Here is a 72,089-nt window from a genome sequence, read left to right on the forward strand (position 1 = left end):
TATGCTTAGGGTTAGATGAAAAGCTATGTGCAAGGAAACCAAATAAAAACCTCATTTATGCTAAATTCAAATGATAAACCTTGAGAAAAACTATTAGCATGATAAGACCTAAGTTAAAAAAATTGAGCAAATGCAATAAATCCTTAGATCAAAGAAATGGAATGCAAGCCAATTTGGAATGAGCCCCTTTTAAATGGACAGTTTGAAGAGAATATCATACAAACAACAAATCAATCTAGAGATTATGTTATCTCTTATGGTCAATATGCAAAACAAAATCTGTTTGTAGAAAAATATGGCGAAATTAGCTCATTGAAACAGGAAAAATGAAACTTAGTTATAAAGGTAAAGGTCTACAAGTCCTAGGTTACATGTAAATAGAAGTTAAAGGAAAAACTCAAAGAGGTGATTGGAAAAGAAAAGAAAAGGCCCTAAATTCCTCCATTGGGCATGGAATCTTATCATGACCCTCAAGAGAAAGCCCTTTTGCCTTGTATTTCTGAAGTTTCTACACATTCCCTGGTGAATGCTTGGAAAACATCACACTAGGAAGCTGGAATGTACAGAAATCAAAGAGAGGATAGACTATTATTAGATCTAGCCTAAGTAATGAAACTAAAAAAAATTAAAATTTCTAAGTTCAAATATGAAGTAAAGAATTAAAATTCTGAAAATAGTAAACCCTAATACTCAAAATTTAGCTTAAACATTTTCACAATGAAATAACATAGAAACACTCCATATCTTACTTGCATTTGTCGATGTTGCACTAGCTTCTTCCTTCAATGTAATGTGCATGCCCAAAATCCTTTCTATTTATAACTTGTGACTAAATTCTTAAGATACAGGAAACATTTCATACCAATAGTGAGAAAATGAGAGTTTTATTCCATTTCCAACCATGTACAAATGAGAGGGGTGTCATCCTATTATAGGAAGAGAGGCCTCCTAATCCATAATTACAAAACCACGTACCATCATGAAATGGAGTGCTCAATACAAGTGGTAAATAATTGACTCCCAACCAATTACTCACATATGTGGACCTCTCTTAGATGCTAGGTGGTGCACTCCAACTCTTTCCCACACGTGAAGGTCGAAATAGCCAAACAAGAGTGTCTTACTCCTTTTGGCCAACAAGCCCTATCCTTTCCCACATTGGAGGGTCAATAAAGGGTCAAAGCATTAGTGCCTCCACTAACTAGCTCATAACTAGCTCATAAATGTACAAATAGCCTCCCACATTGGAGAGAGATGAGAGAGAAAGTGTGCCTTCTCTAGAAGCTCAAAGAGATCTCATGCAGGAAAGTGGGTCAGAAATCAAGGCTCCCCTTCTAGAAACATCTAGAGGCACATGATGAGAGAGAAAGTGGAACCTAGTAATGTTCACATGTGTGATTGAGACATACTAGCTCAATAATACATCATACAAGTCCCATGTTTGAAAAATGGGCTTACATTTTCTAGATAAACAAAATATAATGTCGTAAAGTACTCGTGTGATTCCATTGTACATGATGTTTATGCACACCTGCTGTGATAATATGGTGTCCATATCATCATCCAAGTAAGTTGTCATAGATCCTAATGTAGGTACATGCATTCCAATGCATACTACTTCGATTCTGATGTGTGGTGCCCAACCTATAATGAAGTATCATTCCAAAGATCCATTAAGCACATAATATGGATAACCCCCCTTAAAATTCATAACATACGTTAATTTTACAAGTTTACCTAAGTTCACCATGGTGATACAACTGTACCCTCATTACATATGTCATTTTTGTAGGACACAAGGTATTTCCTAAGTTACTTTGTTAGAAATAGGTAAAGGTGATATAATTCTATGGAAGGGGAGATGAAAACCTTTTGAAATGACCCTAAAATTCATAATAATGGTATGCTAGGTCTATAACTCATCCAAGTATCCCTTAAAAACTTCATTTAATTTTCTGCAAATCTTTGAGAGGGAGTATTTTTCTTTAATTTTATTGCTTTGATGCCTTATTTATTACCTTTTTTTATTTCTTTATATATGATGCCTTATTTTACTACTTTGAGTCTCAATGTGGTAGTCAATACTTTGACAGTGAAAAGTACTTGCATATTTCTTGCACATATGTAAATATATTGCATGAGTGGAAGAGGTTTGTTCATAGAATGTTGTGTGTGCACATTGAAAATTGGGTGAATAGAATTGTAAGGATAGAATTGGACTTCAATCCTTTGTTGGACTGTGATCTTGGCACCACAAGCAAACAACCCCATCAGCTAGTTATTGAACCAAATCTGAATAGAGCACAAGAAGCGTGATTTCATCTTGTTCATGACTTGCGTTGACATTACAGTTTAGTTCCACCTTCATAAATCTGGCCTTCATAAATCTTCTCCTAATTTTTAATATTTATTAAGGAGTAAACTTCCAATTACTAAATCACATGCATGGGAAGTCTCTCTTATGTGGTCTTCCTAATCAACTAACATACCATATGATGTAGGACATCAAGATAGGATTACATGATTGAATATTACTGCCATCTAATCCATGAAAGGTTTCTCCATACCAATGATGCTATTATGACAATATTCTTGGAGGTTAGAGCCATGTTTAACATTCATCTACTGTTAATACAACTCTGTTCATGAAGAAAGTTGTCATTAAGTAGAAGACACTTCCAGGTTATATAGTACCATCATTACGAAATCATGTGATAACTAGCCACAATAAATATTGATTTGAATCACAAGGTGTTTCAACCTTATATTTGCTTTAAGGATCAAGAGTGCTTGATTCATAGTCAATCTTGAATAAGGGTGCTTTTGTTGCAGACTTACACAATCTTCAGTACCCACGATGTCTGAAGGTGCTGCTACCACTACTTTTGCATGCTACTCTTTTCTGAGGCAAATGTGCTGCTCCAGAAACCCTACAAATTTTGAAGGACAGATCCTTGACTACATTGTAATGGTCACAACGGATTTTGAATGTTGTTCAATATCTTAGCTTTTTTTCCCTTTTATATCCTACGATGAGAATGAATGTGATACTTTTATTCTTGAAATGGATATGTGACTTGGATGTCACAATTCTGACCTATACACATCCTTACCCTATCTCAAAAATTACAATAAAGTCATTCTATCATCTAATGAAGAAATTGATAATGATGAAGCTACACACTAACTTCGCTTGATGACAATTCCTTCAACTGAGAAAAAACAAAAATCAAGATAAGTTGATGTACCTCTGATGTCCTGATGACGTATGCTTTCTGCCTTTCAAATTTCTAGAGATGTTACTGCTCACTATTCATATCCTTCGAGAGCTAAAATTTGAGATGGTCTCACTGGGAATTGAGTCTTGATTAAGATTTCTGTTGAAAAACTCTTGGACCAGAGGAGATTACTCATTCTACATCAGATGTATAGCAAAATCTACATGTATGAAACTTAAGTGAGATATTACAATGATACTTGATCTTTAGGCCCTATATTTATCATACTTTTGATTAATAGCTTGCCAAGGGATGCCCTACCACATGGTAAAAATGGCTGTAGTCATTATGCCTCAAACTAGATTTGTAATCAGCATCAAAACTTGAGTAACATTAAAACAAGATACATCTAAATCAGAATTGTGTTATTTCTTGGATCTCTCGTTAGGGCACAGAACAAGGTGTTAAAATAACCAAATAATTAGGTTGAAACCCTATACATACCTTGTTCAAAGAGTAGAAGAGAGGCCATAGATTTCCAACAACTCCTTATGAGAACCTTAAACAACAACAAGCTGTAATCTAGGTCAGAACTTCAAACCAGATTCAAGAGAATTCAGGCCTAATAAATTTTGGTCTATATTGAGGTTGATTCAAGTGCACAATCCATAGGATAGGTCATTCTGTTATAGAGAAGAAGAATGTGATTGAATGAGTCCTCAAACTCAAACATAAGAGCTTCTATACCTAGATTTGTAATCTTCCAGAAAAAACCCATATAGGAATGGCTTGCAATTTTGAAAGTCAGATCAGCTTGAGCTGAAGTCACTCTTGAAACTCTGACAGGCATGAAGTCTCCTCATTGTATAGCCATGACTCATGTAGATGTCAAATAGTTGTCAAGAAATGCATGTAGATAGAGCCCTTAGAGTCTTTAATACACTTGCATGTATCCAACAAATCTTATATCATAATAGGACTATTACTTCTTCACAGGTCGAATTATTTCAGAGCATATCCACTTGAAATCCAAAAAAAAAATTGTCCTTAAGGAGGTTCGAATGACTGCTTCAGGACGGTGGGAAGGTTTAGTATTTCATTCTTACAGTGGTGCTACAACAATTCCATCAATACTCCTTACTATTTTTCAGAGTATAAGAATCAAGTCAATACCAAGCCTCTTGTTTGATTAGGCTAGTCTTCAATGAACTCAAATCCTCTTAAATTTCGGGTTGCCTCTTATTCTGACAAATAAATTATGACTAGACTCTTATACTCAAATTGTCTTATGCAAAATCATGTCACTATGAAACTTCAAGGGTTACTGAAAATTTCCAGAGTCAATGCAAGGATCTGAGAGGAACATATTTCCTATGCTATCTCTCACTCCAGCTACATACTTGATGAGTTATTCCTTCCGAGAAGAATATCATGCTTCTCAGCTGTAATGCATTCTCTCTTGCTTGGGCTTGTCCTCACCTTGGCTCTGATACCATGTTAATTTTAGGATTAACATGTTCTTTTCTTAGAATAGTTACTTCATGTTAGCTTGATTTCAATTAAATCCATTTCCTTAAGCAATCACCTAAAACATTATCACATGATTGTAACTGAGAAAGAACATGAACCATAAATGCAGGAGACAAGTCAAGCTCGACAACACAGAAATTGGCTCAAGTTAGGGAAAAACCCCAAGATGGGGAAACCCTTGATCAATTCTTCTTGTTATTGATATCAAATGTTCAACAGAGAAGGAGAGAGAAAAATATACAAATGGAAAAGATGCAAACCAAGTGAATATTCCATTTAAAAAATAGCTGACAAATTCTTCCCTAATCGGAGGTCAACAACAGGCAAATCAACAACAAAGATTGTTTGAAGAGGACCCAGGTCCTATTCCAGATAGATCGACCTTCTTTATTGAGTATAATGAACCCCAATAAAATAGTCAAATCAGGTTAACATGATGATGAAACAATAGTGCATCTGGAACATGATTAGGGCTTAATTGTAGACAACATCAACCCATTCAATTTCCTTCAACAGTGCCTTAAATCACTGCGGCTAGCCTCCTTCTTGTTTCCTGCCCCGGCTACCTATAGCTTGACTTTAGATATGAGAATAAGGCCTAATGTCCCTTCCAACTAGCCTAGAACAGGCCTACGTGCTCATCCAATAATCTCAGGGCTTGCAGCCTATCTAAACAGGGAGAACACAACCCAAACCATCCACGGATTTGACTAGAAGTGACTCGGCCTACCTCTGTTGTACTTCGGACCCACAAATAGACTTCCAAACACCTCTTGTTACCTCAGCCCTGACCTTCATGTGTTGTGACTTTCCTACTTGAAGAGACTCGACCCTAGTGCAGAAGATCACCCACAAACAATCCTCCAATATCCTCCAAGACCACGGCTGCCTCAGACATATTTTCTAGCAAGTTGATGTATCCAAAATGAGGGATAAGGCTCCTCTATATATACAATTCGATGTTGTTGAAGAGACATGACTTTTGGGTTTATTGAGCTGACATATAGGAGGCCGACCTTGTTAATTCTTACATAAATTCAAAATCACACTTTTCCTTAACCAAATTCGATGATCTTTAGGTCGATTTTGGTCCTCTCGAGAAGAGGAATTTAATGCCATAATTATCTTCCCCAAAGGAGTTGTTCAAAGTGGAATTTGGCCCTAGTTTCCAATTTTAAAAAAACCCAAAGTTATAAGTAATCTTTTTGTTGTGTGATATGTCATTTATATACAGAGAAGCTATGGTAAACTTGGTCTTGTTGGCCATTGGATATGTTTTTCATGCGTGAAGTGAATCTGTAGGAATTGAAGTATGAACTTTTTCGTGCAGGTTAATAGACAAGGATATGATAAATAGAAGTCAATGACAAAATAGGTAAGGGTACACTTTGAAATAATGGTTGCAAAATTTTTATTTTTAATGGTTGGATTTTGGTTGGGGTGTTGTTTGGTTCCATTTTAATTCTCTTTTAAACTAATTTGTGAGTACTTTTATATATTATACGAAACCAATTTATGACATTCAATTCCTATTATAATGATGTCCAAAATTAAATGCCTATGATGAAAATGATTGGTTGCTTTTATTGGCGATCATAATATAGACATCGACTAAAACACTATCGTGGATAAATTTCACATATAGAGTCTTTATCATCGTGTGGATTTTGAATAATAACCTTCAACTAAATAAAATTCAAGGTTCTTTCCAACCAATATAAGGCTTCTTTACTCTGGTTCAAACTTAGTTTATTTGTTTAGATAGGCTTGTGGGTTGTGGCTCTAGGCTCAAGACTTAAGTGGCAGTCTCATTGACTTGATCCAAGGCTTCTCAGTGACAAGTAGTAGGTCTACCAATTCTCCTGATTAAAAAAAAACCACCTTCACCTGAATAAAGTTTGTTTTTATTTTTTTGGTTGGATGTTGGTGTATTCTTTCAACATTTAGGGTTTAAAGAGATAAGTGTCTTTTGGTAAATCATAGGTCTCATTTTATTTCCCAATTTTGGCATGGTTTGATGGGATTCTCTAATGCTTTCATTGGTTTTTGATGATAGGATAAAAACCTTACTTTACGAAGGCTCATACATTAAATATGGAATATAAGATTGCCACAACTAAATATCTTAAAGAAGTCTGACTAATTTGCTTATATTATGTTTGAATGTGAAGATTATGCATTCAAGTTTTTTTGTTGCATGCTCATTATACAATTTCATGCGCATTGATCTATTTTTTGTTGATCTTTTGAAACCATAGCAAATTTATTTGTATTATATCTGTTTTGTAGGCTAATGAAGAGGTTGACTCCGTAGAAGTTGACAAAATTGACACGGTTGGTTTAACATCTTTTAAAGCTTCTACATTCACTTTTTATGACAAATAATCTGATTATGAAATAGTTGTACTTTAGGCTATTGAATTTTCATATGATGACTACTTGTATGAATTAGGATATTCCAATAATTATATGTTTTATGATTACGCATCTGAGTACTAGTCAACAATAGTTTTTCAACAAACTGCACAATTCCACCAAGCTTCTTAGCAAAAATTTTGTTGGGTTATTTTCCCTGATGATGAATCATGATCATTGCACATGTTCTTAACTATAGTTAGTTGAACATTATGAACCATTAAGAGGTATCTATTTGAGATAGATAGGTGTAACAAGTGCTGCTCAAAATTTTGTCACATTTTTTGTTACATTTTTGGGGATGTTTGGGGCATGAAATATCCTCACTAGATGGAAATATGGTATTCTTGATGAAACAATATCAGAGCATACATTGTTAATGTTTTCTAATGCTAAAGTTATACTTACATGCAAAGATCATATCATAGTTTCACTTTGATATAAAGTTTGGAAAACATGGAGGTTCTTTTGCTAAAGAACCTCCATGTTTTCCAAACTTTATATCAAAGTGAAACTCTAATATGATCTTTGCATATAAGTATAACTTTAGCATTAGAAAACATTAACAATGTACGCTTTGTGTCAAGAGGTATTACAAAATCTCATTATTTCAAGTTGTTTTCTTCCTAATCACAATTTTCAGTGTATAGAATAATGTTGTGTTTATATCTACATTGTATTGTGAATTTCCAGTGTATTGAATAATGTCATGTCTATATTTAATTTATATTGTATTGTGAATTATGTGTTGTATAAGGTAATATTATTAGTCTCTACATTTATTTTTTATCGTCAACTTGATATAGTTGTTAGGTCATCCATCTAGGAAGAAAATAACATATGTATTAATCTTATGTAGTCTTGTAATGTTAGTATTTCAAATAGAATAGAAAACCTAAATGATGTGATAAGTTTGACATAATTAAAATATTTAACATGATAATAATTTGTGATATTCTATGTTTCCACAAGAGCCACAAGCCACAAAAGTAGTGACATTGTAATCATGTGACTCTTGTTTAGTAAAAAGATTGCCAAGACTTTACAAAGTTTTATAACCTATTGAAAGTTGTAGAATTTACAATTTATAAATTTTCAAGGTCTAATTTTTAAAGTCTAATTCTTTAGAGGGTGCTAGCTCAATGGAAGGAGGTTGGTGGTTCGATTCCATCATGCCCTTATATGTATATAGAATGGTGACGATAAATTTTTGGTGACAAAGACTCTTTTGACCATCACCAATGAACATATGGTGACATTTTTTTACCCTCATCAAAATATGAAATGGTGACGGTCAACCAACACCACTATATATATGCATCAATAGTGACGACCATGAAAGGTCCATCACTATAAATTGTTGTTGTTCATATGAAATGGTGACGGTCGCTATTTTTCATTATAATCATTATTTGTGATGAACCTTGAATGTCATAACAACACCTATAATTTTGGTGAAAAAATCTCTTTTGACTGTCACCATTGAGCTTATGGTGAAATTTTTCGACCCTCACCAAACATCACCATATATATGCATCAATTGTGATGGCTATGAAAGGTCCATCACAAGAAATCGTTGTTCATATGAAATAGTGACGATCACTATCCATCATTAAAATCATTATTCATGACAGACCTTGAATGTCACCACAACACCTATAGTTTTCATGATGCCACCTTTAGTGACATTTAGTTTTTTGGTGACAGAGGCTAAGGTTCGTCATTATTTCTCATATGAAGAGGTGACAGTCACTATTCGTAATTATAAGTAATTATTGGTGACAGACCTTGAAGGTCACCACAACACCTATACTTTTGGCGATGCCACCTTTAGTGACGTTTATTTTTTGGTGACAGAGGCTCTTTTGACAATCACCAATGAGCTTATAGTGACATTTTTCGACCCTCACCAATGTCATTTTTTCTTGTAGTGCTTGTCCTCTCTCCCAGTCACCTGCATCCGAAAGCAAATGACAATGCACCATGGTAGACTAGGATATTGCTGGATTTGATGTTGCCTCGTCATGAGAGATTGCAGATACAGGTACATGGATGAGACATGACGTGACGATGAACAAGACGAAAAAGGAGAGCATGCGAGGAGATTTTTTCATGAACGGATGAACGAGGAATGCATGCGAGAAGATTGTTTTGTGAATGGAGGAATGAGGAATGCATGTGAGGGGATTGTTTTGCAAAGGAACGAATAAGGAATGCATGCGAGGATATTTTTTCACGAATGGATGAACACATGAAGCATGCCAAAGTACAAGTGAAGGAGAGACGTGCACATGCAACATCAAGCGAACACCAATACCATAAAAAATTCCACACACTTTGCCATGCAAAGGTGAAGCTGTGATACACCAAGAGGACATCCATCACTCAATAGCACTGCAACTTGATGTGCACACCAGTAGCAGCATGAACACACCAGATCTGTCTTGTCGAGTCATGTCATGAGTAATCTCAGCCACATCACTACTGTGGGCCACACTATTGTAATCGATGTAATGTAACATGGAAGTCTAATAGACCCACATGTAAATTTGGAGAGTCATGTAAAGTTGGAGAGTCATGTAAGTCAAATAGTCATGAGGGAAGTTGAACAGTCACAAGGGCTAGTTTTACCCTTGGCTATAAATACCCCTCATTTGTACATGCAAAAGACTTTTTCACCTTGGCTCGTCCCACATAGCCTTGAGAGTCTGTAATCTTTTCTTTGAGGAGCGAGAAGTGGCTCCAATGACCCGCTAGCATGGTTAGTGATGTAATGGTGTACATATGTGTCTTGGAACTTTGTCTTAATGCATAAGCCTCTTAACAGGCCAACACATTTTCACACATGTATTCTATTCATTTGTAAGACTATTCTTTGGACACTTGTAATGCATGTTGCTTTAACCTATATTAAGACAGTTGAACTATTTCGGTTGTTTTAGTACATATGTTATTGGAAATGTGTTGTATTAGTTGCTAATATTGTCTCACCCATGTGGGCTATCCCACCAAACACTCTACAGATTCATTCTTGTAAACTTGTTATAATTCTTGTCGCACTCGTGTGGACTATTCTATTGGGTGTTGTACGTGCTATATGTTCACCTTGTGTTTGTGACTGCCACATCCATGTGGACTACTCCGCCGGAAGCTGTGCATGTCATGTTATGTTGTGTGTCTCTAGTAGAGTTGGGACTATTCCCTTTCAACCTGAGACTCACTTCCACCCTCTCCCTCTACAATGAAAGAACTTTGACACAAGCGACACTAAGCAGTCACCAGGCATGCAAACCTCACTGTTAAAAGACAAAGAAAACTACTCTCATGTGCTACCGAGCAAGAGCTAAGGAATATCTTTAAGATAATGGGAACCAGGCCATCATACTGGATGGGACTCCTGCAACAAACGATACGAGGTCCAGTTAGGAATTCATACCGAGGAGATCCCTTGAATGTTGGCGGGTCTAGCACCATCAACACCTTCCATTGATAAACAAGCATATGTTCCATACAAGGCAGTTAATATTTCAGGCCCTACCTTTTAAAAGCTCACACGATATTATTTGTGACTCATCCAACAGCAAGAACACTCTTCATGTAGCAGGAGCTGGGTGAGAAGAGGGAAAATTGGATGACCTGCCTACAAGAATATGATCTAAAGTTCAAATCAGTTCATACCATAAAGGGTCATGACCTTTGCAAGCTAGCATCTGAAGCAAGAGGTGCTCCTGAGCAAGATATTTCAAGTTGGGAGCAGGAGATAGAAATGTACAATGTTGAACATGTACCTGCCTACAATCTCTATCCTACCAGCTAGTTCATGGAGTGATTTTTAGAAAGCACCACAATGGTGTCCTGGTAAGGTTCCTTGAGCCACAAGATACAAAGAAGGTACTTAGATATTTTCACGATAGACCGATAGGAGGTCACTATGCGGCCGACACAACAAAGCATAAATTTATGAGGGTTGTTTATTATTGGCCCACTCTATTAAAAAATGATCACTCTTATGTCTAAAAGTGCCCAATTTTTTAGAGATACATTGGTCATGATCAGAGATCAGCCGCCCCACTACTACTAGTAGTAGTTGAAGAACCATTCCAATAGTGGTGCCTAGATTTTATCAGAGAAGTATTTCCTCACTCATCAAAGAAACACCAATATATTTTAAAAACCACAGACTATTTTACACAGTGGTTAGAAGCAGTTCCTTTGAGACAAGTAAATGACTAGGAAGTCATCCACCTTTTGTGAAATAATATTATAACTAGGTTTGGCATTCCAACATCACCTATCTCTAATAATGCAACTTACTTTTCATCATTTAGACTCTATAAATTCACATTAGAAAATGGGATCGTATTAAAGCGTGAATTTAATTATTACCCATAGGTAAATGGTTTGGATGAATTGAAAAACACAAATCTTATCTACATAATCAAGAGAACCATCTTCTCTAAGAAAAGAAAATGACATAATTCTTTGACCAATGCATTATGGGCTGACAAGTGTAACTCTTAAGACTTCCTTGAGGACCTCACTGTACTTTTTCATTTACGGTAAAGAAGATATCTTGCCCCCGAACCTGTACCTTCCAGACTCAAAACTCTCCCAAATGTCCCAAGGTAGACCTTGCATTCTTTTTCAATTTACTCAAACTTGAGGAAGAAAGGCTCAAAGGCAAAGAAATATTTTCTATTCAACAAAACTATGTGAAGCGCTAGTTTCATAAGAAATTCGTAGGGGAAAATAGCTTCGATGTGGGTGACCTAGTATTAAAGTGGGATTTAACCCCATGAAGAGAAAGGAAAACAAATAAAATTCCAACCTTTTTGGATTGGCCCAATTACCATTGAATAAAAGCTCAGCCAAAATACCTTCAAGCTAAAATCTTTACACAGGAGGATTGACCCCCTTCCTCGGAAATGGTCAAGATTTGAAGCATTATTGTAACACCCTCCTCCCACATCTACCTAAGCAACTAGCCAACCAAGGTAAACATGCAATGAGAGGAAACTATGATATGATTCGACCTCCTAAGTTATGTTAAGGAAGTGGAACCAACGGAAACACACCATACAGACGTTCAACATCAACAGTAGGACCCTCATGAACCAATCCAACCTTTCTGCCAACCAACCCTTGGGTCCCGCTGAGCTTTTGGACCACTTGACCTCTAGATACTCTCATGCTATGGGCATTCCAGCGTCCAGGGACCTTTGGAAGCTCTCACAGTCCTGCAAGCCATCATCCAGGGACTTTTTTACACAATGTTGTGCTAGGGTCCCTGAAATTTGAGCCACTTTTTCATGCCTAGAGCCTGGGTCACTGCCCAGAATAGAATTCCATCTTCAGAATAGTAAGATAATACGGAAATGACTGTGAAAAAAATAATACTTGAATAAGACCTTGACTGGACCCTACTAGCCATGACAGGAATTTCGTCAAACATAACATGAATATGTAATATACAGGTGTAAATAACAGATCTCAGCATAGACGTATCATACTTAGCTTAGAATTGCTAAGAAACATTGATGCCTCAACAAATCAACTTCCATTTCATCCATTAGGTCATAGATACATTGTTCATTCATTTACCATTAAAAACATGATGAGATCCATACATAGATTCTGTCATAAAACATATATATAACCAACATAATAGCAATAGAAATATCAATGAAATCACAGCCATATGATCCACATATAAACTAATATAATAACCATAGAAATACAAGGAGAAATAACCTCATACTGAGAATGCAAAATCCAAACCCGGGATGGGACTTCCACCCGATCGTAGAATGGCTAAGTCAAATCTCTCTTCAGTTATTCACCCTTGTGCCATATTCCAAGCAGGAATTTGGGATCTCATAGAACACATCGATCCAAAACCATTGAGGGCTTCCAAAGGCCATCCAAATCAACCCATAAAATAGTGATTCCACCTCATGGTTGGATGTCACAGAACCATCATCAGATTGGTCTCTATCCAAGCCTTCCAGGGCTTCCAGAGAATTTTTCTAACGAAGGCTTCTAGGACTATTAACTCAACCCACAACTTTTACTGAGCTTCCAGAGCAATTGTCCAACCAGGGTTTCCATGACCAGTAACTCAACCCACCAAGGGATTCTTGAGTGTTTTTCCAACCAAGGTTTGTAGGACTAGTAACACAACCCAAGCTATTACAGGGCTTCCAGAGCGCTTGTCTAACTAGGGCTTCCAGGACTAGTAACTCAACCTAAGATAAGGAAACATGAGAACCAACCAAAACAAAACAAGGAAAAAAATCCACAGTCACCATGGCTATCTAGGAAATGGGAAGGCTAGGGAATCCATTGTCATCCTGGTCATCCTCCATGCCCATGAAAAATCACAACCAATGAACCACATGCACATGCCATGCATGACAACACTAGAGAGGAAAACATACATGCAACTAGGTACTTGCAGGAAAACTCCATTATAGCTGCTGATCCTGATGTTCTCTTGCGCTTTCCTGCTCTTCCTTTGCCTTCTTGCTCCAAAAATCTAAGTATACCACACCCTCCAAGAAAATTCTAAGTATCCGAGAGTATGGGAGAGATAGATAATAATGAGAGAGCTCCAAAACTAAATTGAAAAAAGGTTTCGAACTGATCCTCAGAAGCCTTTTCATGAATAAGGCCTCTATTCTCTTCATTTTTCCATTATTTTCCTTCATTTTCCTCCTCACATGCAACCCGTGACCTTTCACCTCCCTTTTCTCCTAATTTCCATTATTTTCATAAATAATTGTGCCAAAAATGCTATTTTTCCTTTCCAAAGCCTTAGCCATTACCTTTGCCAATTTCCTTAGCCATTAATAGCCAAATGAACACCCACACTAGGATTTCTTTCCCAACATTTAGTTTGGAATAAATATCCCATCAACTGTGGTTATTATTTTCCTTTATTAAATTTTATTACATGAAATTTTCACTAGGTGCTGTTACAAAACCTCCTCCTTGGGGGAACACCATCCTCGGTGTTCAACAAAACCTATAACCACAAGACTATTGTAAGAAAAACATACTACTGATGGAGCTTTATAACTTAGCTCGTTGCAATATTTATAATGATCAACCTTCGAAGAAATAAACCAAGATGAAAACATAACATCATAATGAAATAAACCCATACCACTTATTGGAGCTTTATAACATATCTTATGGTGGTATTTACATCCATATGCATATGTACATATACCAAACATCACCAAAAAATATACCAAAACATATACCAAGACATATACAAAAACACCATACCAAAACTGCTTTTCCTCAACCGGAAAACAAGGAAGGATACATAGCCCGCATCTGATCCACCATATCCCATGTACCTTCATTGAGCCCAAAGTGCTTCCAATGCACTTAAAATTACTTTATTTCTTGGTTCTGGAGCATGAGCACCCTTTTCAACAATATACACTAAGTCTTTAGTTGGAATTATCCATTTGGTTCCACCTGCAATACAGACTAGTCAATCACATGATCAACATCTCTAACATACTTCTTAAGCAATGACACATGGAAAATATCATGAACTTTCACTGTCAGAGGCAGTGCAAGTCGATAGGATACTGGCCCAATCCTCTCAATAATGTTAAATGGTCCACAAAACCATGGTGCCATCTTGGCACATGATCCAATATGTAAGGAGCTCTTCTTCGATTTGATTCACAAGTATACCTATTCCCTAACCTTGAACTCCTTGAACAACCTGTTCCGATCTACATAGCTCTTCTACCTATCCTATGCTTCCTTTAGATAATTCTTTATAAGCTACATTTCCTATTCCATGTCTGTGAACCCGTCTGGTCCAATCAATGCCCTGTTAACTGGATCACTCCAATTGACAAGAGTATTGCAACTATGCCCATACAATGCCTCAAACAGACTCATCTTCAAATATTCCTGATACCCATTGTTGTAAGTGAAATCTACCTATGGAAGGTACTCTTCCCACTTTCACTGCTAATGCATCACATACATCCTCAACATGTCCTCGAATACCCTGTTGACCATCTCTATATGTTCATTTGTGTTTGGATGATAAGTTGTACTGAAGGCCAACTCTATGCCCAAACCTACAAACAACTCCTTCCAAAACTTGGAAGTGAACTTTTCATCCCTATTTGACACGATCTTCTTCAGAACACCATGCAATTTGACCACCTCTCTGATGAATACATAATCTACATCGCTAGTTGAGACTGTAGACTTCACTGGAATGAAGTGTGAAACCTTTGTCAATCTGTCCACAATAACCATGATGGAATCATGTTGTCTCATTTTCCTTGGAAAGCTTGTGATGAAGTCCATGGAAATGACTTCCCATTTCCATTCTGGAATCAAAATCATCTGTAGCAGTCCACCTGGATGCTTACACTTTTTGTTCACATGCTGAAAATCAAAACACCTAGCCACAAACTATGCTACATCCCTCTTTAGGTTTGGCCAATAATAAAATCTCTTCACTGATGTCAGTGTCTTCTGATAACTTGGGTGACCTGAATATGGTTTCGTATGAAACTCCCTCAAGATCACCTTATTGAGTTCACTACTGTTTGGCACATATATCTTGTCTCTGAATCTAACCATTCCATATGCTATAAGGAAATATTCCACATCCTATGCACTTTCACCTATACCTGTACCTATACTATCACCTGTACATGTACCCTGCTACAACCAATGCATAATCTCCATATACTTGACATCTTGCTGACCTGCCTACAAGATCTTATCATGTAAGTCTATCCTGATTTACCTGTATCTTCCTGCTTAGAACATCTGCAACTCTGTTCTCTTTGCCCTTGATGTATCCAATCTCAAAATCGAACTCATTGGTCATAGCCACCCACCGAGCATGCCTACCATTTAGATTCGGTTGGTCAAATAGATACTGCAAACCACTATGATCACTCATCAATGTAAACCTCCTACCCAGAAGATAGTGTCTCCACATCTTCAATGCATGTATAATTGCTTCCAACTCAAGATCATGTGTGGGGTAGCTCTTCTTTTGGTCATTCTGTTTTCGTGACCCATAGCATACCACCTGTCTATCATGCATAAGGACTCCACCAAGTCCTTTCTTGCAATCATATGTGCATACTACAAACTCTTTGTCTGAATCTGAAACCTTTAACACTGGTGCAATGTCAACAACTTCTTAAGTTGCTCAAAACTAGCCTCACACTTCTCTGTCCATTCAAACTTCTTACCTTTAGTATGCAATGATTTGATAGGATAAGGAATCTATGAGATGTTCCTGATGAACCACCTATAATAGCCCACTAGCCCAATGAAATATTTCACCTCATCTACATTCTTAGGATCTACCCACTCCATGATTGCCCTTCTCTTTTCTGGATCTCCTGCAATTCCCTCCTTGGAGACAACATGTCCCAAGTAATGTACCTCAGTCTGAAAGAAACTACACTTGCTAAGCTTAGCATACAATTGGTGCTCTCTCAACAACATAAACACTGGTTCTAAATGCTCAACATGCTCTTCCTCATTTTTAGAATATACCAATATGTCATCAATGAGCACAATAATAAACTTATCCAAATACGAACACAACACACTATTTATCAAGCACATAAATGTAGCTAGAGAATTATTCAAACCGAATGGAACTACAACAAACTCATAATTCCCATATCTGGTCTGAAAGGTTGTCTTGAAAATGTATTTCTATTTGATGTGTACTTTGTGATATTTGGATCTCAGATTAATCTTCAAGAACACTGCTGCTCCCTTCAACTGATCGAACAAGTCATCAATCATCAGTAACAGATACCTGTTCTTGATGGTCACTTTGTTCAAATGCCTTTGGTGAATGCATAATATAAGAGTACCATCTTTCTTCTTTACAAACAATACTGATGCGCCCCATGGTGATACACTTGGCCTAATGTACCCCTTTTCCAACATTTCCTTCAACTATAGCTTTAACTCCACCAACTCAGGTGTGCTCATCCTATAAGGTGCTTTTGATGTTGGAGCTGCCCCTATAACCATCTCAATAGAAATGTCTACTTCCCTGTGAGGTGGAAACTCTGAAATATCCTGAGGAAATACATCCTTGAACTGCTTTAAAACTGGGCATCTTCTCAAAACATTTGCATGCTCAACTTCCTTACCCTTATCACTAGAAATATGAACTACAAATAACACACACCCTTTTCTGCGACTACATTTTTCTTTCATAGATGTTACCATCCTAACTGATGTCGCTTTCTTCTTTCCCTGCAAGACTCTTGGTTCTCCATTGTCATCCACATGCTCAATTTCTTCTTCATATCAATATACCTTGGTTTTATGAAGGTACAACCAATCCATGCCAAACAACATACTGTATGATCCCAACGGTAATACAAATGTGTTGCAGTAGGCATACCATTCAAATCAAATGCACATGCTCTTACCCAATGATGAACTTGCTTCTTCGTGCCTATAGCCAACTACACTAACCAATATTCTGTATGCAATTCCTTAGTCAAACCACACTTATCCACCAAGTCAAGACTAACATAACTATAATTAGATACAGGGTCAATCAAACTAGAAATAACTTTATAAAAAAGATTACGTCCATCTCAATGATAGATGCCTGATGGTCTGCCTGTTTGTTTTCCAATGCTACATAAATATGAGGAACGCTATGACCAACATCCCCAACAGTCTATGCATCTTGTACACTATATATCTGAGACCTACCACCCTGATTATATAGAAAATCTCTCTTACGATGATATTTGCCACAAATCAAACACTCTATAGGTTTCCTGTCTACATTCTTCTTCTGTTCTTCTTATCAAAATCCCTGTCCTCTATCAGATGAATTGGACCTCTTAGGTGGTGCAACATTCTCCTTATTACTTGAATCTTGTGGTCTTACTCGCTTCTTGTCCAATTTTCATTTTTTCTTTGCATTACCTTTGCAGTCTGGATTAGTCTCAAATATGAACTTTGATTGTTCATAACAATGCTTTAACCTTCAGATGGCCTCCTCCAATGATCTAGGCTCATCGAACTCAATCCTATATTTTAATTCCATTAGAAACCCACTAGTGAATCTCTGAATCTTGGCCTTCTCCTCCTTGAGGTAAGGCACATACCTTAGTAGATCCAAGAACATTCTAGTGTCCTCATCATATGTCATAGATCCCATCTTTAGTTAATAGAATTCCTTTGTTATTTCATCAAGTTATCTCTATAATAGGTACTTTCTTTTGAATAGCTGCTCAAACTCATTCCAAGTCAAATCCTCCTTATGTACACCTTTGAAATTCTTCACATCTTGCCACCAAATGGCTTCTTTAACTTTGATACTGAATGTAGCTACTTTGGCTTTCATGTTCTTTGAATAATCATGCAACTTGAAGAACTTCTTCAAGAAACCATGCCTCTGCATCCTGCAATTTCTTCATATCTCCATCAAATGTTGGTGGCTTTTCTTTCCAAAACTCATATGGCAAGTATCCCTTATCGCTCCTCTTGTAAGGATGATAATGATGACAATCATAGTGCCTATCTGAATCAAAACTAGAATAGTACCTGTGTTTATCCCCTCTCCTATCCGGACTATCCAACAGTATATCATCTATAACTGTGTCATCTCTATCTGACTTGTGACCGCCATGTGAACTACTACCATATGCCCCATTAGTTTTTTCCTCCTGTTCATGGCTAATATGAAGTGGTCCCTGTCGCTGCAAATATGACTGACTCTGAAGTATCACTGCATTTACCTCTAATAGTTTCTCTTGTGACTGTATGGTTCTATCATTATCTGCCTTACAACTCATTATTTATTCCTTTAAGCTTCTCAGTGTATCTACCAAATAAAAATAGTTCCCAACACCATACTACTCTTTTGCTTCATAGGAAGAGTCTTTGTAGTCTACCATCTTGCTAGCCATTTGATATTTCTTCCTGCAAGGTATATCATGTTAACTAAATGAAATCACAATAAACTAAGATACCTTAGAATAGATCGAGGAGGATACCTTGTTTGCAAGATCAACAAATAACGTGACACATGTATAACATAATCATGACAACATATATAAACATAACACGTAAACATATAACCATGCAACCATCATTCTAGCTAGTGTCCAGTCATCAATGCATGACCTTATCAACAACACACACCACGACCTCATGCATGATAACAATCATTACATCACTGCACACTTGACCACATGTAAACATGAATATGCGTAAGCAATGCATAACCAACCACACACATGCATAAACACATATAATTTTTATAAATGAACAACACTTTTAACTAAGCCTACAAGAATGATACATGTAAACAAGCATGCAAGAATGAAACCAAACATACAATAACGTAACCAAGTGTAGAAAATGATACATGTAAGCTACATATAATGACATGTAACTATTCATACACTCACAATCATGCACTCCACCATAACAACATCAACTTCCACAAGTTGGCATCACTACAACCATGATCAACATCATCCAACTGCAACAAGCACATGGAATGCAAGTGTAAGAGACACACATGCAACTGACATGCATGCATGATCAACACATAAACCATCTAGTCTGAGGGGTGAACCATTCCCTAATACCACTCTGTAACACCCTCCTCCCACATCTACCCAAGAAACCATCCAGCCAGGGTAAACATGCGACTAGAGGCCACTATGATATGATTTGACCTCCTAAGTTATGTTAAGGAAGTTGAACCGTCAGAAACACACCACACATACATTCAACATCAACATTAGGACCCTCAGGAACCAATCCAACCTTTTTGCTAACCAACCCCTAGGTTCCACTAAGATTTTGAACCACTTGACCTCTGGACGCTCTCATGATATGGTCCCGCCAGTGTCTATGAACCTCTGAATGCTCTCATAGGCCTGCAAGCCAGCGCCCAGGGACTTTTTTGGATAGTGTTGTGCCAGGGTCCCTAGGATTTGAGCCACTTTTTTAGGCCCAGAGCCCAGAATAGACTTACATCTTCAAAACAATAAGATAACATTGAAATGATAGTGTAAAAGAAATTACTTGAATAAGACCTTGACTGGAACCCTACTAGCCACGACAGGCATTTCGTCAAACATATCATGAATATGTAATCTACAGGTGTAAATAACATATTTGAGCATAGGCGTCTCATACTGAGCTGAGAATCATTGATAAACATTGATTCCTCAACACATCAACTTCCATTTCATCCATTAGGTCATAGATACATTGTTCATTCATTTACCAGTAAAAACATGATGATATCTATACATACCTTATGTCATAAAACATGTATATAACCAACACAATAGCAAAACAAATACCAATGAAATCATAGCCATATGATCCACATATAAAGCAGTATAATACTCATAGAAATACAAAGATAAATAACCTCATATTGATGATGCAAAATCCAAACCCGGGATGGGACTTCCATGTTCCACCCGACGATAGAATGGCTGAGCCAAATCTCTCTTCATCCATTCACCCTCGTGCCATATTCCAAGCATGAATGTGGGATCTCATAAAACACATCAATCCAAAAACATCCAAGGTATCTAGATGCCATCCACCTTGTTATCACTGAAAAGTCTGTTGCCAAATTTTTTTTTTGCCTAGCTTAAAGACATGGTGTTTTCGCAGCGCATAAATACGTTAGCAGTTTCGCAGTGCCATCTGTTTTAGTGATTTCGTAGCGAAAACACTGACCTTGCACTAGTTGCACTACGAAATTGGGAAACGACACATATTTAAGGTGGTCTGATGGCTGTGAAAGCATTTTTCAAAAAACAACCTGATGTGCTTTGTATCTTAGGCTAGTGCAAAGACCTAAGAAATTCTGTTGATGTCTAATAAGGCAGTAAAGAGTTTGCAGTGGTTGACAGAATATTTCATTGTGATTGATTGGTTTTAGAGCTAAATGTGTGGCTCCGGTTGAATGTACATGGCTGCTATTTTCCAGCCACTTGGTGAATATCCCGTTGCCTCTTTAGCAGTAGATTTGTCAGGTTTATGCACAATCAAAGAATGGAGAGACAGAGTGCAGGCACTTATGCAATATGCGGAAAAGTTGTATAAAAAGATTGTGCACTTGAAACATAATCATCTCTATTAAACACCTCTGTGATAGCACCTTTAATTCTATCATTAGGGCGGTGCTGACGTTACACCAATGCAGAAGCGTGTCAGATATGGGAGCTTTTCTAAAAACAGCTGTTAGTTAGATATGCCAATGCAATATCTAAAGGTAACATTAGAGGATGGCCGTCATTATGAAGATGATCTTTGGGTTAGTGCGCAAGAAACTTTCTGGACCAAAAGAAGCTACATACTAAGGATGGTCCGGGTAGTGGAAAGCCAACACTCTATGTAAAGTCACCCATACAAATTCGGGAAACAGCTAATGGTGGAATAAATCTTACAGGTGTAACAGAGATAGATGTCACCGCTTAAGAAGAAATGGCTTCTGTTTTAGCTCAAGGGTCGTTGTGTCGAGCTACTGGAAGCACTAACATGAATAATCAATCCAGTCGTTCTCATGCTATCTTTACAATCAACATGGTGAATAAGAGGAAATGGGATGCGGCATTAAGTGGTCATCCAGGTACTGCAGAAGATCGGTGTGAAGATTTTCTATATGCAAAGCTTCACTTAGTGGATCTTGCAGGTTCTGAACGAGCCATGAGGAACAGCGCAAAGAAGGTGGTCATGGATTGGCGATCTTGCTTACAATTTACATTTTGCATTTGGGAGTGCATTTGTCACGCTCAGAACAAATGCTACCTCACACATCTCATGGTTAATTAAAATAGCATTGGTATTCTGTTGTTCTTTGCGCATTTGTCATTCTTGAGCGCATTTTGTTTTTGGGAGCCTAGGTAAATTGGGACCTGTTATGCACATTTGGGAGTTATACCAGTGTTGAAAGTATATGAGTTGAAGAGGATCCAGAATGTATTATATGTCGATGTTTTCTACATCTTTCTGCTGTTGTGTGCAGCTGTCGACCAGGTGCTTTTGTCTGTCTATAACATGCAGAATGGCTTTGTGAATGCAATCCAGATCAGCAGTGTCTTCTGTATCGTTATACCATGGCAGAGCTAGAGGACTTGCTTTGTGTGGAAGATGAAAATTTTGCTGAACAAGACAGCGCTTTGAAGGATAGGAGAGTTCGAAGCAGAAGGATATCTGCAAAGCAGTCTACATCTTCTCAAGGAAAACATCTAGTTAAGAAGGAGCCTGGTGGGCTCTCAGTGGCACTCCTCTTCAAAATCGTGCGGGAGAATTGTGTTCATTTGTTCGGTTCTTAGGGATCTGTCTTTACTCCTATTACTTCTGAAAGAAATGCGACTGCAAATCACTTGATTACAGTTTTAGAAAATGGAAAGCTAGAGATATGGCGGGTCAATAATAACATTAAGACTCCCATTTCAAAAGAGAAGGTTGGTAAGTTTTATGGTGGAGATTGCTATGTCATTTTGTATACTTATCATTCTGGGGACCGAAAAGAAGATTACTATCTATGCTTCTAGCTAGGGCAGCAGAGCATAATGGATGACTGAATGACTGCTGCTCGGTTAGTGAACACGATGGCAAACTCTTTAAAAGGAAAACCTGTACAGGGTCATATTGTTCAAAGAAAAGAGCCTGCTGAATTTATTGGTCTCTTCCCAAACATGACAATTTTGAAGGGTGGATTGAGTACTGGCTATAAGAAGTCCGTTACTGATAAGGGTTTAAATGATGATACATATACCAGTGATTGCTTAGCACTAATTAGAGTGTCTGGTTCAGTGCCACATTTTAGTAAAGCAGTACAAGTTGACCCGGTGCCAGCATCTCTAAATTCTGCTGATTGCTTCTTGTTGCAATCTGGGTCATTATTTTTCATCGGGCACGGGAACTCCAGTTCATTGGAGCAACAACAACTAGCAACCAGATATGCAGACTTTCTGAGACTTGGCGTTAATTTAAAGCAAGCAAAAGAGAAGCCCAGGAAACTAGCAGGGATCCTCATCTATATGCTTGTACTTATGAAAAAGGAACATTGGAGGTCATTGAAGTCTTCAATTTCAGTCAAGATAACTTGTTAACAGAGGATATCATGATACTTGATACACACTCTGAGGTCTTTGTTTGGGTTGGCCAACATGTAGATATCAAACAAAAGTAGCAAGCTTTTGAGATTGACCAGAAGTACATGGAACAGGCAGCACTGTTAGAAGGTTTATTGTCAGATATACCGCTTTACAAAGTTACAGAGGGGAATGAGCCTTCTTTCTTTACAAAGTTTTTTGCATGGGATTCAGCCAAAGTTGCTATTCAGGGAAACTCATTTAGTTGATAAGGATTTTGGGTTGAAGTTATGTTTTTTAAATCACACAGCAGTTTCGTAGCGCGCTACGAAATTGCTGTAGGTGATGTTTTCAATGCAGAATAAACAGTTTGACCGGGAATGTTAGAAGAGAGACACCTGTACATCAATACAACCTACAGCTCATCTGGAGACATGGTATTTGGTAGCAGCGTTCAATACTTTAAGTTATTAAAGATTTGGGAACATGCTGCTACATTTTCGGAGAATGTTGGGAGACAGAGACCGTTAAAATAGAGCACATCTTTTGGTCAATTAATGAGCCATCAGTGCTTTCAAGCATCCAAAGACAGCGTTCCTTGCATCTGTAGCTCAGCCATTTCAACCTAACTGAAGGAGGACAACTGTCAAGGATCCAAGAAGAATCAAGCATACGAGGAGAATGGAATTAGTGTTTTAGTTTGATTAGGATTTTGTGTAATTACAGTTCAGCACTTTGTAATTAATGAATTAGTTAAATAGCATGTAGGAGTAGTTAATAGGGCCTTCGAGCCCATTCTAGAGAGAGAAGAATAGATTCCTATAAAGGGATCAGATTAGGATGTAATAGGGGTTGGAGATTTTATAAAAAAACAGAGTTTTTATCAGCTTGTGTAAGAAGACTTTGACAGTAATACAGGAGTTACTTTTTCTTCCCAAGATTCATTATATGTTTATGGCTCAGAACATGTGTGGTTTTGTCATTATCTTTTATGTATTTTACAGCTCACTAAATATGCAATCACTCTGAATTCACCTAGTGCTCAGACTTCCTGTGCTTATTTATGAGTTGAGTTTTTGGAGAGATGTTTTGAGTGTTAAACGTTATATGCCTTGGCTTCTATGATTGAGTGATCAATAGTTTACTGCAGAAGTGTATGACTCCATGAGCCCAATGGAAGAAGTGTTGTTTTATATTTCCAACCAGCTTTATTTTCATAAAAGTGTGAAGAGTTAGCCATCTGTTGTTGTGATTAATTCTTATCAAAAGTCTGTGAGAGAGCCCTCTCTGACTAAGGAGGCTAATCCTTAGTCTAAAGTCTGGTTGAAAGAGTTACATAAAATCTTGCTTGGTTGCAGCCCTTAGTACTGATTTTGTGATAACACACCTCAACCCATTAAATAGTGATTCCACCTCACGTTTGAACATCACAAAACCATCATGAGATTGGTCTCTATCAAAGCTTTCTGGGGCTTCTAGATTGTTTGTCCAACCAAGGCTTCCAGGAATAGTAACTCAACCCACATATTTTACTGGGCTTCCAAAGCATTTTTCAAACCAGGGCTTCCAGGACTAGTAACTCAACTCACCAAGGGCTTCCAGAGGGTTTGTCCAACCAAGGCTTCTAGGACTAGTAACTCAAAGCAAGATGTTACAGGGATTCCAGAGCATTTTTCCAACTAGGGCTTCCAGGACAAGTAACTCAACCCAAGCTAAGGAAACATGAGAACCAACCAAAAAAAAACAAGGAAAACAAATCCACAATCACCATGTATATCTAAGAAATGGCAAGGCTAGGAAATCCACTGGAAATCCTAGCCATCCTCCATGCCCATGATAGATCACAACCAAAAAACCACATGCACATGACATGAATGCCAAAACTAGTGAGGAAAACATACATGAAACTCTGTACCTGCAAGAAAAATTCACTATAGTTTTTTTTATCCTGATGTCCTCTTGTGCTTTCCTGCTCTTCCTTTGCCTTATTGCTCCAAAACTAGATGTATGCCACACCCTCCAAGAGTGCTCCAAGAAAACTCTATGTATCTGAGAGAGAGAGAGAGAGAGAGAGAGAATAATGAGAGAGCTCCAAAACTGAACTGACAAAAGGTTACCAACTGATCCTGACATTCTTTTTTATGAATGAGGCCTCTATTTTCTTCATTTTCCTCCTCACATGAAGCCTGTGACCTTTCACCTCCCTTTTCTCCTTATTTCCATTATTTTCATAAATAATTATGCCAAAAATGCCATTTTTCCTTTCCAAATCCTTAGTCATTGCCTTTGCTAATTTCCTTAGCCATTAATAACCAAATGAACACCCACACTAGGATGCCTTTCCCAAAATTCAGCTTGTAATAAGTGTCCCATAAACCATGGTTATTATTTTTCCTTTATTAACTTTTATTACATGGAATTTTCATGAGGGATCTTGCAATTATTTTCAATAACAACTGCAAGTTGTTCTTCCTGTACAGTTTGTCCTATTATTATTATTATTAATTTTTTTTTTTTTTTTTTTTTTTTTTTTTTTTTTTTTTTTTTTCAGTAGTGTTAGTCATATGTGTGTTTTGTGACTCATGCCCTATCTTGTTGTGTCTTCGTAGTTGTACATAAATAAGAACTTGTGTAAAATTTCATGGCTCAAAAGGACTTCATTGAAGAGTAAAAGAGAAGTGTGACAACCACAAAACTTGACTTTATGTTTACTCTATTAGTGTCAGTCTTTCTAGCCTTCCTACAGTGATCAAATATGCTCTTACAAAGTGGTCTCAGAGTGTCAAGGTCAAATTTTGTCATTTCAGTGAGTCTTCAAGCAAAATTTGGTCACTAGGCATTAGGTCTAGGGTTTGCCCAAATGTCAGTCCATGTCATCATTCAGCTGAGCCTATCATCATTTAGAGGATTGCTATCATCATATTAGGTTCCATTGGGTCATGTTACACCTTATGCATGCTTCAGTTGTGCCTAAGTAAGGTCATTTCCCTCTCCTAGGGTTTTGAAGGCAATTTCTCTTGGACGGTCAAATCATCGGCAAAACTTGTTTCCTGATGTTCATACATCTTCCCCTATCCTCAAAGTACCTTATCAAACACTTCCCATCCCTTAGATTCGCCAAATTCCTCATTTTTGCACAAACCCTAGTTTCTAGCTACAACCTGGCAATTTTCTAGGTTGGGCTTGTGTTTTGCCCTTTTGGACCCCTTCCCCTCACTCAATCTCTGAGATTCCACTTTCTCCTGCTTCCTAACATCCCTCCCTACTTCAAAAAATTTCCCCAAGAATTTATAAGCCCCCTATCCCCTTCATTTCGCTCCATTTCGACAAAATTCCTTGTTTCACACATCGGGACAAGTCGCACTCAAATGATGTTCCAGAGCAATAAAAGATGAATTTTGGAAAAATGAGAGAGGTTTTTGTCCAAAACATGCCAAAGAAGAAAAAACTCCTTCACTTTTTGCAGAGGTGTCATTGTTTGAGAGAAATGTCAAGAATACCGTTGCCTCAGGAGAATCAAAGACACCTCTGAAGTGACCTTGGGAAAATCAAGTTTTCGCCTAGCTTGGTTGGCCAAATGATTTTCTTGATGGGTAAAATGATAACTAGACACAAATATATTTCCAATGAGCTATCATGAGCTAAATTTGGGGTTGAGGAAGACATTCAAAAGTTGACTGCAACAGCACTCTTCCTTGAGGCAGCCTCATTTGGCACTTTTTTATCAGTCTTGGGAGATTTGATTTTTGACAGGTCAAATCAACTCCAAATTGCAAAATTCTAGTTGGGTTGGAAAGTAGACTCAAAGACCTTTCCAATGAGCTATCATATGCCCAATTCTAACACTGGGAAGGCGTCCAAAATCCTCCTGCAAAAGCGCGACCCGTTGGGTGGTGCGCGACCCGTTGAGAGCTCTTCCGCAGTTCAGAAAAGCAACGTGTGCGACCCGTTGGGGATTTCTCCACAGAAATTTGCCAGTAAGCTGCCAAATGACCCCAAATCTCTTCAAGGTTGCAGGTTGTCCCTTTCACCCCCTGAGGTTGTTCATGAGGAGGGAAGGCCATCACAGTAGCATGATATTCTTGAGACCAGACATGTCAGCTCTCCTCCATTGGTCACTTATCAGAGAGGCCCGAGGGCCTTATTTGCAGCAGCTAGGCGAGTACTATCTCCATAGCAGGTGGAAGGGGTCTCGCCTTCATCTTCAGCTCACTGAGTGTTATCTCCACATCAGGTGGAAGGGGCCTCGCTTTCTTCACCAGCACAGGTACTACAGAGGGGCAAAGAGCCCATGATTCATGAGGGTCCGGTGATTAATCTTGAGGCTAGTTCTCCTAGCCAAGAGGCGAAGGAGATCATTCAACATCTCAGGGCTGAAAATGATGTTTTACAGAGGAGACTTGAGGGTTCTCAATGGACTATTACTTACCTGGAGCAGCGGAACAAACAATTGGAGGATGAGAAAGTGCTTGATGAGCTATGGAGGATTCGTAGCGACCGAGTCTTAAACCGTAGAAGACCCGGTGATCCATTGCCTCCTGACCGAGAGTCAATTCTCATTCAGGAGAATGCTTACTTGGAGAGTCTGTTGGCTAAGGCCAACCAAGAGAAAAAGCTGCTGAGAAACATGAAGAATCACTATTGGGCAAGGATGCATGTATGCAAGGCCAAAATGAAAATGTTCCAAAGGAGGTTGTCCGAGGCTCTTAAGCAGAGGAAGAAGACCAATCCACTCCGTATCTTGGTTGAGGCATCCCTCAAAGATCATGGCACTCACTAGCATCAGCTACAGCACAAATCCCAAAATTTTTTGAGAATTCTGGGTAATTTTGGTATTTTTTGGAAATTTACAGGTTTTGGCTCCTCAACGGGTCTCACCCCCGGTGAGACCCTTTGTCATCGTAGCTCCGTTTTGAAAAAACTCAGCATTTTTAGATTTTTCATGCAAAATTACATATGCCCATGGATGGACTTGAGTTTTTATGGGGTTTTGGGCCTCCAGAAGGTCAAAATACATGCAAAATTTGACTTTCTGCCCCTTTTTTGAGTTGCAGAAAGCAGTCTTGGGAGAATTGCGTTTTGACTGGGTAAATGACCTCCAAATTCAAAACTTCCAGTTGGGTTGGAAAGTAGACTCACAGAGCTTTCCAACGCGCTATCCTGCACCCAATTCTGATACCGGGAAGTCCTCCAAACAGAGCTGCCAATGTGCGCAACCCGTTGAGAAAATGTGCGCGACCCGTTGAGGAAATTTTGCCAGATTTGACCAGTTCAGCCTAGAAAACGCAGTTTGGCTCCAGTTTGACTTTTTGAGGTTGATGGTGGTCCTCTTGGATGTAATTGTGACACTTTTTGAATACTTTTACTCTTGTTTAACTCTTCTAGAAGATTCTCTCATGTAAAGGGTAAAAATTGAATGTATGAACTGGTTTCCAAGTTTATAGAGGCAAGTTGTTTTGACTGCCTATTTTGTAGTGCTTAGTTTAGAAGTGGTTCAAACAACTCCTAGAAGGATGAGCTCAACCCCTAGAGGCAAGGGAAGAGGTTGGCTTGCCTATATTATGTATTTTCTTAATCATTTTCAAGGGTTGGAAGGTTGGACTCTTGAGGGAGAAGCTATCATTGTATTATCACTTGTATCTCTGAAATTTTTGGCTAAGGAAGACCAGGGTTTTGCAGTCATCTTTGGGATTCTTGTGGATTCATGTGTTGATGGTGTGCTTCTTCATGTTCTTGTAAGCTTTATTATGTGATTCATTTCCTTACTTTACTGCTGCACATTAAACAAATGAAGTGTTAAAGTATGAATTCATGCTAGCCATGCTCTGCTTTTAAATTTGTTTAATTTCAATGTTTTCTTCTGTCTAAAGAGAATTCAAAGTGATTGTTTGCTCTCTTTAGCTCCTCATCTTTCATTCCTCACCATTCATTTCAGTTAAAGGCATCAATACAGGCTCCTACCTCGCCCCAAAGACCCCCCTGCAGAAACTGTGTCAAATCCCCGCACCCTAAATTGCAGCTCCTCAATTTGCCACCAACAACCCCAAAAATCCCCAAATCAACCTTTATAATCAGTTTACTAGCCTAATATCAGTGTTACCTTGTTGGTCATCTCATCCCATTGAAGATCTACCAAGATTGACCAGAGAGAGCCTTCTCCTGCCCCGTAGGGCTAGCTACGAGGCTAAATGGTTTGATGTAGCCTTGAGGTTTACCTTTCTTAGCCTGAGGTGAAATTTCAAGCGCTAACATACTGGCGACCATACTGAAGAGAACAAACTTGTTTGTGGGTTGATGTGTTTGTTTCATAAGTCTTAGACGGAGCCTGAAGTTATGCCAGGTAGCCTTCGAAAACGCTCTTGCTTTGCATCAGCGCAAGTAGATAAACGCTGCTTCAGTCAATCTCCGTGAGCTTGTGAATACGACCACTTCATCTGCATTTCACCCCAGTACATGTATCAAGTTCAGATCTGATTGTTGATAGTGGACAACGATCAGACACTTGGAAGGCTGAAATCATTCACTTGGCGACTCTAAATCATTTTTGAGATCAAATCCAAAGACTCCACTGGAGGATGATCCCGACCAGCAGAAACATGAAAGGAGAATATGGCAAGATCAGGTACTCAAGTTGGAATTTCATCCAAGACATTTTGTTCTTTGTCATAAATTATTTCTTCTCTTTTCCCAAGAATGTCAAAACTTCTTTGCAAAGTATACTATGTTTGAGAAGAGATCCTAGGCCTGCAGTTGATTCTTTCCCTTTGAGGATTGTGAATACCAAAGATTTGCATGCCTTTGAGCTTGATCAAGATCCTTTTTCCGAATTTTGTGATGACCATCTTCAAATTGATGAATCTCAAGAGACCAAGACTGATTTTATACCTGCTGTACATATCCCTACACCTTGTAAAATTCCAGATCAGTATAAACCTCTTGTTTTACCTTCTGCTCTTCATGCTTTCCCCAAAAACTATGATCTCTACTTGCCAATGTTTGATGGTGAATGTAATAATGTCAACGCTGAGCAACATGTGCAGAATTTTGAGAATTTTCTAGATCTTTTTGAAGTTGATGAAGAAGATGTTAGTATAAGGCTTTTTGCTCTTTCTTTGCGAGCCAAAGTGAAGAGTTGGTTCAAAGCCCTGCCTGATGCAAGCATCTCAGATTTCCAGCAGTTTTTCAAAGTTTTTCTCGACAGGTGGATGATCGGACAAAACCTTCTCTTGATTGTAGAAGAGTATAACCAGCTGAAAAGACTGCGAGGTGAGACAGTACAACAGTTTTCGGCCAGATTTAATCAAGTTTATTATTCGATGCCAGTTGATGTAAGACCTTCTCCTAGATCTGCTCTCTTGCACTATCCGGGTGCCTTTGATCCGGAGATGGAGTTTCAGCTGAGAGAAAAGAATATTGCAACACTTCACGAGATGCAGAACAATGCAGTAGATGTAGAGGCTCATTTGCTGATCCAAAGGGCAAGAATGAAGGAAGAAGAGATGAAAAACATAGATCCGGCCGAATCGACATATCTAGAGGTAAAGCTTGATATTTTGGTAAGTGCAGTAGAAAAGATGATGGACAAGATCAACGCAAGGAATGATTATGATGTTCAAACTCATGGCTCGCTGATTGAAGAAGAACAAGTTGCTGATCCAAAACATTTTGTTTCTTACCCCAGTTGTCATAGTGATTGTTTTATAGATCATTGTGAAGAAGAAAGAAATGTTGATATGACCTGCATGCTTGATGATGTGTTTTATAGTGATGATTTGCCTCATTTTGATCAGTATGATGATGATTATGTTCTCCAAACAAAAGCTAATATTGCAGACAAACCAGCAGTTAGTTTGTGGGTGGAGGAAGTTCATTTTCAGCAGCTCGAATACAATGTTCAGCCATCACATATCAGCGATGACAATGATGAGGAAAGTGCATCAAATTTTGAAGTAAGTGAAGGATCTTTGCCTTTTTGTTTTGATTCATGTCAGTTCATTAGAGATAACTTCCATGAAATTAGAAATCAGCTGTCAACAAGTCTTGATCTAGACCATCTTGAGAGCAATGAAAATTTTGTTCAAGACTTCTCATATTCAGATTTGCAACCCCCGAAAGCCATTGATTGTCAAGTTGCAGCTGAAGACTTGGAAGTGGACACACATGATTTAATGATTCAAGATAACAAAATTCTTGAGCAGCCTATAGCATCAGATTTGCAGCCACCACATGAAATTGAAGGACAGATTACAGATGAAGTTGTGGAAGACGAAATAAATGATTTGATGATGCAGGAAGATTCTATACCCTTTTTTTTCGAAGCATTTCAGTTTATAAGGCATAATTCTCATGAAATCTCTCAAGAACAAGATGAACAGCTAGAAGGATGTCATACATTTTCAATGGATACATTGCAGCAGTCTTTTCAAGTTTTTCATGATCCAATAGCTGATGTTTTGGATGAGGTTTGCAGTCAAAGTCTTTCTCCATTGACTACATGTGAGCTTGAAACATGTGCTGATACAAATTTGATCCGGCAGTCAGTTTCTTTCTCATTTTCAGCAGAGGTCTCGTCACAAGGCTCAGATCAAAGTGTGCATTCATGGTATGAGGAGAAGAGAAGTAATCCATTGGATGAGCTAGGTCCCAATGTGCATGAACTTCAAGATCCTTATGCAGTGTTTTTGGAGGCGGATAGAGAATTCATATCATTCAATGGATCTGTTTCTAAGTTGTCATGGGAGTTGCCTTTCAGTAGTTCTCTTTTGTTGTTCATAAGTGAGCACTTGTGGAGAATTCAACCAGCAGACGTGATACTTACTTGGTTGCATTGGTTGTTTCATTTCACTTGATCAGGTGATGAATGAAACTGTTAGAGTAGGTTGTGATGAATAAGCTCCCTTTTGAGCATCTTTCTAGTTTGTCGGTTGTGTTTAAGTATTGAGTCAGTTTTTAGTTGAGAGAGAGTCAATTTGTGTTGTCAAGTCATCAGTTTTCAGTCATGCATTTGAGCTTGAGTTTTTGACTCCATTGCCCAATGGTTGAAAGCACTGGTCTGCTCTCCCAGAGGTCTGAGGTTCTTGGCACCTCCAAGGAGCTACCATCCCCATTGGAGCCAATGTTAGTGTCAGTCTTTCCAGCCTTCCTACAGTGATCAAATATGCTCTTACAAAGTGGTCTCAGAGTGTCAAGGTCAAATTTTGTCATTTCAGTGAGTCTTCAAGCAAAATTTGGTCACTAGGCATTAGGTCTAGGGTTTGCCCAAATGTCAGTCCATGTCATCATTCAGCTGAGCCTATCATCATTTAGAGGATTTCTATCATCATATTAGGTTCCATTGGGTCATGTTACACCTTATGCATGCTTCAGTTGTGCCTAAGTAAGGTCATTTCCCTCTCCTAGGGTTTTGAAGGCAATTTCTCTTGGACGGTCAAATCATCGGCAAAAATTGTTTCCTGATGTTCATACATCTTCCCCTATCCTCAAAGTACCTTATCAAACACTTCCCATCCCTTAGATCCGCCAAATTCCTCATTTTTGCACAAACCCTAGTTTCTAGCTACAACTTGGCAATTTTCTAGGTTGGGCTTGTGTTTTTCCCTTTTGGACCCCTTCCCCTCACTCAATCTCTGAGATTCCACTTTCCCCTGCTTCCTAACATCCCTCCCTACTTCCAAAAATTTCCCCAAGAATTTAGAAGCCCACTATCCCCTTCATTTCCCTCCATTTCGACAAAATTCCTTGTTTCACACATCGGGACAAGTCGCACTCAAATGATGTTCCAGAGAAATAAAAGATGAATTTTGGAAACCTGAGAGAGGTTTTTCTCCAGAACATGCCAAAGAAAGAAAACCTCCTTCACTTTTTGCACAGGTGTCATTTTTTGAGAGAAATGTCAAGAATACCGTTGCCTCAGGAGAATCAAAGACACCTCTGAAGTGACCTTGGGAAAATCAAGTTTTCTCCTAGTTTGGTTGGCCAAATGATTTTCTTGATGGGTAAAATGATAACTAGACACAAATAGCTTTCCAATGAGCTATCATGAGCTAAATTTTGGGTTGAGGAAGACATTCAAAAGTTGACTACAACAGCACCCTTCCTTGAGGAGCCTCATTTGGCACTTTTTGACCAGTCTTGGGAGATTTGATTTTTGACAGGTCAAATAAACTCCAAATTGAAAAATTATAGTTGGGTTGGAAAGTAGACTCAAAGACCTTTCCAACGAGCTATCATAAGCCCAATTCCGACACCGGGAAGGCCTCCAAAAGTTTCCTGCAAAAGCACGACCCGTTGGGTGGTGCGCGACCCGTTGAGAGCTCTTCCACAGTTCAGAAAAGCAACGTGCGCGACCCGTTGGGAGGGGCGCGACCGTTGGGGATTTCTCCACAGAAATTTGCCAGTAAGCTTCCAAATGACCCCAAATCTCTTCAAGGTTGCAGGTTATCCCTTTCACCCCCTGAGGTTGCTCATGAGGAGGGAAGGCCGTCACAGTAGCATGATATTCTTGAGACCAGACATGTCAGCTCTCCTCCATTGGTCACTTATCAGAGAGGCCCGAGGGCCTTATTTGCAGAAGCTAGGCGAGTACTATCTCCACAACAGGTGGAAGGGGTCTCGCCTTCATCTTCAGCTCAGCGAGTGTTATCTCCACATCAGGTGGAAGGGGCCTCGCTTTCTTCACCAGCACAGGTACTACAGAGGGGCAAAGAGCCCATGATTCATGAGGGTCCGATGATTAATCTTGAGGCCAGTTCTCCTAGCCAAGAGGCGAAGGAGATCATTCAGCATCTCAGGGATGAAAATGATGTTTTACAGAGGAGACTTGAGGGTGCTCAATGGACTATTACTTACCTGGAGCAGCGGAACAAACAATTGGAGGATGAGAAAGCGTTTGATGAGCTATGGAGGATTCGTAGCGACCGAGTCTTAAACCGTAGAAGACCCGGTGATCCATTGCCTGCTGACCGAGAGTCAACGCTCATTCAGGAGAATGCTTACTTGGAGAGGCTGTTGGCTAAGGCTAACCAAGAGAAAAAGCTACTGAGAAACATGAAGAATCACTATTGGGCAAGGATGCATGTATGCAAGGCCAAAATGAAAATGTTCCAAAGGAGGTTGTCCGAGGCTCTTAAGCGGAGGAAGAAGACCAATCCACTCCGTATCTTGGCTGAGGCATCCCTCAAATATCATGGTACTCACTAGCATCAGCTACAACACAAATCCCAAAAAATTTTGAGAATTTTGGGTAATTTTGGTATTTTTTGGAAATTTACAGGTTTTGGCTCCTCAACGGGTCTCACCCCTGGTGAGACCCTTTGTCATCGTAGCTCCATTTTGCAAAAACTCGGCATTTTTAGATTTTTCATGCAAAATTACATATGCCCATGGATGGACTTGAGTTTTTATGGGGTTTTGGGCCTCCAGAAGGTCAAAATACATGCAAAATTTGACTTTTTGCCCCTTTTTTGAGTTGCAGAAAGCAGTCTTGGGAGAATTGAGTTTTGACTAGGAAACTGACCTCCAAATTCAAAAACTCTAGTTGGGTTGGAAAGTAGACTCGCAGACCTTTTCAACAAGCTATCCTGCACCCAATTCCGATACCGGGAAGGCCTCCAAACAGAGCTGCCAATGTGCGCGACCCGTTGAGAAAATGTTCGCGACCCGTTGAGGAAATTTTGCCAGATTTGACCAGTTCAGCCCAGAAAACGCAGTTTGGCTCCAGTTTGACTTATTGAGGTTGATGGTGGTCCTCTTGGATGTAATTGTGACACTTTTTGGATACTTTTACTCTTGTTTAACTCTTCTAGAAGATTCTCTCATGTAAAGGGTAAAAATTGAATGTATGAACTGGTTTCCAAGTTTATAGAGGCAAGTTGTTTTGACTGCCTATTTTTTAGTGCTTAGTTTAGAAGTGGTTCAAACAGCTCCTAGAAGGATGAGCTCGACCCCTAGAGGCAAGGGAAGAGGTTGGCTTGCCTATATTATGTATTTTCTTAATCATTTTCAAGGGTTGGAAGGTTGGACTCTTGAGGGAGAAGCTATCATTGTATTATCACTTGTATCTCTGCAATTTTTTGCTAAGGAAGACCAGGGTTTTGCAGTCATCTTTGGGATTCTTGTGGATTCATGTGTTGATGGTGTGTTTCTTCATGTTCTTGTAAGCTTTATTATGTGATTCATTTCCTTACTTTACTGCTGCACATTAAACAAATGAAGTGTTAAAGTATGAATTCATGCTAGCCATGCTCTGCTTTTAAATTTGTTTAATTTCAATGTTTTCTTCTGTCTAAAGAGAATTCAAAGTGATTGTTTGCTCTCTTTAGCTCCTCATCTTTCATTCCTCACCATTAATTTCAGTTAAAGGCATCAATACAGGCTCCTACCTCGCCCCAAAGACCCCCCTGCAGAAACTGTGTCAAATCCCCGCACCCTAAATTGCAGCTCCTCAATTTGCCACCAAAAACCCCAAAAATCCCCAAATCAACCTTTATAATCAGTTTACTAGCCTAATATCAGTGTTACCTTGTTGGTCATCTCATCCCGTTGAAGATCTACCGAGATTGACCGGAGAGAGCCTTCTCCTGCCCCGTAGGGCTAGCTACGAGGCTAAATGGTTTGATGTAGCCTTGAGGTTTACCTTTCTCAGCCTGATGTGAAATTTCAAGCACTAACATACTCTCCTTCTTTGTTTGGGAAAATGACATAGGTTGAGCTAAGACTAGCCGGAAAATACGATATGTCAAAAAGGAGAACCTTGGGGGAACCTATTAGATCCACGCCTATTCTATTAGCTAAATTACTCAACCTGGTGTAAATCTACTTGTGTGCAATGATTGTCTAATCTAGTAGAGAAAGGATGAGGGAAAATCTAAAGTGAGAAAAACTATATAAGAGGTCTTAAAATAGTTCACTGAAGGGTAAGCCTCCTCTACTCTCAATAAGTTGGGATACCTATTTTTTCCATTGAAAATAATAAGTGTTGATGAATACACCTATTAAATAAATAAATAAAGGGTGAAATGAGTGAAAGGCTTCTTGTGAAGGGAGGTGAAGCAAGCAAATTCACCGAGGTACTGCACAAGCCTACTGGCAGCGAAGCAACACTTGTTCTCCTAAAGTGACTCCATAGGAGTATTGTCTAGGCCTGCTGGAAATGAAGAAACACCTTAGATGAAACCTCATAATATGAATATGATAAACTATCCGTGCACATTACCCTTTCCTAGATTGAAACAATTGTGATATGTTGTATCTTTGTGTGTTCAACCAATTAGAAGAAAGTGAGATACTATGTGTATAATTGGGTTAAAAGGGGGGAGTCAAGGAAATACAATTGGTGAATAAATACTTCTTAAATTTATGACCCTTTAACTAAAATATATTCCTAGATAGAGAAGCTAAAGCTCGCCCACTATGTCACTAAGTGTTGTCACTGCTTCAACACCCTCCAAAATTTTACTACATTTAAATTTTGGAGCCCACTTTACCATCGTATCTAGTGTCACCTTGGTCATCAAGTGTCATTTCATGTCGGTCAATATGTTTCAAGTGTTCTTAAGTGTCGTCACATTAATTAGAACATGTTTGGTGTAGTTCATGGTCGTGACATCTTTGTTGTTGTAAAACGACACTTTTTGGTTGCATTTGCACACACTTCATCTACTGTACCTGGGGAATGCATGTAAAGTGGAATTTTGATGTATATTTATCCTTTTTCAAGCTTGTATAATTTTTCTCAATGAGTTGGTATGTGTCATGCATGCTTTTATGTCTACACTCATCATGTTCACCCCTTGTCCTATCTTCTAGACTTAGACAAATTTTGGTTTCAAAACAAACCCTTTAAGGCCAAGAGAGCATGAGCACATTTTGAAGCCTTGATCAGGAATCCTTCATTATTCAGAAGTGTGCCATGCACCTCCAAGAGTGAAAAGTTCACTCCTTAAGCCCTTCCCCTTCCTTGTTCCAAAATGCACCCTTCCAGAAACCAAGTCTTCCTTTGAGTGCACCTCTTCAACTCGAAGGAATGCACCCTCCTTGAGCACATGAGTGCACACCAAAGGTCTTAATCTCCACCCTTCAACCTTCCACAATGCACTATGCACCCTCTTTACCGTTTGAGCACATAAGCACACTTTGAAGACATGAAGCTTCATCCTTCAGACTTGAGACATGCGCCCTCCTGGGCCTCTCAAGTGCATGAGTGCACCCCGAAGCCTCCTCCTTCAACCTTTAGGAGTGAACCCTGCACCCTTATTCTCTCCCCTGAGTGCATAGTGCACTTGAGAAGCTTGAAGCCTTCTCCTTCGTCCTTCGGAATTGTGCCATGTGCCCTACCTTGAATGTCTCTTTCTCTTGAGTGCATGAGTGCATGCTGAATCCTTGAAGCCTCCATCTTTCATCCCTTCATCCTTTCAAAGTGATCCCTTGTGTGCAGAAGCTCTCCTTGTTCCTTTTAGACACACTAATAAGTCATGAACATAAAATATGAATAAAACATGTTAGAATGGGAGATATTCAGGCTGATGGTTGCTTGTCATGAGAGATTTCAAATACAGGTATTCCAAGAACAACACGGAAATCATGCATGAGGAATATTGGGCAAAGAAGGAAAACAAAGGAAGAATTGAAGAATAAAGAAAACATTCGAATATTAATGATCAAAGAACCTTGAAGACTCCTTGGAGAGTGAAGACATCAATGATCGGAAGCTACATAAAGAATGAAGACATGAATGGAATCCATGTCACCACCGAAGAAAGTCCATGCCATTAGTCACTATTAGTCCTAGTCATCAAGGATACTAACATGTCATGTATTCATCATACGATGATGTGGAAGTTATGATGTAATTTTGTAATCATTGTAAAGGAAAATAAGTGGAAGTCCAAGATTCAAGGAATTCCAAAAGACATGTAATATCAAGAGTCATATGTAATTCCAAAAGTCATTTGGAAGTCCAAATGTCATTAGGAGTTGGAATGTCAAGAATCATGGGGATGTGAAAGGTCATTCCTTAAGTTATAAAAGGATCCTCATTACTCATGTAAAGGAATTTTAACCTTGGCATCTCCCATAAGGCATTAGAGAGACAAATTTATTGCTTTTGGGGAGCAAGTAGTGGCTCTAATGCTCCACTATTGGAGCTAGTGATGTTCATTGTATTTTTTTTATCTTGGAAATTATGATTAATATTGAAGCCTTTCACTCCAACACATTTCATGCATGGATTGTGGATGTTTCTAAGAGTACTCTCTAAATTTTTATGATTCATGTTTTATTTCACATGTACTAAAGTAATTGAACTATTTAAGTGACTTCAGTACTAACTTATTGGAAATGTGTTGTAATGTTTATAACGATCGTCACATCTATGTGTATTATTTTGCTTGATGTTAGAGGAGCCTTTCTCATTTGTTTGTGTATCCATTAGGGTAGTATTATTACTTCTCTCTTAGAGGCTCACTTTATCCTGCCTCTACAGTGAAGGAACCTTGATACATCTGCATTCAAGGAGTCACAAGGCACACTCGCTTGCTCATTCAAAAGCACATGTGTGCTTCTGTCTCATGCTAATAGCTAAATCCAAGGCATATCTTTAAGTAAATGACAACAAGGTCGTATTCTGGATGAGACTCCTACACCAAAGGGTATGAGGTATAATTAGGACCTCATATTTTGGAGATCTCGTGTTTGTTGGCGGTATCCAACACCATCAACATGATGCAAATTATTTTTTTATATACGTACAATTTTTGCAGCCAGTTTCGAGTAACCACTCCGGCCAAGATGATGCAGCCCATGTTTGTCTATTCTATATTTTTTGGCTTTGGAAGTATCTAGGAGCCTATATTTAAAACAATTGAAAAATTTAATTGGATGCCGCAATGATGATAAATCATGATAATTACCTTATTAAAAGTGCTTCATACCTTCCTGGTTCAGGTGGATTCTTCCCTGCTTTTCAGCATGCCTTCTCATGTGCATTTTCCATGAGCGCTCTCCACTCCATCTCTGGAATTGATGGAGAGCGCTCAAGTGACCCTACTCTTTCCAATTGAGACCTATAATACACCTGCAAATATTTTAAATGTAGGTATTCCTTTGAGGTTACTCAATATTTGTTGAAGGTAACCTCACCGAACATGTCAACCATCCTGTTAATAAGTTCATATTTTAACTTGGAACTTTGGGATTTCCAGTTTGAGTGAATTGTCAGCCCAAATATTTCCAAGGTTATTTCATACAAATGCCTATAGAATACACAATTTCCTATAAAATGATATTATTATTAGTTTAAAATAATCAGAGGCTATACATTAATTTCAATTAGTTGTACTTACTATTTTAAACACTTCTTAAATATCTAGAAGTTTCTCTATCTTCATGGGGGCATTTTCATCATCTACTAAAAATGTTATTGTTAGTGTTCCTGTGCTAGTAACACAGGAAGATTAAGGAAATGTCACTTCAAATTGTGCAATCGGAACATGCTCTGCATCCACAACATCATGTGTAGATCCCGATGTACGTTATTCAGGGGGGTGTAGATATTTTGTGGGTGGTTGAGCGAGTGTACCAATCTCAATGACTGGTGACTCACTCATAGGTGGAGAATACACAGTTTCCTTCATGTCCTCAAATATGCAATTGGGTTGCTTATTTGTGGTGATGGGCCATGTACTATTTATAAACCCTGCAATATTCCTTGCTGCTTTTGGCCCTCCATCAATATACATAGTTGTGCCTTTATTTTCATCATTTTCTTTTAGTTGTATATAATTTTCAACCACTCCATATCTTCACATACATTTGGTATATTGTACTAGTCGTACCCAATCATTGTAGTTGTAACAAGGTCCAAAATACTCCATCAATTCAGTTAATACTCTGTAACATATCTTTATGCCATCCATGGAAAATAACCCCAAAACATGTAATGATGATGGGGAAATGCGATATATCCTTTCATTGACAAAAAAATAAGTGTTTATTTCAGGAACATCCTTGTGTTCCCATTGTTTCACTATATTTTTATACCTCAAGGGAACCTCTATGTCTTCTAGGCTATCATTATCATAAGGACATGACCCCCCCTTTGTGAGAAACGTTTCCATCGAATTTTATTATAATCTTTTCACTTCTAGTTGATCTTCTCTGCTAGATGACGTAGAAGATGTTTGGTCAATTTCTTCTATCCTACCTCTTTTTGCTGAAGCAAGAGACGATCCTTCTATATCATTAAGCCGAAAATAATTTACATATTTTACAACTATCCACTCGAAAAAGTGGACTCAAAACAAGGGTGCTAACCCCCAACCCAATACAAATAACCGACAAATCCTTTAGGATACCTACCCTAAACATGCTAACTAATGCCTTAGCCGAGCGATTGCCCGCACCAGCACTCACTCAACCCACCTATTAAATCGTGGCCTTCCAATCCACATCTTAAACCGATGTCGGAGATGAAATTTTCACCAAGAAGGCGAACAGAACTAAACTCCCGGGCCCCACAAAAAAATGCACGATCAATCCTGATTGTTGATCCCTGCCCCAAAATCTGACGGCTGAAATGAATATCGCACTGCCCAACATGACGATTTTAGCGTGCGATCGGAATGGCTTTTCATCCGGCCCCACTGCCATGTGTTATTCACTGAATGTGATCACAGTAAAAAAGGGAAAACTGCTTCTCACTCACGAGGCTTGTGATCACCCCAAAACCGCTCTGGCCATGGTATTCCGATCAGAGGCAAAGGTTTCAACCCACCTGTTAAATTGTGGCCTTCCAATCCATGTCTTAAACTGACGGCGGAGATGAAATTCGCACCAAGAAGGAAAATAGAACTTAACTCCCCGGCCCCACAAAATTGCATGATCAATCCTAATCGTTGATCCTTGCCACAAAATCCAACGACTGAAATGAATATTACACAACTCAATATGCCAATTTTTAGTGTGCGATCAAGGGGGTTTTCCATCTGGCCCCACTGCCACGTGTTGTTCACTGAATGGGATCGCTGCAAAAAAGGGAAAACTGCTTCACACTCACAAGGCTTGCGATCACCCCAAAACCACTCTGGTCATGGTATTCTAATCAGAGGCGAAGGTTTCAGGTTATCGGGGATGCCACAGGTTCTCGGATTTTGATCTCTTTCCATATCTTCTATACCTGTGACATTGTGAGAAGAGGGTTCTGCCAGCCTACTTGAAACCCCTAGAAATAAAGCTCCCACTTTGCGACCACTGATGACCTGATTGAGCGTGATGCTTCGAATTGCAAACCGCTGAAGCATTTCACTCGTTGTAAAACTAATAATATACACTCCTCTGATCATATCGTTTCTGAGTTATCAATGCTGTCCTCCATGGCCCTGCTTCGAAACACCAACCAATCTTCTGCTGCCTAGTCTTGGCACTTCGCCTTAAGTCTATGCTGAGGTAGCTCTTGCCATTTCATTACAAACCTATTTTTTGCGTAGTTCACTCCTTGATTACCCAGAATATCCGCAAGTTTATTGGTCGATCTTCAGACATGTTTAAAAGTTATTGTGCGGAGGCACAGAAGGTGGTTGTGGATCCATTAAAAGATCTGTATCAGCCTTCAATTCCTTGAGGCCTTTTTTGGCATCGTACCCCAGCTTATTCTCTTGACAGAGTTAATGATTAACTCAGAATCTTCTTCAGCTATCACATTTTGTCGATTATCCTAAATCAAGAATTCTAAACAATGCTCCATAGCCATAAATTCTACCATATTATTGGTGGTTCTCCCTAAGTAACCATAGAAAATGAACAGAATGTTCCCTCTTTCATCTCTTAAAACTCTGCCATGACCCGCAATACCCGGGTTTCCCTTTGAGGCACCGTCAATATTGAACTTCAAAAAACCCTTGTGGGGGGTGCCAAAAATCAAGCTCAGAGTCTCTAATGAGAATCTTCCTTTCCCGGTCCTGAGGAATGAGACCCTATAACCCTAGCTAATAGAGAATCCTCAAATCTTGTTTCGAAGGAGGATTCTTAGGGAGATTTTGGACAATAGACCCTACTGTCTCGTGAAGATGTTTTAAGATTTGATCCAAAAGGTGAAGGGATGGTTTTTTAACATCCTTTAAAATTCTTTTATTCCTTTCTTTCCAAGTATTCCAGATAATGAAGCCAGGCGTAAGAGCCCAAGCAGTTCTGAAGACTTCATTATTCGAAAAATTGCTTCTCCACTTGTTTAGGGTGTTGATGATGTTCCCTTTGTCCCTATTTGACTGTTGGAAAATGGTGGTAAAAGCATCCCACAACCTAGAAGTAAAGGTGCAGTTGTTGAGAAGATGCTCCATTGTTTCCTCTTGAGCTTCACATAGCTGGCACTCGGAAGGCCCTAAAACAGCCCTTTTCTGAATGTTGTCCCAAGTCAAAATCTTCCTATGCTGGACCAGCCACATGAAGAGTTTAATTTTCATCCAACCTTGATGCCTCCATAGTCTTTGCCATGCTTTGTCCAGAGCCTGGGAGGCCAAACCAAGGAGAATGAATTTAGCTTCCTTAAGATTAAAGATGCCCTCATTGTTGTTGCCCCATCTTAGCTGGTCATTCCCTTTTGATACTAAAATTTTCCTTCGATCTAACTCTTGCATTAGCCTTTTAGCTTTAGCTTTTAAGGGGTTGTCATCCCTGAAATCATGTTTCCTCCATATTCTCCATTTTTATATATTGTTGGTTTGATCCCAGAAATCCTTTACCTTGGTTAAACCTTTAGTATCTGCCTCTGCGTTAAGTTCCTTCCATTCCTATTTTAAAAGAATGGGTTCTTGTTGCCATCTGTCCTCCCAGAACAGAGCTAAGTTTCCCTCTCTAATTTCCCAGAAGCCATTATCTTGGACTAGACCTCTATTATCCCAGGCCTTGTTCCAAATGTGTGATCCCTTAATATTTCCATCCATTCGTATATGGTCATCACTTTGCCATGAGCTGGCATATTTTTCTTTCCAAATTGTAGCCCGGTGAGCCTTTGGTTCTTTTATCTAGTGCCACCATAACTTAGCCCCTAAAGCTTTACTTAAAATTTCAGGATCATCCAATCCAAGATCCCCATGTTTTCTAGGTTTGCAGAGTTTTTCCCAAGCTACCAAGGCCCATTTTTTCTTTTCTCCCTCCTTGCCCTAGATAAAGTCTCTTTGTATGGATCTGAATAGCTGCAAGACTCCTTTAGGAGCAGGGAGAGTAAAAAGCATAAAAACTGGGATAGATTGTAGAACAACCTTTGTGAGCACCAACCTGCTAGCCAAGTTTAAGGACCTCATAGTCCATTTCCTTATTTTGTCTTGCAATTTATTAATCACCGGCTCCCAGATGCTCTTGTGTAAAGGCTTAGCAATTAGAGGAACCCCCAAATATTTTGAGGGGAGTGAATCTCTTTGAAAGTCCAGAATTTTAGCAATGTTCCTCTGAATGGCAATATTAGTATTGAAGAAAAAAATATTAGATTTGGAAATATTAACTTCCATACTTGAAGCCCTGGAAAAGTCATTTAGAATTTGTTTGTAAGCAGGAGCTTCTTTGACTGTAGAGATTCCTTATAGCATGGTGTCATCCACAAACTGTTGATGTGTCCAAGCCTATCCCCTATCAGAAAGTCAGAGACCTTTGATCTTACTAACTTCCTTTGCATGTTTGATAGATTGACCCAGTCCTTCCATCATGAGTATGAAGAGAAAGGGAGAGAGAGGGTCCCCATGTCTGAGGCCTCTAGAGGGAAGAAAAGTTGTAGATGGAGAACCATTGACTAGAATTGAGAAGCTAGAGGATGTGACCAGGGCCAAGACCCATCTCGCCCAGTTGTGATCAAACCCAAAAGCAATAAGAATTTTCGTGATATAATTCCAATTCAATTTATCATAGGTCTTGGCAATGTCCAATTGCATGATCATACCGGCCTTTCAGTTGTTGGTCAGAGAGTGTACCACCTCATGTGCTTGAATAATATTATTAAGAATTTTCCTTCCTTCCACATACCCAAATTGTTCCATAGAGACCAGGGTAGGAAGGAGAGGTTTGAGTCTATTGGCCACCACTTCTGATATAATCTTGTAAACCACTTACATAAAGCTATTGGTCTAAACTTGTCAGGAGTTTGGGCCGCCTCTTGTTTAGGGATCAGGGCAACAAAGGAAGTGTTCAGGGCTTTCAAAATAGTTCTATTCATCCTAGAATCTTATACAACATTTATGATATCCTGTTTTACAATATTCCAGCAAGCCTTGAAGAAATCTACATTGAAACCATCTGGGCCAAGTGCTTTACCGTTTTGCATTTCTTTGAGCACTTCGCTGACCTCTTCTTCGGTTACTGGCTTGTTAAGGTTGAAATTTTCCTCTCTGGACACCAGCCTAGGTATATGTCTTGTGAAGTTTTTGATGGAGTTTTCTCTGTCATAACATGTTTCCTTGGCTGTGCCTCAAAAGTGCTTAACAAGAACTTCTTCTATATCTGCATGAGAGTTGTGAAGATTACCTCCCTCATCCTTGATCACTGAAATTCTATTGTGAACTCTATTAGCCATAGTGGATCTGTGGAAAAATCTAGTGTTTCTTTCTCCTTCTTTGAGCCATTGAACCCTCGATTTTTGCCTCCAAAATATTTCCTCTTGTTTGCATAAATTCTCCCATTCTTGATTACATTTGGTAGCCTGATCATTTCTGGTTTCATCGAAGCCATCTATGATAAGGGCTTGGTTGAGTTCCTGCATTTTACCCTCTACTACTTTTTTAGCTTCAAAAATATTGCCATGTTCATTCTTATTCCAATCCTTGAGCCGGAGCTTGATGTGTTTTAGTCTTTTCTGAAGAAGGAACATTCTAGTTCCCTGAATGTTCAAATCTTCTTACCACCATTTGGCAATATTGCTGGTGAAATCTGGATGGGAGAGCTAGATGTTTTCAAATCTAAAAGGTCTGTTCTGGGGAGTACCAATACTCTGCACCTCTAGATGAACCAACCAATGATTTGAGCCTCCAAAGGGTAGAATTCTTGCTGATAATTCCTTATCATTGAGCATAAGGTCTTCTGATATCATAAATCTGTCTAATTTTGAAGCTACTTGAGACTCTCCTTCTCTTTTATTGTTCCAAGTAAATATGCCATTACTCGTTACAATATCCACTAATTTCATTATTTTTGTAAAAGTTTGAAACTTCAGAGAGTCTTTACTTAGAACTCTAGTTCCACCTTTTTTCTCCGAAAGTGATTTAATCATGTTGAAATCCCCTCCCAATATCCATGGAATGCCTGAATGTCTCTCTCTTAGAGCCTCCATAGAATCTAGAAATTTGAGATTATCTTCCATTCTTTGGGGGCCATAAACATTTGTGACAAGGTAGGTTTCCTTATCTCCTACAGGCTGTATGACCACTGATAGATATTCTCTAGATGCCTCAGCATCTAAAATGTCTATTTTATTTGGATTCCAAAGGGTGAGTATACCTCCTGCTGTATTCTCTACTTTGACTTCCAAAAAATCATAACGATTGAGCCATTTACTATGAATCTATTTTATTTTTTGAATGGAACATTTGGTTTCCTGGACGAAGATCAAATCCGGAGCTGTTTGTTTCATTCTATTACTAATCAGTCTATGTTTTATTTTACTACCTAGACCTCTAATATTCCAAGAAGTAAATTCATTATCAAAGATTGGTAAAGGAGTAGCTAGTTAGGTATTTCATCTTACTGGAGTCTATCATTAGCTTTCCACATTCCATCAATAGTTCGTTCTACTTTTTCCTGCCTCTTTTCTTTCATGGGTTTCTAGGTGCTAATCTTGGTGTGGTTTTCACAGTTTTTACCCCTTCGCTGCTCTGCTTTTCCTTGTTTTTTTGCCTCTCCGGTCCTTTATTTTGGGTTTTCCAGATAAACAGTTGCTGGATTCTACTGAACTCCTCTTGTGATAAAGATTCTACCCCTTCCTTGGTTCCTTGAATCAAGAAATCCTCCAAATCTAGATTCTCTTTTTCAAGAATCTCCTGAAGTTCTTGTTCCTCCATTTCCATCTCACTTTGGGTCATCTCATGATCCATTTCTGTTTCTGCATCACTCACATTCGTTTCTGCCTGTTGATTTTTATCTGGTGTTTGTTCCCTGTCCTTTTCTTTCCCTTCCTCCATTAAACCTTCTCCCTTCGTTTGGTCTGCAGTAGTTATCCCTTCTTCCTCTTCCAGCACTTGGAACCTGTTTTGACTGGTTTGTTTCCCTTCAGGTTTTTGTGTCTTTGACCCCCTCTTGCTTCCTTTTCCTCTATTTGCCACTTTTTTAAAGCTTTCAGAATCTTTCATTGCACTATTTTTACTCTTATTCTCTATTTTAGTGAGAGGGAAATCCCTGAATAGGTGCCCATGCTCATGGCATTTGCGACATCTGAATGGAATATGTTCGTAATCCACAGTTTGCACCCATTATTCATCAAAAACTTCTAAGATAACCTCATCTGATAGAGCTCCAGAGAGATCCATCTCTACACATATTCTAGCAAATAAAGTATACTTTCCCCTCCTAGTGGCTTCAGAAGCTTTGGCAAAATGTCCTAACTTATTTCCTATGGCTGATAAGGACTCTATTTGCCAATAATCAAGTGGGAGAGAATAGAGTCTTACCCAAACTGGAACTGAAGTAAAGGTTTCACGTTCCGGTAAAAAATTCATGATCCAAGGTCTCATGTAGAGACCTGCTACTGCATAGAAGTAGGGCTCGACTTCAAAAACTCTATCCTTATCTTCGATGCTTGCAAAAACCACAGTAAAGAAACCCTTTGACCGTAGGTGTAGTTCGATGCTTCCTTTTGGTTTCCAGTGATATTTTATCCACATTTGTAAGGCTTTTTCAGTGAGCCATAGACCCATGAATTTGCAAATGATTGAATAGGTTTCCATATGGTCCCTATGAGCTTGCAGAGCAGGCTCATTTAAAACAAATCTAGGAGTAACAACAGCTTTGGGCTTACATGGACTCATGTGTGCTTTGTTTTTTGTTCCCTGTTCCTTGTCTTCTTCCTCATTTTCTTTATTATTGTTATTCTCCTGTAACGTTTTTCCAGCTTGTTCCTCTTCACTATTCTTATTCCTTCCCTTTGAAGGGCCTCTATCATATTCCATAGGTTTTTTACCCCTGCTGGTCACAGTCTGTTTGAAGGAGGGAGTGGAGCTCCCTCCTTGGTGCCCTTCCATGGAGAACCGCCCCTGCAACCACCCTAAAATCCTAGAATTTTCATCCTCCGTCGTTCGCCACCGCCGCTTCCCTCTTTCCTCAACTATTCTTCTATCCTACCTCAACTTTCATCATTCAATGAAGATAGATCTGACAAATACCTGTTTGGTTGAATGTCCTATAACACTCCATTAAATGAGAGAAAATATTAGTGAGTGTTAAATGGGAAGTTGAGAAATGTCTTGAAGAAAACATAATAACATTATAATAGTACAAGTAACTTACAAGGAAGTTATTTGCGTTTATTATATTCAAGTATTATTTAAAAACTTGAGAACTCAACGTAATCTGGTAGCATTTAATCTTCCATTACAAAAAATTACCTACATGCTTTGATATGTTTAAGAATGTAGCTAGTTTCAGTCTTCATAATTATCATTTGACTCATGTCAAGATGTAATTCTTATGTATCTATCAAAAGAAGAAAGAAAGCTATTTTTCCAAAGCATGGGTTTCATGCTCAAGTCACTTTTTCATTAGGTTAAGCATCCATTGAATGCTCCTAGGGCTTGTCATGAGTCAATATTGCTTGTCATATTGAAAAATACCCTTTTGGGAATGTAACACCCTCCTCCCACATCTACCTAAGTAACCAGCCAATCGGGTGAACATGTGAAGAGAGGTTACTATGATATGATTTGACCTGCTAAGTCACATTAAGGAAGTGGAACCGATGGAAACACACCATACATACCTTCCACATTAGCAACAAGACTCCTAGGAACCATCCCAACCTCTTAGGTAACCAACACCTGGGTCCCACTAAGTTTTTAGACCGATTAAGCTATGAATGCTCCCATTATATGGGCATGCATGCATCCAAAAGGCTCTGGACGCTTCCACAACATTGTATGCCAATGTCCCGGGACTTTTATGCTTATTGCTATGCCAACGTCCCTTGGATTTGAGCCACTTTTTTAGGCCTAGAGCCTAGGACACTACCCAGAATTAAATGACACCTTCAGAACAAAAAGATAACAAGGGAATGATGATACAAATGCAACTACTTGAACAAGGGCTTAACTGTACCCCTACTAGCCATGACATGCATTTCCTCAAACATATCACAAATATGTAATCTACAGGTGTAAACAACATATTTAGGGATCCAATAATCACTAAGAATCATTGTTCCCCTATATCATTAGTTGCATTATCATCTATTAGGTAATAGATACATTGTTCATTCATTTACTAATCAAAACATGAGGAAATCCATACATTATCATTATCATAATACATGCTTATAACCAACATAATAAAAACATAAATATAAAGGATACATCAACCATAAAATACATATATAAAGTAGTACATTTACACATAATATATCAAGGAAATAACCTCTTATTAATTAATACAAAAGCCAAGCCGGTATGGGACTACCATGTTCCACCCGACCATAGAATGGTTGAGCCAATTCTCTATTCATCCATTCACCCCCATGTGATATTCCAAGCATGAATGTCGGACTTAAACCAAAATAACCAACTAAGGCACCTTAATAACAAGCTTTACCATGATCTCCACCAGATCATTAGGCCAAAACAAGCATGGATGCCACCGGATTTCTACACCTACACCATGAGTATTTTTCTTGTCTCCTAGTCTCTTAGGCTTTACAACAATCCACAGTCCGACCCAGGGATCACTAAGACCAAAACCGAGACACCACCCTCTAGGCTTTACCATATATCCCGCCATCCACCGGCAAGTATTCCTAGGCCTAATCAAGGGCAACCACCTCTAGGATTTACCGTATATCTTTCCATTCACCGGAAAGGATCCCTAGGCCTAATCAAGGGAAACCACCTCTAGGCTTTACCATATATCCCTCCATTCACCGATCAAGAATTCCTAGGCCCACTGAGGCAACACAAATACCACAACCCACGATCCGGTTCAAGGGTCATTAGGCCATGTTTTTTATAATTCAGATATCCACCTAACTTAGCTTCGAATACATCCGACAATCCAGCTCAACCAAAACAAGAGAACCCCATCACACCATGGCTATCTGGAAATGGAAAGGCTTGGCTGGAAACACTGCCACACCTGGAAAAACCCATTCTATAATAGCAAAAGAACGACATGCAATATCATGCATGCCAAATCCAGCAAGAAAAACACACATGAAAATCAATACTTACAAAGAATATTGTTGTAGCTGCTTCATCCTGCTCTTCCTTTCTTACTCCCTTCCTCTTGCCTCTTTTCCTTTCTTGATCTAATGCTAAATTGCTCCAAGAAAACTATAAGTGTCCAAGAGTGGGAGAGAGAGAGAGAATAATGAGAGAGCTCCAAAATTGAACTGACAAAAGGTTTGAGAAAAAAACTTGCCAATTGATCCTCAAAAGCCTTTTTTATCTATGAGGCCTCTATTTTATTCAATTTTCATTATTTTCATTCATTTTCCTCCTCACATGCCACCTGTGACCTTTCACCTTCTTTTTCTCCTATTTTTCATTATTTTCATAAATAAATGTGCCAAAATGCCAATTTTCCCAATCCAAAGCCTTTGCCAAATTCCTTTAGCCATAATAACTTAAATGAACACCCACTAGGATGTTTTTCCCACCATTCAAATTTGGAATACGTGTCCCTGACCATGGTCTTATATATTTTTACATGGATTTTTAACCAGGGTTGTTATAGAACCCTCCCCCTTGGGGGAACACCATCCTCAGTGTTCAACCACACCTATACCTCAACAAAACTATTGAAAAGAAAACACACTACCCTTGGAGCTTTATAACATAGCTCGTTGTAGTATTTACATTGAGCATTTGCTAAAAGAATGACACCTACCATTTACTGGAGCTTTATAACACAACTCATTACAGTATTTACAATAATAACCACATATACTTACATACATATTTTCTTCACGCATCAAATAATCATACTCTTTGTGGAGCTTTATAAACTAGCTCGATACAATATTTACAATAATATACACATATACACATTTTCTCAACCATCAAATAAAATGATATGATGCTCGTATCAATGAAAACGGGAATCCATAGGCTCACACCTCTACCCTCAAAGTAATACCAGGATTCACCTCCTTCCCAGGAAGTCCAGAACCTACTGCAATGTCAAATTTGCATCCAATGTCCAACACTATAATCCTATGCCACTTGTCCTCTCAGTGAACAATTATCAGATCATTGTTCCAGGGAGCACTCCTAATGTGCATCTGATTCCATCTGGCAATGCTAATGACCAAAACAAATGTTATGAAACCAACTCACAAAAAGATAGAAAAGATAGATCAACGCCTTAGAATTCAGACTCTTCGAGGGGGCAAACTCCTTTACATTACACAAATGAATGATTCTTTGATGATTCAAATGACAAAACCTCCTTTCTATATAGGAGTCTAAGGAGTCACAATATAACCCAACCGACCTAACAATAATAATATAAAGGCACAAAAATAACAATAGAGGGATTCTATGGGGCATAGTAATAACAATATGGTGACAATAAGGGCACAACAATATTAATAAGGGATACAACTACAATATTAATGGGGTAATCACTAGTATTATAGGGACCTAACATGCCCCTCTCCTTCAAAAAAGTGTTGTCCTCAACGCTTGAGTAGTTTTGGATGCTTCTGTATAAAATTCTCATCCTCCCATGTGGAATCTTCAGCGGATAAGTTCTTCCACTTGATGAGATACTACAAAATTGATCGATTTCGTAGTTGTCGAGTTCTTGTTTCTGTGACTACTTCCGGTTCCAATATAATTTTTCCTTCCTCGCCATGTTCTGGCAATATTGTTTGAACTGGGAGCTTGTCGCCTATAACCTTCCTTAAACATCAAACATGGAAAACTGGGTGCACTCGAGAAGTTGCAGGAAGCTCCAATTTGTATGCCATAGTACCAATATTTTGCAACACCTTGTACGAACCATAATACTTTGGAGATAATTTATTATCCGTCTTAGCTTGCTTGAGGGACATTTGTTTATATGGTTGTATCCATAGGAATACCCAATCACCTACATCAAAACTTCTTTCGTGACGATGTTGATCTGCCTGTTGTTTCATTCTATTCTGTGCCAACATGAGGTTATCCTTTAAGAGTTGGAGGACTTGTTGTTGATGCTCAATGTGATGTTCCACTGCTTGAACCTTATAATTTTCTCTTAAATATGATGTGATGGATGGTGGTTGATATCCATAAAGTGCCATAAATGGGGTCATTTTTGTTGCTGTATGGAAGGAAGTGCTATACCACCATTCAGCTAGCGGCAACCATTTGACCCATTGTGTCTGTTTATCAGATACAAAGCAACGAAGATATCCTTCCAAACATTTGTTTACGATCTCAGTTTGCCCATCAGATTGAGGATGATAAGATGAGCTATGAGCTAACTAAGTACTGAGACAAGAAAATAATTTTGTCCAAAAATTTCCAATGAAACTGGGATCTCTGTCACTTACAATAATCTTTTGGTTTCCATGTAGCTTTTGAATTGTTTCCATAAATGCAGTAGAAACTGCATTGGCTTTAAATGGATGTGATAATGCACAAAAGTGTGCATACTTGGTAAGTCTATCAACTACCACCATGATGACACTCTTTCCCTCAGACTTGGGTAAAATTGTGATAAAATCCATTGAAACCTCCTCCCAACGTTGCCTTGGAATGGATAAAGGTTGTAATAGACCCGGGGTCTTAATTGTTTCAACTTTATTTTGTTGGCAAACCAAACATTCCGCCACAAACTTTTGAATATCCGATTTAAGGCCATCCCAAAAAAATTCCTTCTTAACCTTGTGGTAAGTTTTTAAAATTCCTGAGTGCCCTCCTAAGGGATAAGTGTGCAATTCCATAAGAATATCTTGATTGAGTTGGGAAGTCTTACAGAGGTATAAGCGATCTTTGTACCATAACTAATCATTTTGGCAGAGAAATGTATCAAATGTACTAGAATCTTGTTGTAACTTTCGAATAAGTGTCCACACTTCTTCATCATTCTTCCATTCCTCCCTTGCTTTGTTTATCCAATCTGGTTGGATAATAGAAATGGCGCACAACAATGCTTCCACATCCTCATCCTTTCTTGAGAGTGCATCAGCCACCACATTTTGCTTCCCTTTTTTGTAGATTATTTCAAAGTCATAACCCAACCTCTTTGTGACCCACTTTTGTTGCTTTTCTGAGGATAATCTTTGTTCTAAAAAGTATTTAAAGCTATCATGATCCATTTTTACCTTGAAGTGTCTTCCAATTAGGTAGGGTCGCCATTTCTTAAGTGCATGTAGTATTGCCAACATTTCCTTCTCATAAATAGCTTTGTGTAAAAACTTTCCCTTGATTGGACGACTTCCAAAAGCAATGGGTCTTTCATCTTGCATTAAAATAGCACCTATTCCATTTCCTGAAGCATCACATTCCACAATAAAGGTTTTTGTGAAGTCTAGTGTAGCTAAGACCAGTGCTTGGCACATTGACTCTTTAAGATGTTTGAAGGCCTTTGTTGCTTCTGGAGTCCATGAAAATGCATATTTCTTCAATAATGTTGTTAGAGGTGCTGCTATTCTCCCAAAATCCTTAACAAACTTGCGATAATACCCTGTCAACCCGAGAAATCCTCGCAGATGCTTTATGGATGTGGGGATTTTCCATTCCTTAATGGCTTTAATTTTGCTAGGGTCTACCTTAACTCCTTCATGAGATACAATATGACCTAGATATTCCATCTCTTGTACTCCAAAGAAACATTTGGATCTTTTTGCATATAATTGTTTCTCCTCCAATAGTTGTAGCACCCTGTCAACATGTTCAACATGATCCTTCCAAGACTTTTTGTAGATTAGTATATCATCAAAAAATACTAACACAAATTTTCTAAGGAAGGGTTTGAAAATGGAATTCATCAAACCTTGAAATGTAGAAGGTGCATTGGTAAGGCCAAAAGGCATGACAAAAAATTCATAATGACCCTCATGAGTTCTAAATGTTGTTTTCGGAATGTCTTCAGTCTTCATTCTGATTTGATGATATCCTAAACGAAGATCCAACTTGGTGAAGTAAATTGATCCATGCAATTCATCTAGTAATTCATCAATGATAAGAATGGGAAACTTATATTTAATAGTGAGCTTGTTGATCTCCCTATAATCCGGACACATGTGCCATGATCCATCCTTCTTGTGCACCAATACTACTGGAGCAGAGAAAGAACTTTGACTAGGTTGAATTATACCAGCCTCTAGCATTTCTGCAACCATACGTTCAATTTCACTCTTTTGGGCATAGGGATATCTGTATGGCCTGATGTTTGGAGGAACACTTCCTGAAATCATATGAATAGCATGATCATGATCACGAATGGGTGGGAGACCTTTGGGAGTCTCAAATACCTTGGAATGATTGTCCAAGACTTTTGGAGATCTGGAGAAATAGATGATTTTGATATGGAAACATCTAGCGAACATAATTTTGCAATTACACCTCTTTGTTCCTTTTCTTAGAAGCTTGGTCATACCGTTAGAGCTGATTATCTTTCCTAGTTTCCCTGCAATACCCCTTAATTCAACTTCCTTTCTTTCCGCAGAAAAGTTCATGAAAATTTCTTGAAAATTAAAATCTATTGTACCCAAGGATTGTAGCCATTGGACTCCTAGTACAACATCAGCACCTCCCATTGGAATGGAAAGCATTGGGCTAGTCAATACATATTCTCCCATGGCTAGCTTGATATTATGGCACTTTCCAGAGCAATTTATTGCTCCTCCATTTGCAACCATCACTTGAAACTCTGGTGCTGGGTATAGGAAGCAATTCAATTCTTTTGCTACCCTACAATGAATAAAATTGTGGGTACTTCCTGAATCAATCAACACTATTGCCTTTTTCTTCTTGATCTGTCCTTTTATCTTGATGGTTTGAGGAGTGGTAATTCTAGCCAATGCATTACAAGATATGGTTGGATTCATTTCTTCTTTATCTAGGCTTTGTTCTTGGAGTATATCCTCTTCTTTTGACCTTTATTGCTCATTTTCTTCTTCCTCTTCACAATCTATGTAGAATAATTTCTTCTCAGCACATTTATGACCTTTAGTGTATTTGCTATCACAACTGTAACAAAGCTATTTTGCTCTTTTTTCTTCCAATTGTTGTGGTTTCAACCTTATAGGTTGTGGAAGACTAGGGGCAACATCACTTCCATCTTTATAGTTGTGAGTGGTATGCTTCCTGGTTGCCATAAGTTTGCTTTCCATTTTTCTTGCTAACCTGAATGCCTTCTCTAATGAATCAGTTTCCCAAAGGCGAACATCATGTTGGATATTATCCTTTAAAGTCCCTATGAACACATCAATCCTGTGCTCCTCTAGAATATTTTTACCCTTATGTTCAATTTTTGGAACTCCTCAATGTGCTCCATTATTGAACCCTTTTGTTTGAGACTTATCAATTGGCTAAAAAAAGTGTTGCTTTTTGTATCCTCATAATTTGTTGTCAATTCTTCCGTAAAAATTGCCCAAGTGATAATTTTTTTACGAGAGCAAAGCCATTGATACCATACAAACTGATTTGGTTCCAAATATAAAGTTGCAATACGTACCTTTTGTGTATTTTGCACATTATTAAGATCGAAAAATTGCTCCATCTATAATATCCATGTTGCGGGATCCTTGCCATAAATTTCCTCATATCGGTTTTTGGAATATGGTGGGACTTCAATCCAACATTAGAGTCTATGAAATCATGATTAACATTTCTTTTATTCGCATCATGAGTTTCCTTTTCTACCCTTTCACCATTACTAAGTATTTCTTGTAGAAAAATTTTCAAATCTGTCTTCAAATTTGTGTTCAAATCTATCTTCAAATTGTCCATCTTAGCTTCCATGCCATTCATCTTAGCTTCCACACCATTTATCTTAGCTTCTGTTAGCTTTTGTTAGAGTGACATTTGTTGCACTTGATCTTGTAATTTTGATATATCATGTAGCATTTCTTCCTCTTCTTCATGAGTCATGCTAGAGCTTTCAAGTTGCTTACTAGGTGTTTGCATTTTCTTTCCTTGGGGCATCAATTACTGATAATAATGCTCTACTATGCCCTTTGAATTCCTTCAAAATAATTTTTCAAACAAAGATTAAGCAAAAATTTAAAAAAATCTACACACCTTTTTTCACTTTGTAGGAGCTCGATATTGCCTCTGATGTATCTCTGTAATTTCGGATCATTCAGTTCTAAAATTGCGATTTGTAGTAGCACTCTGTGTCCTCTTTCCAATGCCACCAGTCTGATCCAAATTGGATTCTCCAAGGAAGAGTTATGCCAAATCTCCCACAGTGACCTGATTATAGACTAGTTCAATTGAGAGAACTTGTACGACGTGCCACGTGTCCCTGTTTCGACCTTTGGCTCTGAAAAATATATACAAGAAACTACAGTCCGTCCTCTTTCTATAACTTCTTACAAAATTTCAATCCGATGCTCAGAGAGAAATTTATGATGATTTTCCTTAGGTCACCTATTTGGAATGTAATTCAGGAGTCTGCAAAAAGACCAACTTCCTCAGATCATATCTCTTCAAATATAGCGCAAAAGTCTTTGAAATTCGGACACGAGGTTTAGTGTGATTTCATCTCAAATGGGTTTTTTTTTTCTTCTGAAACATCATAGAAAAAAAGTTATAGCAAAAATTCCATGATGACCTATTTGGAGCAGCGAAACCCTAGAATCCAAAAGCTCTGATACCAAATGTTATGAAACCAGCTCACAAAAAGATAGAAAAGATAAATCAACACCTTAGAATTCAGCCTCTTTGAGGGAGAAACCTCCTTTACACTACACAAATGAATGATTCTTTGATGATTCAAATGATGAAACCTCCTTTCTATATATAGGAGTCTAAGGAGTCACAATATAACCCAGCCGACCTAACAATAATAATATAAAGGAAAAAAAATAACAATAGAGGGATTCTATGGGGCACAGTAATAAAAATATGGGGAGAATAGGAGCACAACAATATTAATAAGGGATACAACTACAATGGTAATGGGGTAATCACTAGTATTATAGGGACCTAACAACAAATATATCCATGACCTTCCCTTCTCTTCTCTTCTACATAGTCCCTCGGGAAATCCGGTCACCCCTTCTATGTAGTCACTCACCTTTCAAGTTTTGTTGGAACCCCCATCCTGGGAATTCCATCCCTAAACAAGGTTTCCTCACATCGGGAGGTCCAAAAACCAAGGCATATACCTGCCTTAAAACCATCATACCAGTCATAGCATGCTCATGGAAATCAATGGAAACTATTGGGTTCCAATGTCCCACAATGGCCCTGCTCCTAAATTCTTTACTAGCATACTGTTGCCTGTTTCAATTCCTTTTGCTAAGGCTAATAATTCTTTTATTCAATTTCAACCACCCAATAGGGCATTTACATGCTTCCTATACCAAGCACATAACTTCCATTAGATTTAAAATAAATTGAAATAAATTCACATCATACCTCATCAATGGCCTGTCCATAAGGTACACTTGCAATCTTGTTTACTTCCTATCACAACAAGTCAAACTAGCTCTTGACCAAATAATCATGAATAAACATATCGCATTCGACCCAGCTCAAACTCAACCATCATAAATTAAAATCATGAATCACATAAAATCATCACAACCTATAATCATAAATCACATGTAACCATCATAAGTTAGAATCATATATCACATGAATAATAAAACTGAAATAAAATAATGATACTTATCATTCATCGATCCTTACTTATGCCTTTGTTCTTTCTGTACATACACCAGATTGGTTGCCACACCCAGTAAACACCCAATTCCTTTTTATTTTCTTCAATCATGTACACATACACAATGTATATCACAACACATACATCCACACACAATGTACAACACCACACAATGTATACACCTACACCTGATATACAACACAACACCTAAATCTATACCCGATGTACAATGCCACACAATACATGTACCTACACCTGGCGTACAACATAACACAATACATCTATGCCCGATGTACAACACCACACAATACATGTAACTACACGTGGTCTACAACACAACACAATACATGTACTACACATTATACACCACAATGAATACACATGTCACGATACCGCAACTAAACAATGCACATACATAGTATTGCATGTACACAACACAACATGTACCACATGCATAGAATAGCACATGTACAACATGTATACATTACCACCTATACACAACACCACATGTACAATGTGTAGACAACATCACATGTACACGATACCACTTGCACAACGTGTACACAATGCCACATGTACATCGTACCACCTGTACAACATGTAGAGAACGTTAGACATACACAACACCACATGTACGCAACACCATATGAATGACATGTACACCACACCACCTCCGCACAACACCATATGTATAGCATGTGCACGACACCACATGCTCACAACACTTGTACAATCATGCACATAACACCATATGTACATAGCACCACATGTATAACATGCACAACCTTATGTACATAGACCCTATGTACACAACACTACATATCCATCATGTACATAGCACCATATGCACACAACACCACATATCCATCATGCACACGATACAATATGTACACAACACTACATATCCAACATGTACATGACACCATTATAACCAACACTGCATATGCAATATTCACACAACCCTATTTGTACCACCCTATACATAACATTGCATAAACAACATGTACACACACTATATATACAAAACATTGCATCCGCACAACATCACAGATGAAACATGTACAACATATACAACATATGCACAACAACAGTACCACACATCCAAAACCACACTGCCTCTTCCAAGCAACCTTGCTTCCAGTGTCTTATCCATGCTTGTCCCAACATGTCGCGGGTTATGTTGCTTTCATTTCTGCTAATATACCTCTCAGTATAGCCTATCCATAATATAGAAATAACATGATCACATAATATCAACTCATAACCACATGATACTAACCTCGTAGATTTGTCAAGACTATTCTCCTAGTTGATTCCTCATAAACCAGGAACCTCTTCATGTTATTCCCCTGCATAAGAAATCATTCCTCCATAAGAATGATCCTTGAAAACCTTATCTGATAGTGACATAGATACATGGATACATACATACATATACATAAACATTAGCATAAAACAATCATGATCCTGTCAGACAATGACATACATATATACATATAAATATTAGCATTAAAAACAATCTTGATCCATGATGACCTTGTCAAACACGACATATATACATACATACATACACGTATAGATATATAGACATCAACATAATCGTGATGACAACATAATTACCAAATATCATAAGGTCAAGGTTAAGAGAACTCCCGATATCTATGCACACCATGCACAACATTGAGAACAATTGTTCCCAATATAGCCAAAGCATCTAACACCTCAGATCCATTTACTTTCCTTTCTTGTTACCTTTCTCATGATCGTACTTCCATTGTCCATTTACACCAATGGACAGAACCACTCACAACGATTGTCATATTCTTACCTTCAACTTCCCTTTACTCATGCACTGAGCTGCATCTGAGTCTCATATTACCTGATGGGTTTCATTTAGCTTCTTCCAAGCTCAATTAAATTTACTTTTTCCCAACCAATTCCCAAGACTCAAAACTTAAAAGGAAATACTGTAGAGCATTGGAAAGGTATGTTTTAATGCATAATTTAGTGATGTTTCAAGCAATGTTTGTAATCTTTTCTTTGTTATAAAGTAAGGAGAATGTAATGAGAATGAGCACGAATGACCCAATCACTAATAGTTATCTTCTCTATGCAGAAAAAGACAAAAGTAGGAAGGCGCGGTGCAAAACTGGAGTTCCATGAGGAGATAACGGTTGTCCCTTCGAAACCAACCAAAGTCCAGACCAGGGCGAGCAAATCACGGCAAATCAATCTGGGACGAGATAAGGGACTGTCAGTTCGGAAGACTAGGCAAAGAAAAGAGAGGAGTTAACAGTTTAACAGATCCCTCAGGATCTTTGATCCTGAGGGATCGTTACTTTCAATTATTTTGTTGTCTGGTTAACTCCGCCATTACTAGTATAAAAAGGGTAGCATTGAAGACTTTGGCGACTCTTTATTATCTTGTATCTTTATTTTCTGTTTACAGACTTCACAGTCAGTTAAAACTCAGACTATCGAGTCTCTTTGAGACTTAGTTTTTGCTGTACTATCGTTGATGCGTTAATATAATATATTTGGTGTTACTTTCTCTCTGCGTCTGAAGTAAGTTACGGCGGTGTGCCATTGGAAGCTAAGGGCCCGGCTCCAACGGACACTGGCGGATTGTATCATTACAGTTTGGCTTTGTGTGGTTTGTTTATCACTCTTAATAATCTGATATATTTACATGCTGTTCCATACTTGTTCATTAGTAGTTTTTCCTTTTGTAGATCTTTATAACAAGTTAATATCATATTTCCAGAATTGGTCACATAACGTTGTTCTGAGTTGTTCACTTCTGTTATAGAATTTATAAGTGGAATGTTTTAGCTACATATGGTTGGAGTGACGATCATAAGAAAATGGAATTAACGTTGTAGGTGGACTACTGGTGATCATTTCAGATTATCTGTACATATGATTGACGTTTCCTGTTTATTTGATTCAGCTGTCTATTTTTATATATGATTGACGTTTCCTGTTTATGGTGGTTTGCTGTTCCATTTGGTTAAGCTGTTTACTTGTACAAAGGATTGCTCTGTCTTTGTATATAAGTTGATGCAAAGGATTGAGAGTGTTGAACTCGCGAGACTTAGTTTCCTTACTGCTGTTCCATTTCTGCATTGCCGTTCCATTTTGCTTTCCTGCTGTTCCTTTTTACTCGCATTCATTGGTTTGGTGTGAGAGGAAGATCAAGGCTGTCGTGAGACACAGCAAACGCTATTATGCTCCCAGATCCATGATCCATACTCTAATTTCTTTTCTTTCATCAGTTTCTAGAGGGATGGGTTACTATTTCCGCACCCTCGACTGGTAAAGTTGCTGCGTGTGATTTCTTTCTGCAAAAGTAATCTAGCCATAGTTTAGCATCCGTTTACTCTTGTATTTCTTAGACCTATACTACTAATCATTACTCTGACAAATAGCCTCAAATTGAGATACCCTTTGCAATAACAAAACGCTCCCGGATTGACTTGTAATGTGAGATAACTAGAGGCAAAAAAGGCCCTTGTTACAGCTCTACATTTTGGCGCCGTTGCCGGGGAAAGGGTATAGCCATTTGTCTTTTAAAGAGGGTAGTGTACGAATCTGCTAGGGGAGAGTTGGATTTTAAAAACGCAAGGTAAGAACCTGCGTGCGGAGCATGTAAAAGCCCTGCTCCACCGTCCGCTTTCCTAGCAGAATTGATTGGTTAAATAGGATTTAGCAATTTAATTGGAGTGCATGACTAAGCAGAAAAAGCCAGAGAAAGATCAAAAGCCTCCATCCAAAGCCAAGGGGCCGGTGACCCTTGGACGAACGACCTTCATAGACGAAATCTATAAGAAAGCCGACTCTCAGCCATCGGTAGGTTATAGGAAAGTCAATTCTAAACAGCCTACTAGTTCCCTTCAGGCCTCGGGATCACCATCTGAAGCCTTTGCTGAAGTGCACAGTCAAACAGAGGAGCAGGATTTTCAAGAAATTGAAAATTTGACTCCTGGACCATTGCACGAAGGGACCCAAAGTAACCTTTGTGAAGGAGAAGGAGAAACAGGGGAAATCGGGGAACCTAGATCTCCTATTGAATTAAACCAGCCTTTAAATAGCCCGGACAAGGGAAGCGCTGCAAAAATCCTCGTTGAAGGAATCCATTCACCGCAGACAGTTGGGGCCATTATCATCCCTGATCAAGGGAGTGTTGTCAAAACAATCCCTATTAAGACTACCCCTCCTCAACCAAGGAACACTCTCTTGGAAATTCCTGAAGATTACTGGCATATATTCGATCCCATGGCGCAGAATCAGCCAAACACCCAGACCTCCACATTGCAATATCCTATAGTAGATTCTACAGCAAATGCGCCCATGAAAGCTATCCCTCTCCAGCATATCCCCACATTTCATGGCCTTACATCAGAAGATCCGGACGCATTCTTGTTCGAATTTGATGTATTATGTAGAGGATACGATTACACCACCGATCCCCAGAAACTGAAATTGTTCCCCTCTACATTAAAAGGGGCTGCGTTAAGATGGTTTATGGGCTTAGGTGGTGGGGTTATTAACAATTGGGATCAAATGAAAGAAGCCTTTTTAAAGAAATATCAGGATTACTGTAGGTCAAGAGAACTAAAAGATGAAATTTTTCAAATGTCAGCCAGACCAAACGAAACTCTAGAAGAATATGTGGAACGTTTCCAATATAACTTGCAAAGATCTCCTTATGCATCGCTACCTCTGCCCGATAACGTGTTGAAAACCGCATTAATTAGAGGTATGAAAGAACAATGGATTGAAACGTTAAATATTATGGGGAAAGGAGACATTTATCAGGAAAATTTTGCTGATATCATTGATCTGTGTATCAGGAGCTCAAGAGGTAGCACGAGGATAAAACCAGCAGAATATGATCGCTTCACCAGAGATAACAGAACATCAACAGAGGGAGTAACACGGGTGGAACTTGGAAATTTGCTAGAAAATTTTAAAACTGATATCCTGGGGACATTAACTACACAACTTGACATTGTGCAGGCTAAACAGAAGCAAGCAGAGGCAAAACAGAATCTAGCAGTTTTTTGCCCTCGATGCAGGAAGAAACATAGCCACAAGGAATGCCCGCTGGATACAGTCCAAATATGTGCTATCTGTACCAAGGACCACCTGACCGAAAGCTGCCCCTCACTTCCTGGTTTGAAGGCAGTATACAAAGAAGTAGAAGAGGAGCCAGAATCAACATATTTTATTAACTAGCGTCGTCAATGGCAGCCTAGGCAATCAAGTATGTTTTCAGACCCCTCCTCTTCTTTTCAACCCCCGCAGTTCAATACTCAGCAACAGAATATGTGGCAAAACCAGTCTCAACCCCCATTTTCGAATTGGTCACCTCAAATGTTTCCTACTCCGAATCCTTGGATGTCCCAATTTGGTTGGCCAAACTTCCCTTATCCTCCACCATATTGGCAGAATAATTCATATCCTCCGCAGTGGACCCCTTCTACTTCGCAAAGCTCATCCTGGCAGACAAGCTGGCCAAGATCGACATATCAGCCAGCAGGATCAATTCCATTCCCTCAACCAACTCTGCCAGCCTTACAACAAAACCCCCAGCCTAATATGAGACTGCAGCTCCCAGCCCAACCCAACCCTAATCCAAATAATAGACCAGTTCAATCTCTTCAAATTATAGAATCCTCAGAAATTGAATCTGATCTGCGGGAGTGCAACGATCTTCAGTTAAGATCTGGGCGAATAATAGAAACTGAGGGACATAGAACAACTCACATTGAAGATCAGTTACCTATAGAACAGCCATCACAATAGGAAGATGTAAATAAAGACCAGGCTCATCAACAAGTAATTACATCTCCTCCACCTTTCCCAAAACAATTGGCCATTCCACGACCAACACAATATCCAAAATTTGATATTCTGGGAGAACTACAAAACTTGTATATAAGAATTCCATTCCTTCAAGCTATACAGGATATCCCCATATATGCAAAAACCATAAAAGACCTGTGTAGCAGAAAACCAAAAAGAAATGTAACTTCTAACCCAAGAGTCCAGGTAGTCGGCACCTTATCTGACCTCCTATCAGGAAAAGAAACACCAGTTAAATACGAGGACCCTGGAAACCCAATCGTCACTGTTCAAATCTATGGGCAGACTTTGACCAACGTCTTAGTTGATCTAGGGGCTGCAATTAACATCCTGACAACATTGACTTGCCAGAAGCTTGGAATTACATCGGTAGAACCTACTTCCACTTTGTTAGAACTAGCTGACCGATCAGTAATTAGACCAGAAGGCACCTTGTATGATGTCATGGTTTCAGTAGATTCCTGGGAATACCCGACTGATTTCCTGATAATTAATCCGAAAACCCGACTAGATGGACATCCGCTAATTCTAGGTAGACCGTGGCTCGCTACTGCTGATGCCTACATTGGTTGCAGGCAGGGAAACATGACCATAACCAGAGGGCCGGATATCAAAAATTTAATTTTGTACCCTCTAGCTCAGCCAAGCATCACGATGATGAAAGCCAACCTGCGCCCTGCCTCGTATATCACTGACAACATTAGACCCCCATTAACAGTCCAGGAAGCACTAGATTTCAAAGATCAAACCAAAGACGATGCCATCAATAAATTCATTAATCAAACAGAATCCACATCGTATACACAATGTTTTATGATAAAAGCGGCATTTGACAACGAATCAGAGGAGGATCCTCTGAAGGACGAACATGACCAAAATATACCGGTGACTTCTGTCGCTAATAGCAAAGTAGTGCAAATTGAACCGGGGAAAACTTTAAATATTAACGCTAATCTGACACCAGATCAAGAGACAAAACTCATCCAGCTGTTACGAAAGTATCAGGAGGCATTTGCATAGGACTATCCCGATATGAAAGGGATTGATCCCCAGCTATGCAGACATCATCTTTATATCGAAAAAGATGCAAGACCTGTTCGACAACCGCAAAGAAGACTCAACCCCCATTTAAAAGATGTTGTAAAAGATGAGCTTCAGAAACTTTTAGATGTTGATTTCATTTATCCTATTTCTGACAGCAAATGGGTCTCTCCACTTGTGGTAGTACCTAAAAAGAATGGGAAATGGAGGATCTGTGTGGATTATAGAGAATTAAACAAAGCCACACAAAAAGATCACTTCCCTCTTCCATTCATAGATCAGGTACTGGACACCTTAGCAGGCAAGAAATTCTTTTCTTTCCTGGATGGCTTCAGCGGATACAATCAGATTCAGATTGCCCCTGAAGACCAGGATAAGACCACCTTTACTTGCCCCTGGGGAACGTTCGCTTATCGAGTCTTACCTTTTGGTTTATGTAATGCTCCAGCCACATTCCAAAGGGCTGTTCTTAGCATCTTTGCAGATTTAATCAATGATGGATTGGAAGTCTACATGGATTATTTCACACCATATGGAGGGGACTTTGATCCAGCTCTAGATACTCTCGAAAAAGTCCTACAGCGCTGCATCGCTACCAGACTTTGCTTGAGTCACGAAAAGTGTTACATGATGATGACTGAAGGACTCATTCTGGGACACTATATTTCAGCAGCTGGTATTCAGGTAGACCCGGCTAAAATTCAAATACTTTTGCTTATTCCAACCCCCACTAATCAGACAGAGGTACGCAGTTTTCTTGGTTTTTCTGGCTATTATAGACGATTCATACAACATTATTCACATATTGCCGCACCTTTACATGCATTAACTGGAAATGTTGACTTCTTATGGACAGAGAAATGTGATCGAGCCTTCAAAGAATTAAAGAAGCTGGTATCTACAGCTCCAGTTCTCCGAGGACCTAATTGGAATTTACCATTCCAAATTTCAACCGACGCCTCAGACACAGCAATCGGTGCAGTTCTGGGCCAAGAAGAGGATAAAAAACCATACGCCATCTATTATATCAGCAAAAATTTGGTTCCAGCTGAATTAAATTACACTGTCACCGAAAAAGAATTTTTAGTTGTGATACACGCTGTTAATAAATTTAGACACTATATTACAGGCTATCCTGTTATTTTGTATACAGACCATTCTGCTATTAAGTACTTAGCAAACAAGCCTGTTACAAATGGAAGAATAACCAGGTGGTTGATCTTGTTGCAGGAGTTTGATATTACAATCAGACATCGACCGGGGAAGGAGAATCCTGTAGCTGATTTCTTCTCACGAATACCAAAATCAGTTGAAGCAGCAACAGTCGAGGACCAATTTCCAGACGAACACTTATTCGCTGTCGCTGTTCAGACTCCCTGGTACGCTGATGTTGCTAATTATCTTGCAGTAGGTAAGCTTCCAAAACATTTAACCCCCAATGAACGGAAACAGATCGTTCAGATAAGCAATCGATTTTCGTGGGTTGGGGGCTATTTGTTTCACACAGGAGCAGATATGGAAATCAGAAGATGTATTCGAGAGGATGAAATATTTGATATCTTGAAAGCCTGCCATGACGGGCCATGTGGAGGACATTTTTCTGAATGAAGAACAGCACATAAAGTATTACAAACGGGATATTACTGGCCTACAATTTTCAGAGATGCGAAAAAATTTGTCCAGGCCTGTGATAGCTGTCAGCGTGCAGGACGACCTGGTCCAGCCGACGAAATGCCTTTGCGGCCTCAATTAGTGATCGAACCTTTCAAACGCTGGGCTCTGGACTTCGTCGGCCCCATCAGCTCGCCATCAAATCAAAGAACCTACATTTTGGTGGCAACTGAATATGTTACCAAATGGGTTGAAGCGGAGGCATTGACTAGAGCTACAGAAGATTCCGTAATACAGTTCTTGCTCCATTTGTTTTTACGTTATGGTCTTCCAAGGGAAGTAATTACAGACGGAGGACCACAATTTGTAGGGCACCAATTAGCTACAACACTCAATAATTATCGTGTCCAGCATAAAATTACTACCCCATACCATCCTCAGGCAAATGGGCAAGTGGAGAGCAGCAATAAGGTAATAGAGTCGATTTTGACAAAAACAATTGCCTCACATCGGCGTGATTGGGCCGCCCGATTACCCGAGGCACTGTGGGCTTATCGAACCACATGGAGAAGCACCACTGGCTATTCACCATATCACTTAGTGTTTGGAAAGCAGCCCATTTTTCCTATAGAATTCGAAATCCAAACGCTGCGAATGGCCCAAGAAGTCGGATTGGATTTAAGTGAAGCACAGAAAAATCGATTACACCAAATTAATGAATTAGATGAAATAAGGCTCTCTGCATTACAGAATACAGCACTCATTCAACAGCAGCGAGCCAAATGGCATGATGCGCTTATCAAAAACAAGATATTTCATGAAGGAGACTGGGCTCTGTTATATGATTCTAGATTTCAAGATTTCCCGGGGAAGCTTCAGACTCGTTGGTTGGGACCATACGAGATTCAAAAAGTCCATGACAATGGGACCCTTACTCTAATCACAATCGATGGGTCTGGATATACATTTAAGGTAAACGGCCATCGAGTTCGTCTGTATCGCAAACCGCTCACTCGGGAATCTTTTTGTCAGCAGCTACGCCAAGATACTAACATTGAGATTATGGGCGAGGAAGCAAAAACTTCCTCACCTATAGATCAGTAAGAATTCACCTTTTATTACCACATCCTGTATATAAGATTCTAAATTTTGTATATATGTTTTTAGTATCTGTGTGTGCCGTTCCTTTTCAAAAGGAACAACACTTTTGCGTTTTTGCTGTTCCTTTTCAAAAGGAACAACACTTGAGTATTTTTGCCGTTCCTTTTCAAAAGGAACAGCACTTGTGTGTTTTTGCTGTTCCTTTTCAAAAGGAACAACACTTTTAGGTTTTTGTTGTTCCTTTTCAAAAGGAACAGCATTTGAGTGTTTTTGCTGTTCCTTTTCAAAAGGAACAGCACTTGAGTGTTTTTGCTGTTCCTTTTCAAAAGGAACAACACTTGTGTGTCTTTGTTGTTCCTTTTCAAAAGGAACAGCACTTGAGTGTTTTTTCTGTTCCTTTTCAAAAGGAACAACACTTGAGTGTTTTTGCTGTTCCTTTTCAAAAGGAACAGCACTAGTGTGTCTTTGCTGTTCCTTTTCAAAAGGAACAACACTTTTAGGTATTTGCTGTTCCTTTTCAAAAGGAATAGCACTTGATTGTTTTTGTTGTTCCTTTTCAAAAAGGAACAGCACTTGAGTGTTTTTGCTGTTCCTTTTCAAAAGGAACAGCACTTTTGGGTTTTTGCTGTTCCTTTTGAAAAGGAAGCAGCATTTGTGTGCTTTTGCTGATTTTTTAAGGCAATGCATCAAATGAACTCCTCCTCACCCTCCCTTTCAAAAACAAGTAGTATGCTCTTGTCCCTTTCACATAAAGGATGTGTTGTCCATCCTCTTTCCAAGGTCATAAGTAGCAGCTATACCTTTATGCAATGAATATAAAAGTCAGGACATATCGAGATCAGAATATCATAAATCGCTATCTTTAACAAGCCCTAGTATTGATGCAACAACAAAGGAAGGATCCACACACTCATCATTTGTGTTATCATAGTCTCACCTTCTCTGCCTTGTTGGATAATTTTATCATGTTGAGCTCCTACAATTTTCTCTATTATTACTTGAAAATAAGAACAGAAGATTTATATCTTCCGAATTGAGATGACAAGACTTCTTCCGCCATTCCCACTCTTAAGGAGGGTTGAACCACCCTTATGTGTAATTATACAAGAGCAAAATCTGTTGCTTAAAAAAAAAAAAAAAAAAAATTTGTCAAATGCAGGATAGGGGGTTTCATTAAAGAACCAGCCTACTATGATCATAAGATTGGAAGCGAAGTGGCATTCCCATCATGGCCACCACACCAGGGATATGGTCCAACGGGTTCACTACATAAACAAACCTTGGAACAGGGGGTCTCATCACGAGCCGGCCTGCCCACGTTTCGCGCCTCTCTGGTGAATAGCATCATGGTTATCTGGTTACCAAGCCAGCATGATGGCCTGCATTTTGACAAGAATTGCTCTTCAAAAACACACAAAGGACCATGGTTCCAGGGTGAAATAAACAACTCTGCCAAGGTTATGAACACCTGTCGGCAGCAGAGCTCTGTTAATGGTATCAGAGTCGTAATATATACACCAATTTGGATGATATTAAATACTTCCTTCTATCCTTGTAATAATGATATCTTACATTTTGATGGATACGTCGCATGAATATCTATCACTACCAATCATGGCAGAGGTATTGACTATGACTACCTTAGACTTTATATGAGTGCCAGACGTCCTATCCTCCTGTTTTGCATCACATCACGAAGGCTTATGCAAAACGCGATCTACCTGTTGCCTCGATCTTGGTATTTCTTTGTCTAATCTGAAACATGGCAAAACTCTACATGCTGTTCCTTTATGACTTGGTGACGGGATGGCGGCTCCTCCTTCATTTGATGGCTGGGACAGCCTATCATATTGCGAAGGGGGAGGTGACCTCATTACTCCGCTGGCCACGTGGTAACACACCATTCGGAAATGATATGGTATGAAGGTACGATATGGGTTAACGGCATGATAATACTATTTTTGCAATAAGTTGTTATTTACAATCAATTTTCATGCATGCTCTGTGTTTTTTCTAGCTGCGATTACGTTCTTTGCGACAGGTAATTGTTGTTCCATCTAAGAGCCCGAAACAGAACCATGGGAGGCAAGGCTATCAGAAGCGAGCCTAGTGAGCTAGTAGTCTCCGAAGCTGCTCGGGAAATCCTAGAAAGGGCGGGGTGGCTAACTTATTTTAGCCGCCTGCGTGAATCAAATGAAACTGTGGCCATGGAATTCCTGCAGAATTTGCAGGAAGAACACTCCGTAGTGGGTGGAAAGCAGATAACGGTCACGAAGGAAATAATCGCGGAGGTAACAGGATTACCAGCCTCAAGACCAATATGGACGACAAAGAAAGAGAGGTTGCAAAAGATCATAGAGATTTTCCAAGACGAAGGATAGAATCTAACAGTAAAGGGAAAAGGAGTGCTGCCGGCAACGTTAGGAGAACCCTGGAGCGAATTGGAAAAAGTGGTGCAGAGCTACATCACCTGCGAGGGCCGAAAAGATGTGGTAAGACCGCGTCACCTTAAGCTCTTGGCTGTGTTAAAAGGAAAATGTTTCATGCATCTCCCTGCATTGTTAAATTCATTACTGCATGATGCCTCTCGGAGCCTGAAAAAGGCACACCATGAAGATGCAGTAGTTAGCCACCATGGGTTGATCCGCCTGATAGTGAGCTACAGTCTCACTCAGCAGCAGAGTAGCTGGGGGGAGCTTATTACAGCAATGGGAGGGGGAGTGGCATCACCATCCCCAAAGGCTAAGAACCCTGCTAGTACCTCTGAAGCACCCAAGGATCCCAGGGCATCACCATCCCCAAAGGCTAAGCACCCTGCTAGTACCTCTGAAGCACCCAAGGAGCCCAGGGCATCACCATCCGCAAAGGCTAAGCACCCTGCTAGTACCTCTAAAGCACCTGAGGAGCCCAGAGAATCACCAAAACCTAAGCGTCCCTCGGATACACCCGAGCAACCCAAGAAACACACGGAGTCAGTAAAATGAAAACGTTCCTCTAGAGCATCTGGACATGCAGAAAAACATAAGGAACTGGCCGCAGAAGAGCGTGCTGCCTCGAAACGTAGGCATTCCTCTGGCACGCCAGAACAATCTAAAAAACGTAGAAAGGTGGTGGTGGAAGAACAGGTGGCCAGTACACCTGAGCAGCCCGAGAGACCTAGGAAGTCAGCTCAGCTGGCAAGAATAAAAGGCAGGCTGGAGAAAATCCAGCCAAGCATTGACCAGCCGATCGAAATAACAGATGAGCCACCAGTGCCAGAACAGGAACCTTCGAGGGAAAATGTGGAACAAATTGAGGATGAAGCAGAAGCCGAGGAAGGAAAGAAACCTTCTGACTCTGAGGCCGAAGCCGACTATCCGAAGGCAGCCACTGAGCAGCCAATTCAGGAGGAGGAGATGGAACAATTGGGGCACAGCCCTCCACAGGTCGCCATGGAGGAAGAAGAGCTGGCCACTATCTTGGCCAGCCTGGGAGATTATGCTTCACCTTCCAGTCCAGCAAACCCTCCTGAAGGACCCTTTGGGGAAGAGGCGCATGAAGAATTGCATGAAGAAATGGCGGGAGGAGAAAACCTCCCTGTTGTTGATGGAGAGAATGTAAATACCGACCGGGAACAATCCGTTCCCAAGACACCAGAAGAAAACCCACCTGATGATGACGTGGGGAATGAAAACGCTTATCGGGAACAGTCCGTTCCCGGAATGCCAGAAGAAACCCTCGATGAAAGAGGAGCAGAACTGAGGGCCACTCATACAGCCACTGCCGAGGCAAGAGAAATTAAGAAATTGAGAAAGAAACAACAGAGACTGCTGAATATTATAGCCCAACTTCGGCAGAAAATTAGAAGTTTGAAAGCCAGTCTGAGAATAAGAAGGACCGTAAGGAGAAAAAGAAGAACAAATGTAGCAGGGTCCTGTCAGAAGAGAAGGCAAGGGGCTTATAGGCGTTTCGTAGGTCAATACTCTGCTGATAGACCTACGACTATTCCAACCAGCACTGAGGCACAAAATGCTGTTCCATCTGATATGGAACAGCAGAATGCCGTTCCGGAACAGACTGCTGTCCCAAATAGCCCATTGGGACCAACTGCCGTTCCAATCAAAACCGAGCCGCAAGACGATATTCCATTTACAGAGGGGCCATCGTACCCCTTTATCCATGTGAAGAAAGAAAGGGAAAACAAAGAAGTCCAAACTGAGGCATCACCGTTAGGGATAATTCGGGATACGAATTCCAGGCAGCGAAATGTGAAGGTACAGGTAAGACTCCCTGCCTCTGAGAAATCATGGAAAAGGGATCCAAAAACCAAGGCCTTGCACCACGAAATGAAGCAAGCCCGACAGGAGGCTGACCAGCTAAGGGAACAAATGATCCCTCGGGAAAAATACGAGGAGTTGCAGCAGGAAGCTGAGCAGATTAAAGAACGAATGATTCCTCGGGAAAAATACGAGGAGTTGCAGCAGGAAGCTGAGCAGTTAAAAGAACAAATGATCCCTCGGGCAAAATATGAAGAATTGCAGCAGCAACTGCGGAACATGAGTCAATCAGAGAGTCAGGCCTTTGAAGGATGGCAGAAGGAACAGGAAAAGGCTGCCAAGGTAACACGTCGACTAGATGTTGTTATTAAACAATTGGACACTATATGTTCGTTGTATAATGATGTTTTGACTTGCAGGGCCCCTGCAAAGAATTATGCTTTATTTCTCCTTGAAAGATACTTAAGATTGAAAATAAAAGCTGTCAGGGCAGGTGCCCCTATTCAGATTAATACTGTTAATGATTTTATTAATTGTTGCAAACATTATGGGGTTAAGGTTCAACGGTTGCTATGTGAATTCTATTTGCACAATATGGTGCTTGAACAGGAAACTGACTTAAACCCTGGGCCCTTCGTGGGAGATATACAGCTCTAAGCCTTTGTTTCGTTTGGGGTCAATCAGTTAAAGTGGCTCAGGGCTTACAATGCCTTTCAGATTCAGGAGCACAGCCTAGATCTATGGGTCAGGGCCGAGCCTAGAGACCCAGTTCACCTATGGCAATCACACAAAAGCCTTATGAGAACCCAGGGCGTCATGGAACTGTTAGGACCCATGCATGAGGACTTGATCCGAAATAGCATGGAATTCTTTCTGGCTATTAAAGATTCTGCCCTGGATGCTGCCAAATTCCGTTATCGGATTTCTAC

The sequence above is a fragment of the Pinus tabuliformis genome, chromosome J (assembly GCF_031772625.1).
Source record: "Pinus tabuliformis cultivar Carrire ecotype Pingquan chromosome J, CPIR1, whole genome shotgun sequence".
NCBI classification, from domain to species: domain Eukaryota; kingdom Viridiplantae; phylum Streptophyta; class Pinopsida; order Pinales; family Pinaceae; genus Pinus; species Pinus tabuliformis.